The sequence below is a fragment of the Vigna unguiculata genome, chromosome 9, assembly GCF_037176805.1.
Source record: "Vigna unguiculata cultivar grain cowpea cultivar isolate G323 ecotype 2 chromosome 9, ASM3717680v1, whole genome shotgun sequence".
NCBI lineage: Eukaryota > Viridiplantae > Streptophyta > Magnoliopsida > Fabales > Fabaceae > Vigna > Vigna unguiculata.
In genome coordinates, this window is record NC_140800.1 from 17484897 (window position 1) to 17556985 (window position 72089).

A 72089-nucleotide genomic window follows, 5' to 3' on the forward strand; every position below is an offset into this window, starting at 1 on the left:
GGAGATTAGCGGCTGACCAGGCGAAAAGGTCTGTGTTGTTTGTGAGGATGGGTGTGATGATGGATTGCTCATTAGAGTTCAAACCGGTGCCTAGGTTGATAGAGTGACCATTGGGCAGCTCTAGAGGGGAGGTCTCCTCAATTGGTTCGAGACGAACATCCCGGCCTACTCTAGGGTCCAGATCTTCGCCTGACAGGGCGATGCTGGAGCCAGGAGGTCGTTCAATGTATTTGGTTTGTTGAATTGGGAGTTATGGTCGTAGGCTGGCCATGTAGCATTCACGTGCCAAGCGCTGGTCGTAGTGGATGGTGAGGATGTCACCAGAAGGGTAAGGGAACTTCATGGCCAAGTGGGGGATGAAGACGACGGCGCCAAGGGTGTTCAGTGAAGGACGACCCAGGAGGATATTGTAGGATGTTGGCGCGTCGACGATAAGGAAGCGGATTGGGATGGTTTTGGTTTGGGTCCCCTCACGAAAGACGGTGTGGAGGTCGATGTAGCCACGGGTGGATACTTGTTCGCCAGAGAATCCATAGATTGGCTCGTCATACGGGACCATGGCAGTTTCCGGAAGTTGAAGTTTTTGGTAGGTGGCGTAGTAGAGGATGTCAACGGAGCTGCCCTGAACAACAAGGACCATGGGGTCATCTTGTTGATGATCGAGGCCATGAAAGTCGTCATCTATGAAGATGATAGGAGGCATGCGACGTCTGTGGTGGGAATGGGTGCTATGGTTGATGGATTGGATATGGCGGAGGTGTCTCTTTTTGGCAGAAGAAGTGGATCCTCCACTAGCGAAGCCACCAGAGATGGTGTTGATGGTGCCACGTAGCGGAGGGTCGGTGGGGTGATGTCGGTGCGGGCCGGTTCGTGTTCTTGGTTGGTGGGTTGGGTGGGGCGTCTATCGTGACGGGAATCATGTGGAGGGCATCTATGGTCGGATCGAGGGGGGTGGCGGGATCGAGAGGAAGAGGAATGGTCATCTCTTCAGATGAAACAACGAAAGTGGCCAACAAGGACCAATTCTTCTATTTTATCCTGGAGTGCTTTGCATTCTTCTGTAGTGTGGCCATGGTTGCGGTGGTAGCGGCAAAATTTGGTCATGTCAACGTTAGGAGGGGTGGTTGTCTTGCGTGGTGGAGGGATTAGGTCAGCTTGTAGGGCCTCATCGAGGATGCAGGAGCGAGCTACGCTAAGGGGGGCATATCTGGTGAAACGAGGTTGGCAGGGTTCGCGCGGGCGTGCATCAGGGCGGGGAGGTTGTGGGGTACGGTTGGTGGTTGTGGCTGCATAGTCATTGCAGAATTTGGTGTGGAGGGTTTGCATTTCCTCCATGTGGACGTAGTCGGCTGCACGTAGTTTGAGTTCGTACATAGAGGTAGGTGGGTGGAGGTAAACGTTGTTGGCGAAGGGGCCGGGTTACAAGGTAAGTGCCATGCATTGGAGGATCATCTCCTGGTTGAGGTGGGGGGTGCGAAGAGCTGCCTTACTAAAGCGATCTATGAACGCTCTGAGTGGTTCACCTTGTTCCTGTCTAATGCCCAGGAGGGAGATTGTGGTAGTTTGGTGTGGACGGCTGCCAGCGAAATGGGTGGAGAACATTTGGGAAAGGACGTAGAAACTGTTGATGGAAGGGTTGTGAACCATTCTAGAACAGGGCCCTTGAGGGTGGTGGGGAAAGCTTTGCAGAAGATTGCATCTTGGGACGTGTACAGGGCGACATGGGTGATGTAGACCTTGAGATGCTCATCAGGGTCGGTTTCGCCAGTATAGCGGTCCAGGGTGAAGGGTTCCCACTGGGCAGGAAGAGGGGTGTTGGCGATAAAGTCGATGAAGGGGTGACGACGTTTGGGCTGGTGGGGAGGGAGCAGATGGGGTGGGATGGGATGAGTGATCATAGTGGGGAAGGTGGAAGTAAGATTGTGAGGGGGGATGTGGATTGTTGGGGGGTATTGCGGGTTGTATGGTGGAACATGTGTGGTGTGTAGGGTGGTGGGTATGTTGTAGGGGATCTGGGTGGTAGGGAGGGTAGCGGTAGGGGTTGGGGCTGCGGTATGGGGATGGGTGGAAGGGATGGGTGTTTGTTGGGTGGTGGTGAAGGTGTGAGGGGTGGGGTTGTATTCGCTTTCCTCCTTTGTGGACTGGAAGGCCGGGGACCTTTCAACTTTAGAGGTTTCCTTGGCTTTTCCCTTCAGGTTGGGATCAACTTCAATCTTTCGCCTAAGGCGAGAGTTCTCTTGTCGTAGCGCCTTCATCTCATCAACACTGCGTTTCTTCAGATCTGCCAGCTCTTGTTGTATCTTCGCTTGGCCATCTAGGATGGCGGCCAGGTCAGGGGTGATGCCAGCAGGTCCTGAGGGACCAGCATCCGCCTGCTTGTTCACTCCAACTTTGCTACGGGTGGAAACCATCTTCGGAGAAAAATGGGTACTAAAGGTGTTCGTCTCGTGTCCCACGGTGGGCGCCAATTGTTCCTGCAGAGAACAAATAAGATGAGTTAGGCACAAGCGTCACCTTACCATGTAGTCCGCTATCTCCTCAGTTGGCCTCTTCCCGGTTGGTACATGTCGGTTTGGACCCAGAAGGGGTTACCTGCAGGAGGGACTCCGAAGCTCAAGTGAGTCAAAAATCTCAAAAAGGTCAAATCTGTGATTAATGAATGCGTACCTTTAATTACTGGGGTCCACGAGTATTTATAGAGCATTAATTATGTCTGGTCATTCTATGGGCCGGGCCATGGCTTGGGCTTTGGCTGTAAGTGGGCCTAGGCCCTAGCCCAAGCCTTTAGGACCTATTGAACGCTGGGGGGCTTTAATCCTATTGAGTCTATTGGAGTAGTCGGCCTAGGCCGGCTATTTTCCTTGACGGCCTATGTTGGTTAAATGATATCTTGTGCAGGTTATTCCTCTCGATGTTTGGGTTAAATCCGGTAAGACTTAGGCTAACTCGGCCTAGGCTGAACTCTTGACTGTTTTGGTATATATGTATCGCTTACTTATTTGGTCGAGTTTGGCTAGGTGTGGTACACCAGTCCCCTAGCCTTGGCCGATATGAGTTGTCGGTCAAGGGTGATATGTGTTGGTATGCTAGCGAAACCGGCTAGATGTGATACAATAAAAATTATAAAAATTTATAGAATAAAAACAAATCGTTAAATAATTATAATAAAATAATTTTATTAATTATATATATATATATATATATATATAATAGATAATATATGGCGAAATCTTAACAGATAACTATATTAAATGTAAGAGTATGGATGTTGTATTTAGTACATATAAATCATTATTGCTTTTATTAAAAAAAAAGCTAATCATTATTAACGTAAAAGTACAGAACACATGATGACATCAAGAAACTACTATGGTGATAAGGAGAAGATAAAATATCTTTCAAAAATAATCTATAAGTAACTAAACGAGCAACTATAAATAACAAATAAACGATGAAAGAGATGGAGAAAAAGAATTGGAAAAGAGGCAGTGGTGCACAAAGGGTCTAGAAAAAAGAAAAGAGAAAGTGAGGGCACGTAGTAGCAAAGGAGAAAAAAAATTATATATCATCAAAATCTCAATACAACCCTGGTGCATTTTCCACAATCACTAAGGTAAGGGGAAGAGACATTTATCATTTTATCTTTTTACTTTTATTATATTTTTATCTCTTCATAATTATTTTTATTTTTGTATTTACTTTAAGTGAGGTGTCCCTAACCTCATTCAAACTTATATTTAGTTCCCATTCTTATTTATTTATTTATATTCATCTCTAGTTATACACTAGTCCTATTTATTCAATTTACATTTACATTCTTTTATTTATTTATATTTATCTCTAGTCACTTACTAGTCCTTTTTATTTATTATATTTATTTTTAGTTACGCATTGATCCTATTTATTTATTTATACAATTATATGATTCAATATCAAAATAAAAGTTATGATAAATAAAAATTTGATTTTTGTAGTTGGAGGTATAACCTTGGGGATTTAAATGAGTAGTTAGTACTCAAGATGGGATGTTCTTGAGTTATTTTGTTGTCCATAATGAGACTCAATTATCTTGACTAATTACTACAAAATTAATCAAAATCTTTATTAATGAAATAAAGATCCAAGTTTTATGGACTAAAATGAGTTTTCATTTCATTTTATTTAGTTTATTAAGACATGTTATATTTTATTCTCACTTCCCTATTTTATGGTTGTGTATAAAAAAATATATATTATATTTTCATCGTAGATGGCTGCCCCTAACATGCCCGACCCATTCCTTGCGGATATAGTAGCAATATTTTCGGGAAACGCATGGCAAACTAATACGGTAAATAATTCGATAACATTTTAAGGAATTGGAAATTCTACTATCACATTCCTAAATGCTTCAAATGCACCGGTTATCTTAGAAAGACATATTGAAGTCACTTTTTATTTACCCTAAATAGTCCAAGTGAATCCTATCCATAACATTTTTCCTCCATATGTTTAAAGGTTAACCTATGAGGGGAAAACTGTAAATAAATAATATTTCTTCCTCTTCTAGTGTAGAAAATATAATATGTACCAAATGATGTAAATTTAATATGCATACAGTATTGTAAGATATATAAAGATATGTATATGTGAATAGTTTAATTATGTTATATGTTATTGTAAAATAATAAAATAAAATTTGGTCATCACACAGGGTAAGCGGCTCAGTGAGTTCTAATGGTCGCTTACTATTAACTAAGAGATTCTTCAGTACAAGGTAAACGACTTAGTGAGTACTAATGGTTGCTTACTGTTAACTAAGGGATTCTTCAGTACATGGTAAGCAGCTTAGTGAGTTCTAATGGCCGCTTACTGTTAATTAAGGAATTCTTCAGTACAGGGTAAGTGGCTTAGTGAGTACTATTGGCCACTTATTGCTAACTAAGGGATTTTTTTAGTATAGGGTAAGCGACTTAGTGAGTACTAATGGTCGTTTACTGTTAACTAAGGGATTTTTCAGCATAGGTTAAGCGACTCAATGAGTTCTAATGGTCGCTTACTATTAACTAATGGATTCTTTAGTTTAGGGTAAACGACTTAGTGATACTAATGGTTGCTTATTGTTAACTAAGGTATTCTTTAGTATAGGGTAAACAGTTTAGTGAGTTCTAATGGCCGCTTACTGTTAACTAATGGATTCTTCAGTACAGGGTAAGCGGCTCAGTAGGTACTAATGGTCGCTTACTACTAATTAAGGGATTCTTCAGTACAGGATAAGCGACTCAATGAGTACTAATGAACACTTACTATTTACTAAGGGATATCTCAGTATAAGGTCAGCAATTTGGGGGTGATGATGTTGTTTATTGTGTTGATGGATTCTTTGGCACATAGCATGCGACATAATGAGCTCTTTATGACAATGTACCGTGTATATTTGTACCTGATTCATGGTATGGTTGGGACAATAAAAGATAAGTCATAAATTTATTTTTAAATAACAATATTAAAAGTCAATTAAAATTTATTAATTAATTCAATAGTAATTGTTATAACTAAATATCATAATACAATTGATTTTATATAAAATTTTCGTTATTACATTTTTTAAAAACACAATAAATATTGGATAACATACATTTTTCAAATTGATAATAATAATAATAATAATAATAATATAATTAGTTCATAAATATAACTTACATTGTTATATTATTAATTCATACAATATTTTCATTCCGTTTTAAAAGCTTTTTCATTATATTTAAAAATATAATTTAAAATATGATAGTGTTTTAATAAAATATAGATATGGATTTGAAATTAGTTTTAAAAAAATTTAAGAATTTGAATAGTTTTTTCAAAGAATTTATCTAAAGTATATATTGCAACTTAATCTTATTCGAAACTATTAATTTGTCAAAATTAATTGAAAAACATAGTTAAAATTGATATATTTTCCATTAGATATATTTTGATTCGAAATATTAATGTTAAAAGAAATTAATTGAAAATACCACATACAAATTTAAAAGAATAAATGTACTCGTACCAAATTTATTCTTCAGTTAAAATCATTCAGATTTAAAACATTCATAAAATAATATTTCAAAACTTTAAAAATATTGTGCAGAATTTCAAAAATTCAGTTATTTAAATTCACATCCTTACATAATATCTACCATTAAAGAAAAAAAATAATATATCATTATATATATATATATATATATATATATATATATATGTAAGGCTCAATTAATTTTTGCTTTTATTTTTAAAAGCTGCCCTTAATTAGTTGGGCCTAAAGATTGGCCCATAGGGTGCCAAGGCTCCTAAAGCATCCAAGGTCCCTCATTCTGTCCTCACTTGCCAAAATTAGTGCTCTCACTCTTCCCTTTTCTCTTCACAAAAGCTCTACTAGGGTTTAGGTCTTACCGTTCTTCGCGTTAGCTCAACTCTATTCTTCAGTCCACGTAAGTTGATTCTCCATCGTACCTTTTCCATTCCAAACTCTGTCATCATGATTCTAACTAGGGTTCACCATCGTAACCCATTTTGAATCTATTCCACTATTTTAGAGCTCGTGAATCTGCTCCGTGGTTGGTAGTACTCACTTGCTTGGGTGTCTGGATATTCTGCTAGCTTTTTCCAGGTAAGAGAAGCTAGGGTTTATGTTTTTAAAGTTATTTTGCCGATTTTTGGTCTATTTTTATGGCTATGATGCTTGAATGAGGCTGTTGATCGAATAAAAATGTATGGTGTGCGAGTATGTTTGATTGATGTGGCACTACTCTTTTTTTCAGCACTGCACACTTTTCGTAAAATGAAGGTTTCTACTGATTGGTCAGGACGTAATTCCATGAATCTCTAGGTGAGATCTCATGGTGGTGCCTCATTGGTCAAGACGTAATTCCATGACCTCTGTTAGTGGGAGCTCATGGTGGTGCCTCATACTTAGGACGTAATTCCATGAATCTCTAGGTGAGATTTCATGGTGGTGCCTCACTTATATAATTTAGTAAGGATTCAAAATAAGGATTGCATCCTGACACTCTAAAGAGTTTGTTAGTCTCACGTAGAGCGTACTGACTCAAGTGGTGAGAGTAGCAGGAGGCCTGGAACACTTAAGGCTAACCTTGTGCGTGGGGGATATACACACACGTGTGATAATGACTATTATTATTATGATGCATTATCTGTTTTTCTTTAATGATAAATAAGTATTACATAAAGATATACATTTAAATAATATATATATATATATATATATATATATATATATATATATATATATATATATATATATTATATGAATTAATGATTGTCCGTTGATTTGATAAATGTACTCATATGATTGATATTCATATGATTCATTACTCTTTATGTAAATATTTGTATTAACTAAGTTGATTTGTTTCTTTTGTGGATTACATGTTGTATCCATAAATAGGACTCTTCCTATTAATAATAATACACATATGAGTTGCTCCCTATTCTCTCATTATCTATTCTCTATTGTTTCTTCTATTCTTTATTATATTATTTATTATTCTCTCTGTTATTCGCTTTATTTCATAACACGTTATCAGCATGATGCTCCAACCAATTGAGGATTACTAAAAGCTTTTTCTCTTTAACGACAGTGCTTTGCATGTCTCAATCCAGGCTCTTTCTAATCCTTTCTCAGTTTATATTTTTACCTTATATTCTTCCTCTTGTGATAAGAATTGTTTGACTTTATCAATTTTCATCTTTGTCTTATTATTTTTATTTTTATTATGACAGTGATTATTATTATTATTATTATTATTATTATTATTATTATTATTTTGATGATTATTATTATTATTAATATTATTATTTTATGTGCTAGTTCGAAACACGTGAAACATTGCAAAATTTGGATTTGTGACCTTGATATTACAAGGAAGAATTTCTTATATTGGATTTTAAATGTTGAAATACATTTAGATGCAATGGATATTGGGATACCATTAAATAAAGATATAAAGTATCTAAGCAACTAATTTGCTCATGCGACAAAAAATATTGTGAAAAGAGATTTCATAAATATTATGAATTTATTTCATGCCTATGTATGACTGGTTGGACAAAGCAATAAAGCTTTTAATGAAAAATCATGAGATCCGCCTAATCTGCTTCATTCCCAAAAGTGAATGCAACAATAAATATTATGAATTTATTTCATGCCTTTGTATGGCTGAACAAAGCAATGGGAGTTTGATAGAAAATCATGAAACCTGTCCAAATTGGTTCTGCTTCATTCCTAGAAGTGAATGCAATAACATTTGATTTATATTTTCATGATTGTGATCGTGATATTGATTATGGACATGGTTATAAAGAAAATTTCAAAGACACATTTTGTCACCAGAAGTGGCACAATAATGTGAAAAAGGGAAAGGGAAAATGTGAAAATATTGACAAAAAGATGAAAGTATATATTATCATTACGGTGGTAAAGGCCATTTGAGTTGTACTTATTGTATGCCAAAACATCTTACAAATAATGAGAAGAACATAGAAACACACTTTGCTTATGAATGTGGTGATTTTGATTATGGCCATATGAATGCTACTCATCTTGATATTATTATTTTCTTTGCTAAAGCAAATGGAAGCATTGATCACCTCATTGATTATGAGAGTGTTAACAAAAAAACTCATATTAATATTTACGTTTATATGAAAAACGAATGTTTGCACTAGTACCAAAGGATGTGTCTTGTTGATAGTGCAACAATTTATACAATTCTCAAGCGTAATAAATTTTCTCTTGTTTGATAATGCGAGACATCAATGTTAGTATTATTTATAGTCTACAAATATATTTGAAGACTCTAGAAGAGCTATTATACTTATACCAAGAAGTTGAATAGAAACTTATTAAGTTTCAAGGATATTTGTCTAAATGGATATTATATTGAGACAAACAATGAAAAAGATATGAAATATCTTTATCTCTATGATTGAGTTGAAAAAAATTGTATATTGAAGAAATTATCAACATTCTCTTATGGTTTGTACTACATGTATATTAGTACAATTGAAATGCATGTCATGGTAAACTAGAAGTTTATGAATCAAAATGAATGCCTTGTTTGACATGATCAGTTGAATGATTTGTACTACGCATATATTAGTACAATTAAAATGCCTGTCATGGTAAACTAAAAGTTTACGAATCAAAATGAATTCCTTGTTTGGTATGATCATTTGGGTCATCCTAGATCTATTATGATGCGAAAAAAGGGTTGAAAAACTCATGTTCACACCCACTTAAGAGTCAAGAAACTTCTTCAGACCAATGAGTTTTCATGTACTATACGTTCACAGAAGTTGATAATTAGACCATTACCAGAAAAAATAGAAATGAGTCAATCTCATTTTTAGAACGAATACAAGGTGATACTTGTGGTCCAATACACCCACCATATGGAACATTTATATATTTCATGAGTTTAAATGATGCATCAACTAGATGGTCACATATTTGTTTATTATCAACTCGTAATCAAGTAATTGCAAAGTTATTAGTACAGTTAAGAGCTCACTTCCCAGATTATCCAATTTAGAAAATCTGTTTTGATAGTACTGGTGAAATTATATCTCATGCTTTTCATGAGTATCGTATATCAATTGGAATTTAAGTTAAGCATCTAGTAGCACATGTTGATACTCAAAATAGACTTGCGAAATCATTACTAAAACGTCTAAAATTGATTGCAAGACCATTACTTACGAGAGTTAATCTTTTAATGGCTACTTGGAACTATGAAATTTCACATGTTGCATTATTGATTTGCATCAAGCCAATAAGTTATCACAAATACTCTATTATGCAGTTGGTTTTTGGTTAGTGACCAAATATTCTCATGTAAGAATTTTTGAGTGTGGTGTATATGTTTCAATTTCCCCACCAAAAAGGACTATGATGGGTCCTTAGAGATGATTGATAATATATGTTGGATATGATCCTCCCTCAATAATAAATATCTTGAATTACCAACAAGAGACTTATTTACAGTTCGACTTATTTATAGTTCGACTTTTAAGTTTTTCCAACATTAGGGGGAGAAAGAAAACAATTTGAAAAGAATATTGGTTGGAATGAATTATCATTATCTTATCTTGATCCTCGTACAAAACAATGTGAACTAGAAGTTCAAAGGATAATTCATTTACAAAAATTAGTCTATCAATTACCAAATATTCCTATTGACAGAAAGGGTAATCAAATTATATATACCAACTGCTAATGCTCTGAGTATATTTGATATTATCTCATAACACGCCTGAAGCATGGTAGACTTGTTAGTTCCAAAGACACGTTTGAAGCGTGGTAGACCTATTGGTTCCAAAGATAAAAACTCTTGAATGAGAAAGGGAGCTAAAATTCAAAATGACCTAATCGAAAAGGTTGAAATCCCAAAAGATTCATTTGACATAATTAATGGTTCGGTTATAGAAGAACCTCAGGTACCTGAAATTGTTGAAAATGATGAGATCTCAATAAATTATGTAATGAATCATATCATATGGAACCAAAAAGAAGTTAACATTGATGAAACTTTTACTTATAACATAGCGATGAATGCTATGAATGATAATGAGGAATAATAAGCAATGACCATTGAAGATTTTCGGCAAAGAAAAGATTGGCCGAAATGAAAATATGAAAAGATGCATAATTATATTTGCTTGTTAAATGAAAGGTTTTTGGACGTATAGTTCGCACACCTGAAGTTACCCATTGGATACATATGGATTTTTGCGCAAAAATCAAATTAAGAATGATGAAATTGTTAGATACAAAGCACAATTAGTTGCACAAGGTTGTTCACAAAACCTTGTATTGATTTGTGAAAAAACATATTGACTAGTATTGGATGCAACAACATTGCAATATTTGATTATCCTAGTTGCACAACAAGGTTTGCATTTACATCTAATGGATGATGTTACAACCTATTTGTACAGTTCTTTTGAAAATCATATTTATATGAAAATCCCTAAAGGATTTTATTTGCCCAACATGACAAATTCTAAAGAGGGTTATTCAATAAAATTGAACATGCTCTTTTATTGCTTAAAGCAATAAGGGCATGTGTGATATAAACCATCTTATTGATTACTTATTAAAAGAAGGATATAGAAACGATCTTATTTGTTCTTGTATTTATATGAAAAGATCCAAAAATGAATTTGTCATAATTATTGTTTATGTCGATGACATAAACATCGTTTGAACTCCTAATGAGCTCACAAAGGCAATTGATTACTCAAAGAAATAATTTGAGATGAATGATCTTTGCAGGGCAAAGTCTTATTTGAAATTAGAAATTGAGTATTTAAATAAAAGCGTTTTTATACGTCAAGAGGCTTATATAATTAAGGTGCTTAAAATGTTCTAAATGGACAAATCATGTCCATTATGCACTCCAATAGTTGTGAGGTCATTAGATGTTGATAAAGACTCTTCTTAAACCTCAAGAAAATGATGAAGATCTTCTTGGTCTAGAAGCACCATATCTTAGTGTCATAGAAACACTAATGTATCTTGCTAATTATACTCGATCTAATATTGCATTTGCTGTAAATTTGTTAAGCAAGATATAGTTCTTCAACTACAAGAAGAAAATGGTTTGGAGTAAAACGTATACTTCGTTACTTTAAGGGTACTACGAATATGAACTTATTTCATCCAAATGATTCAGATTCAGACCAATGAGTTATGTATATGCATGTTATTTTACATCTTCTCATAATGTCACAATGGTTAATCACAAACAAGATGTTTGTTCACATGTGGTAGCACAATGATTTCATGAAGGTATATGAAACAAACCATAGTAGCAACATCGTTTAATCATACAGAATTATGAGGAAAGTTGTGAGTATGTTTGGTTAAGGTCTATAATTCAACATGTGCATGAAACTTGTGACTATCGCCGACAAAGATGGAATCAATAACCATATATGAAGACAATAGTGTATTGTTTAATTGAAAGGATGATATAGATATCCAAAAATTTATTCATGTGAAAATATGGCAGGTCTATTTATGAAGATTTTGCTAAGAAGAACTTTTGAGCAAATGATTCACAAGTTCGGACTCTGTCACCTTAATGATATAAGTTTATATGAGGGGGAGAAATAGAATATGTGATGAACAATATTGTATTAAAGAATACATAATGTTGTACTTTTTTCCTTCACTAGGTTTTTTTAAACCAAAGGGTTTTTCCTAGTAAAGTTTCAATGGACACTCAAGGGGAGTGTTATGAATTAATGATTGTCCATTGATTTGATACATTTACTCATATGATTGATACTCATATGATTCATTACTCTTTATGTAAATACTAGTATTTTTACTCGTGCAATGCACGGAGCACGAGATTTGAAAAATTTAAAAATATAATTAAATTTAATAATTTTTTATAAAACTAAATAAATTTTTAATTAATTTTATGATAAAAATTTATTTAAATTATTTATATATTTTTTTAACAAAATATATTGTATATAATTATTTTAAATAATATATTAAAATCGAGTTAATTAAAATTAAGAAATTAAATAAAATATTTAATAGATAATGTAGAAAAATGTAATAGTTGATTTTTTAATAACAAAGATGATGAACAATATATAAATTGTTAAGTAGACTCTATAAAAATACAAAAATAGACAATAAAAAAATGTAAAGAGTAGACAATATAAAACTATAAATGATAGGTCGTGTATATAAATGTAGATAATGGATTCTTTCAAAATACAAATGTTAGACAAACGATGCAAACAAAACATCAAGATATAAACGATCAAAAACTACATATGTAAATCCAATGTAGAAAGATATAAAGAATAGACTATTCTTTTGGAGTCATTTTTTTTTTTTGGATATTGAATTTCAAATTTAAATTTTGTTACCATATTTTTATAGTTTTTACAGTTTCGAATTTTAAATCCAAACTTTATTACTTTATATTTTGAATTTTAAATTTGTCAATATGAATCTTAATTTAGAAAAAAATATTGAAATTGAAATCATTAGTGAATTTTTTATCTTTAAAAGTTTCAAGAATTTATAATTTTCACTTTGCAATGATACACAGATGTCTATGTTATAAAAATTATGTTTTAAATTATTGTTTAAGCTTTTGTGAAATGTCAAAAATATGTGAAAGTTGTTCAAAAACATTTAAAAATTCATTAAAAAGGCTTTAATGTTACAGCTTTTTGTAGGGTGTCAAAACGTGTCAGCCCGACCATTTTGCCTCTCCTTCCCTTTTCACTTTACATTTTGAAATATTTTTTGTAGCTTAAGTGGAATATTTTTATAGCTTTTTGAAATTTCAAATTTCAAATTTCAAATTCAAACTTTATTACTATATATATTTCAAATTTCACAATATTAAAATAAGATTAAAATTTAAATGTTTGAGTATTTTCATATTTTTAAAGTTAAAAATATTTGTAATTTGTACATTATATTTTAATTATTATTATTAGGTTGATATCATTGTGTTATTTTATAATTATATTTTTATTAAATATTATTATATTTATAATAATTATTATATCGTTATGAATTTTTGTATTTTTTATGAGAAACATTAAGAATATTTATTAGAAAAACTTTAAATTTTTGTACGTGTTTTATATTTTAAATGTTAAATTTAATTTTATTTACGGTTTTTTACAATTTCAAATTTTAAATCCAAACATTATTATTTTATATATCAAAAAATATTTAGTTTCAAAAAACTAATTTAAAAAGCAGAGATCATATCGGTTGTCAATAAACTATTTATATTAGTTTCAAAATACATTTTACAATGCCTTTAACATATATTAGAATTTGTATGTATGAATGTCGTATATATTTGAAAGTTTGTAAAATAAATGAACAAAGGTTGTAAAATAAATAAATAAAAGGTTTAAATTATGAAAAACTTAAATTATGAAACACTTGAATAATCAGTTATAATATTAAAAAAATTAAAATTTTAATTATGAAATTGTCATTTTCAAACACTTATACATAGAGAAATGAGACTATTCTTTTAGAAACATACTTTTAAAATATGTCAGTGTCAGAATTAATTTATATTGACTTTATGTTGTACCAAATCAATTAATTTAAAATTAAACAAATTAATTAAACAATTAATCAATCTTTGTTATCATATTATTATACTTTTTTGCGATTTTAAATTTCAAATTCAAACTTTATTACCACTTCGAATTTTAAATTTGGTAATATGCATCTTAAGTGTATTAAAAAAAATTATTTTGAAAAAAATTGTTGAGGAAAGCCACTAACAATGCTCTTAATTTCAAAATATTATGCATTGTTTTTGGCTTTTACCCATATTTTCTGCACATATTAAAGAAATCAAAGAAAGAAGAATAAAAGAAGAAACTTGACCTTGTAAACCAAATAATGAAAAAACGTTGGACATCTATGCATAAAAGTTCATTGTATCAAACATTTGAAAAAATGAAAAAGGAAATGAAAAGTGCATATCTTTTTTTTTATAAAATTTAATGTTCATACAAAATATTTATGGTTGGTAGAGATGGGAGAATGTGTGTTGGAAAAAGACGTATATTAGAAAACAACATTTATTTAATGTGTGTGTTAGAATCAATACATGAAAATATGTGCACTCATTTAATGCAAAACATGTTATTATATTATTATTGAATATTATTATGAATTGTAACATTTGTAACACTTCGCTCGGGGGTGAGCAGCTCAGATGTGAGTAGGAAAATCCACCACAAGTGCAAGCATTCGCTGAATCCGACTAGATTATATGTATCTAGATGAGTCGAGTATGAGTTTAGTGTATTGTTTGAAAAGTCATAACATCTTTGGATGATATATACTGCTTAGATGGTGTAATAGCATGTGACTGCATGATAAACTATTTTCTACTCCAGCTTACCCTGTTTGCTCGTTTGGTTGCCTTGCATGTGGTTCTTCTCCTTTGCGATTATAATCAATTTATTGATGTGAGCAGATGCGAGAGGTTCTCGCGGTCAACAAAGGAATTGTGACTCTGCTGCTTAGCCCACCTAGGCTGGTTCCCGCTTAGTGGATTCTCATTTAGGGCTAAGGCCCATGTATTGTCTTCTCTTAGAATTTACTTGAATTATTATCACTCTCTTACATTACTTTGTACCCGACATCGTGGTGTGGCTCCATTATCGTCCTTTAAGTACTTGGGATATCTATAGGGGTGACATTATACCCGTTGATCTTGTTTCTTTTATTATATTGTGTGACATTTCCTTTGATTAGCTTTATTAATTAAATGGGGTGTTACATTTATGGTATTAGAGTGGTCATTCCTTCGGTCTGTGGACTTGGATGTCCGCTTAGCTTTCTCTGTGTCTTCTGAGTGTCTTTAGTGAAATTCATGCCTTATCAAGCCTAACCAATGGTTTTCCTGTGTGCCAATGAACTATGACACCTTTTCGTAGGACAACGCAATCTTCTCAGGGCGATGTACCAAATATCGCCAGAGCTATAGAGGCAATGGTGGCTGCTATGACACAGTAGAGTACGACGATGATGATGCAGCACGAGGCATCAATGCAACGACAGGCGTCATCACTTGAGTAGTAATGGTAGATGGAGGCTACTAGGGTAGCTGTAGAGGATACCCACCGACAACATATGGAGGACCTCCGCTAGCTGGAGGAAAAAAGGACGGTCGCGCCTGCCTTTGGTCCTGAGCCACGATCACCAGTCAGGGAGTGGAGTCTGGAAGACTTTCTAAAACACCATCTTGTGAAGTTCAATGACAAGACTAGTCCTGACGCCGTAGACCAATGGCTGAAGGACATAGAGAGAATCTTCGACGCGAAGATGTGTCCAGCAGATAACAGGTTGGCCTTCGCTATATATATGCTCACCAGAGAAGTTGAACATTGGTGGATCAGCATGAAATCTATCATGGAGGAGCGGAAGGAACCAGTGACGTGGGAGTCTTTCAGGGGGAAATTCCTCTCTGAGTATTTCCTTAATAGTGTGAGGTATGCTAAGGAAGTGGAGTTTCTCCAGCTCACTCAGGGAGGGAAGTCAGTAGCAGAGTATGCTGAGAAATTCAAACACCTCAGTCGTTTCTACACCATGCCACTTGATGAAGTGTGGTGATGCAGGAAATTTGAGAATGGTCTCCGCGGTGATATCCGCTTGATGGTGGCTCCATTGTCCATCAAGGATTTTGCAATTCTGGTGGAGAAGGCCAGAGTGATGGAGAAGATGAAGAACGAGGTGGAAGGTCAACACCCACAACAACCCCATAGGATAGGTGGACCATCTAGGTCATAGCTGAGACACGAGGAGAGGAGGAAGCCTTATGACAGACCTCACCATCATTCCTAGGGGTCTAGGAGCTTTCCTCCCCAACAGGGTCAAGTGTAGTGTTACATATGTGGAGGCCCTCATCTGAGGAACGCTTGGCCACACATGGAGGGTTATCGCAGGTGCAACAACTGTAAGACACGCAAAATTTAATTAATTAAATAAATAAATAATTAATAAATGCGGGTGGGAGAATTAATTATGACATTAAATTATGAGTGGAATGACGTGGAAAAGTGCGTGCTCATGTGGTTGAGAGTACTTTGGTTTGTGTGAGAGGACTTGTGTTCAAGTCCTATGTGTGCCATTTTGTGTATTGTTCGTTGTTATTTTAATATAGCCTAACCATGTGGTGAAATAATATGACAATTGAATTATGATTGCTAGCATGAAATCTGAATTGGTTAAGTGGTTTGATATTGATTTGGGGATTGCATGGTTATGGGTTCAAGTCTTGGAGAACTTACATTAAACTTTATTTTTGGATTTCGGTTGAATATGAAAGGGTTGAAAGGAAACCCTAGTGGTATGGCAGCTGAGGGGTGGCCGGAAAATAGCCATAATGAGTTGGTAAATGACATTAAACACCACTTAATAAGTAAATTTTCGTCCTAAGGTATTTGGCTAGTTTTTAGGCATACTTTAAAAGGTAAAAGTGAGGTAAAGGGAAGGGTTTTGGCAAGCTGGAAACTATACCTAAAGGGAGAGCGAGAATCAGAGAGTGGGAGAGGTTTTGGTGTGATTTTTGGGCTGCATTGAGAGAAGGCTAAGGAGCCAATTGGTGAAGGGAGGACACTTAATCGTCAAGCTTTAAGCGGAGAAAAATTAGGTTAGGGGAGTTGAACCCGCTTCTTGCATGTATTAATTTATCTTGTGTGAAAGCATGAACCATTAGATGTGTATTTTGGTTAATTGAATGAGTTTTCGGATTTCTGGAAAATTTCCAGAAACTGCCTGGCGGGCTGTCCATAGCCGCCAGGCGGCACATGTTATTTTACTGCGTTTTTCTGGGTTCCCTGAGGAACCGCCTGGCGGTGAACCCCTGTACCGCCAGGCGCCACAAACTCGTACCCAATTTCTGGGTTCTATGATGAACTGTCTGGCGGTCATGCACACCCGCCAGGCGACGCGAGTAGAATTGGCTCGATTTTGAGGTTTTGTGCAATCTGGAGTGATTCTGATTGGATGAAAGTTAAGGGTTAGTGATTTAGAGTTGATATAGAGTCTTAATTGATTGAAAACCAGTACAAGTGGTAGGTAAAATTGATGGAACAGTGTGGGTGAACTTTAGGGTTCATTTGGGTTGCTTCTTAGATGGAACTGGTTGTGATAGGTGTTAAACCCTGAATACTGGTTTTGTGAGCGATCAAGGTGAATTGTGTGTGTCAAATTTATCATGTGTCCGAAATTTTGATTGAGATAGAGAAAGGGGAACCTCAGAAGGAAGTGTAGGAAGCATCGCGGGGGCTGAGAGTTTGGAATGTTGCCTGAAATAATTGTACCGCCTGGCGGCTGGCCATCACAGCAGCAGTGTGTCTACGTGGTCACTATGGTGGTGTTGGGTTTGGGGTATTTTGGTGTTCAGTGAGAGAAGGAAATGGAAATTTGAAAAGGTTAAAGAGGGAGTTGAGGGCGTTAGTGTATAGTGACCCAACTAAGATAAGGATATTTACAATCTACCTATAAACAGAATATTGGGTGTATAAAGTAGTGAGAGAATGGTAATTAGAAATATGGGAAGCATGTTAGCTCATAAAATACTCCAATACTTTCAGGACCGTAATAAACTACATATATGGGTATTGGTTTGGAAGGATATGGATGACCCCAACAATTGGGAGTCTCTCGGCGTGGAATAATTTCGTGGGACTTGTGGCATAGGGGAATAGTTGTATATGTTCATTTAATATACGATACTTTTCACTAAATTAAAAGCGCAACTAGATTGAGAGTAGGTCTGTGAGTACGGTGCAAAGAATATCTGACCAAAACCAGTACTGTACAAGTACTGATACGGCGCCTGGCAGCAGAGCTATGTTTGCCAGGCGACAGCGAGAAACTAGTGGGTTGATGGTGTAGGAGGCGCCTGGCGAACGGAAAGGATTCTGCCAGGCGATGGCGTTAGAAACAGTGAGGTATGGTGTCACGTCCGCCTGGCGGTGAAGGAGAATCCGCTAGGCGATTGTGTCTGAAACAGTGGGGTCTTGGAGAGTTGGACGCCTGGTGGTGGGGGCTGATCCGCCAGGCGGTAGCTACTATGTTGGTGTGTTTGAGGCGCTTGGCGCCTAACGACACGTGTCCCCCGCCAGGCGGTCTGGAAGTTATGGCGCCTAGCGGTACGTGTCCCCCGCTAGGCGATTTGGCTGCTGTAAGTCCTAGTTATGGGACTTTGTAGGGTGTTCTACAAGGCTTTTGGTGGTGCTTTAAAGGTAAGATGGCTGGGTTCCTTGAGTTGAGCTCGGGATAGGGGTTAAGCACGTACATTCCTCGAGTTGAGCTCGGAATGTCATCCCTCGAGTTAAGCTTGGGATGGCGGATGAACACGAGGAACCCTTGAGTTGAGCTCGGGTTGGCGAGTGTTGCCGGGATGAGTGTGCTGGTTGTGGCCAGTACGGATGGGTCCAATTAGATTGCCCTCCTCAGTTGTTGGCTGACAAGTTTTGTAGTCTTGGGACATTACGGACTATGTTCGTAATTGTGAACTCCACCTGGCGTTACGGTGTATGATCCGTGGCATTGGTTCGCGCACGTGCTCTGTCGGTTGTGGCTGATAGGTTTGGCAGCAAATTACCTTGAGGTAATCACTAGAAGAGGTAGAACCCGAATGGTCTGGTTGTGGCCAAACGTTAGAGAATTGATTAAGAGATGGTACCTTGATACTTGTTGGGTTTACATCTATTTAATTGGTTATTTGATATCTGTTATGATATATGTTTTTTTCATAAGCTCACCCTATATGCTTGTGTTTGGCGATGATCGTGTATGCGGTACACGGGAGCAGAGAATGTTGATGCAGGTGGAGCCGGTGAGGCTTAGTCACGGAGTGGGGTTCTATTGGGAAAACTTCTCACATTTCCTTTAGTTGTTTTTGGAAACTGTTGTAAACCCTTATGGGTGAAATTATAACATTGTTATTTTGGTTTTTTGTAGTGGATGTTTATAAACTTTATTCGATCATTTAATAAATTTTAAATTTCCCTCGTTTTTGGGAAATGAGGTTATTCACAAATGCGGCAGTATTATATTTTTATTTGTTTTATATATTTAAATCAATAATATCCTGACGGGATGTTACAACAACTGTGGCAAGGAAGGCCACTTTAGGAAGGACTGCCCTACCCTTGCTAGAGCAGTGACATGCTTTCCAGTGCAGAATCCCCACCAACATCAGTAGAGGAACAAAGGCAACAAACCTCAGGCGACGGACAAGGTGTATGCTATGACGAGAGTAGAGGCAACTGGCTCAGGTAACCTGGTTATGGGTAGTTGCATGATAGCTGGTATGTCTTACTGTGTATTGTATGATTCTGGAGCGACACAATCCTTTGTGTCAAATACTTGTGTGAAACGTCAGGGACTGCTGGTGTGTGAGCTGTAGTGTAAACTAGTAGTATCTACTTCGGTGTCGGGTTTGGTCAGGACATCGTCCTTGTGTGCTAGATGTCCAATGGAGGTGGAAGGGCGCAAGTACAAGGTGAATCTGATATGCCTGCCTCTACAAGAGTTGGAAGTGATCTTGGGAATGGATTGGCTCTTCGCGAATCGTATTCTAATAGATTGTCGAGAGAAAAGATTGTTGTTTCCCGACTCAGAGGAGCCTGAGTTGGTATCTCTTCAGGGAGTGGTGAAGGAGATTTAGAGTGGTGCGTAGTGCTTCATAATCTTCGCTCGTATGGAGGTAGAGGAGAAGGAAGGGACATCAATCATACTAGTGGTGCATGAATTTGAGGATGTATTCCCGAAAGAGGTACCAGGGTTGCCTCCCAATCGAGAGGTTGAGTTCTCAATTGATCTGGTACTTAGAACCGGTCCAATATCGATGGCTTCGTACCGTATGGCTCTAACGGAGCTGGTAGAGCTAAAGAGTCAGATTGATGAATTATTGGGGAAACAATTCATAAGACCCAGTACTTCACCTTGGGGCCTACCAGTGCTTTTAGTGAAGAAGAAAGATGGGAGTTCGCGTCTGTGTGTGTACTACAAATAGTTAAACAAGATGACCATCAAGAACAAGTATCCCCTTCCGAGAATTGATGACTTGATGGATCAGATGCATGGATCGTCGGTGTTCTCGAAGATTGATTTGAGGTCGGGATACCATCAAATCCTAGTAAAGGCAGATGATGTACAGAAGACAACCTTTTGGTCTCGATATGGGCACTACGAGTACATGGTTATGCCTTTTGGTGTGACCAATGCTCCGGTGGTGTCCATGGACTGCATGAACCGGATATTCAGACTGTTCTTGGACAAGTTCATCGTGGTCTTTATAGATGATATCCTCATCCATTCACGTACTCAGGAGGAGCATGCAGAACACTTGAGGTTGGTACTTGGTGTTTTGAGAGAGAAACATCTATACTCTAAGTTATCCAAGTGTGAGTTTTGGATGGACGAAGTACAATTCTTGGGGCATGTGATATCTGCCCAGGGGATAACGGTAGATCCAGCAAATTTTGAGGCAGTGCTAAAGTGGGAGAGCCCCAATTCGGCAACCGAGATCAGGAGCTTTGTTGGGTTAGCTGGCTACTATAGGAGATTCAAAGAAGGATTCTCCAAGATAGTGGCACCTTTGACTCAGCTTACCCAGAAGGACCAATCCTTCACTTAGACGGACAAGTGTGAGGAGAGCTTTCAGGAGCTAAAGAGAAGGTTAACGAGTGCTCCAATCCTGGTGATTCCTGATGTTGGGAAACCTTTTGAAGTATACTATGATGCCTCTCACTTGGGACTGGGCTATGTGTTGATGCCAAAAAAGAAGGCGGTGGCCTATGCTTCAAGGCAACTTAAGGTTCATGAGAGAAACTACCCCACTCATGACCTGGAATTGGCAGTTATAGTATTTGCCTTCAAGATTTGGAGGCACTATCTCTAAGGTGCTCAATTTCGGGTATTTAGCGATCACAAGAGTCTCAAGTACTTATTTGATCAGAAGGAGCTGAATGTGAGATATAGGAGGTGGATGGAATTCCTGTAACATCCCTAAGGAATATTACTAATATTTAAATACATAAATTTTGAATTAAAACAAAAACCACATTTAATACAATACCATTTCCCAAAAATGCGGGAAAATTAAAACCATAATGGGTACCATACATAATCCGAATGTACAATATCGTTATATATAAATGTTACTAAAGTTCAACATAAAGATATTTACATCAAAATCAAAACAATAAAGTTTCTTTCAAAATCCCAAGTAGCCCATGCTCTCCGTCTCTAAGCATCTCCTGGCTCACCTGTCAAATCATCTGCTCCCGGATAACAAATTATCCGATCATCGCCATACACACACAGATAGGGTGAGCTATGCACAAAATTATAAACAGATATATGAAATAAATATGTTTCCCAACCCAAAATAACAACTAAAATTCTCATACTTTTCAAATAACCCAACCATGACCTCATAGTCCTTCATGAGTCATATACATGTACTAGGTCTTGGGACTTCCTTGTGCTCCCACGAAACTAACTCATTCGTGGTCCAACCCTATGAGCCTATCTCGCTCATAGTCCTGCCCTACAGACTCCTCGTCTATAGTAAATCATCCAAGTCTTATACTTGGACCCTGGCACGCACGCAATCACCGTACTATGGACTCCTCGCCAAAAAGTAGCCGACAAGAACATAACAGTTCCTTGCCCATCGTGCGCTCGACACATGCAATCACCATACTAAGGACTCCTCGTCCATTAGTAGCCGACGGGAACTCAACCAGTTCCATGCTCATCATGTGTCCAACCACCGAGCACATCCCAGACCCCTATTGGACTTAGTCCTTTAAGCCCAAACACTACACCACATGCATAAACATGCTATACCTAAGATAAATTAGCCAAATCATACACACAAGCACACACAAACATGGAATTTCATATAAACTCGCTTAAGCTAGGGACCCTCGCCCAAGTCCTTTCACACAACCAAAGTACTTTCAACCATTTGAGCTAGCACTTTTCCACATCATACCAACCAACAATTAATGCCATAAAGGCTCTTTTTTTACTCGCATTTATTAATTTATTAATTATTTAATTAATTAATTTCACGTGTCTTACATTACCCCCACCTTTTAAAGTTCTCGTCCACGAAAATAAGACTTACCAGCAAAAAGGTGACGATAAGACTTCCTCATGAGGTCCTCCATCTCCCATGTCATCTCCTGGGTTGCCTCGTCCCAGAGAGCTTTCACAGTCCGAATCTCCTTCCCTCTGAGTTGTTTGACTTGAGAATCTAGAATTCTCACCAGTCCAACTCCCAAAGTCAGATTCTCACGCACTTGGACATCATCCTGCTCCAACACATGTGTAGGATCCGCCACGTACATCCTCAATTGTGATACGTGGAAGACATTGTGCAAGTTCGCCAAATGAGGTGGAAATGCAATCTCGTACGCCACCGGTCCAATTCGCCTCGTAATCTGATATGGACCGATGAATCGAGGAGTCAACTTCCTTGACTTCAATGCTCTCCCAATACCTGCTTCTGAGGAACACGACATCACTAGCCTCAAACTCGAGTGGCCTCCTCCTCTTATCTACGTAGGATTTCTGCCGACTCTGAGTTGCACGCATCCTGATGTGACCCCAACAAGCCCAACCTTAAATGCATCAACAAGCCCAAGCCCACATCAAGGCTCAATCACTAGAAGCATGATAAGAAAGATTCACATGGGCCTCTCACAAGATGATCAAGTCAATCATGGGCTTTTTACATTATTCACATGGGCTAAAGAAATCTCTAAAATATGAGATGATGCATGAAGGAAGTAGTCTAGTTTTAAATTGGGCCATTGTTTAGGCTTTGCTTTCAATAAAAGCTAGAATACCTTTTGGGATCAATTGGGCCGAGCCCAATGTGCTACCTTTGGCCGAGAATTGCTTGAGTAACTCTCCATTTGGATGCAAGCAAAGCATGAACTAAGCAAGGAGAATGTGATGGAAGCATGGTGCATGTGACTTGGGCAAGGAGAGTGTGATACGCCACTCGGCATCATCAAGACTCATCTACTACATCACATGGTCTACAATCAAGCTTCTTCTCCAAGCTACATTTGCATTTCATCTTTGTTGCATTTTCTCTTCATTTGGCCGACCATGTGCCTATAAATAGAGCCACTCAAATATTGTAATGGGTACTCTTGAATTGCTAATAGATGCTAGTGTTTGAGATCACTCCACACTTCTATTAATTTGAGAGCATACATGGCTAACCTTCTCCTTCATCTCCTTTAGCCACCTTCCATACCATAGATCCACTTCTACTCTTCATCTTCACCAAATTCTCCATTTCCGAGAGCTACTTTCCTCTAATTCTCCAAATTCTGCTGCACTTCATCTTCTCCTCATCATTCTCCATGGATTTCCTTCCTCTCCCACTCCAAGGACATCCATCAATTGGTATCTAGAGCCATTCAAGCCTTTGATGCATCCATCCTCTTGGTTTGGGTAAGGTTCTTGGTGCATACTTGTCTCCTCTTTCAATTTCCGTTTTGTCTCTCTTCTCCACTGTTTTCTTCACTTTTGCTGCTATTTTTTTTCATGTTTTTTATGTTCTCCACCGTTTGACATTGAGGCTACATGAATCTCCATTGATTCATCTTGTAGTACTCCTTGCTTCATTGGTGCAAATCTATTTTTAGGTTCCATTTTCGTTTTTCCAGCACTTGTTCTTTGGTTCTTGAGTTTTCTACATTTTTATTCGGTGAATTCAGTCCTTTTTTGCATTTTATCATTCCAGTTATTTTTAAGTCATGTTCTATGCTTTGTTTGTGCTTTAATTCATCTTTTCCACCGTTTAATTTCATTGCTTACTGATTTGTTTGAGTTTCCGAGCCACATCTCACAGCCAAAACACTATGATCCTCCAAGGAAGTGTGTGGATGGTTAAGGCCTGAATCCTCACTATTTTTCATCCATTTCACCGATTGGATTATGCTTTTGTGTGTCTAAGATGTTCTTCTATGATTCATGCTTGATTTCAGTTCATAATCAAGTTCTTTAGATATGCTTTCCATAGAACATCTCCTACATTTTCAGAGAGCAAATCTGCTCCAATTTTCTTCTGTTCTTTACCAAATCACTGCACGCACAGTCTCTGTTTTTGATTTTTTGTGAGTAACTCAGTGCACCAAAATTCAATCTCATTTTTGCCTCATTTATTTAACATCCAGATGAAAAATACAAAAAAAGAATCATTCAAAAATGTTGAGTAAAAAAAAATGAAAAATCACGCAAGTTGAGGCTCATATTTCCGTTTTCTGGCACTGCAGTTTCCGAAACTTCACTGTTCCATTGTTGTTTTGTGCGTGTTTGTGTGTTTTTAGTGCTCGTTTTCACCTAAATTTTGGCTTGAGTTTGTACTCTATATTGCTTCATTATTGATTTGCTTTGGAAGTCAATTCATCACTTCATTTGCTACTGCTTTGCAATGAGTACTTCAGCCATATGATTGAGCACTTTTGTTTTGCTGTTTTTGCTGTTTTCATCTATTCTAGTGCCTTTCTAGGTTCCTTTTGTAGTGCTTGTTTTTATTTTCCAGCCTTTAATTTTTTGCTTGTCACTTCTTGAACCTCTTTCTAGTCATGTTTCATTTCAATTCTCTTTTGGTTTAGCATTTCTAATTAGTTTTTCTTGCTTTCTCTTTTGTTTGGGTTCATCTAATTGTTTCTCGATTTTGGTTGATTAATGATGCTACGGAGTTTAGAATGGGTTGTATGATATGGTAGCATCTTAGGTGTTGGATATTGAAGTAGAATTTTAGCTTGTGTGTTTTCTATATGATTGCCTTCTCCTCACCTTTGAGAGTTTGAGAGTTTTGAGCCTATTCATTTGAGAGAGTGTGTGCTAACTAGTTTGCTTGCCATAGTTTGTTTTGTTTCTTTCTTTCACTCTTTTGCAGATTTGGTTGCTCTTTTTGGATGTTGTAGTAGTGTGGTGCTGCAAAGGATACTTTTACACACTTTGGTGCTTGAATTTGGTCATATACAAAGGCTACCAAAGCCTCTTTTGCTCTTAGGATAATACATTTTGGACCTCATTTTAGCAACACCTTTTAGTTCTTTAATTGTGTATAATTTGGACACCTCTTTTTGGTACAATTGAAGCATTCTAAGGCATTTTATTGGTTCTCCAAAAAGCCTTAAAATCTTATTTTCTAGCATCCAATTTGCTCTCGTTTGCTTCACTTTGTACCAAAACTTGTGCATCAATTTCTTTTGCTTTGAACATTCCATTGTATCCATGGCCTACTTAGGTGTCTTGGGGAACCAAAGGTGTTCAATCCCATCTCCTAAGTAGAACCTTTTTCATATTCTAGTGCAACGTTTTAGTAAGTGAGTGTGTTGAAAGTTCTGAGTGCTTTCTTAGGCCGCATAGTTAGACGCTTAGTGGTTTAAATTTGTGAGACCAAAGTCTCTAAAATTTTTGCCATTTAGGGGTCCGTTTTTAGTGTTAGTCTTTTCTTTTCTTTAAGTCTTGTTTGTGTTCGTTAGTGCTTAGTGCCTCAAGTGATTCTATTTACTTAGCCTTAAACAATTGTGTGATCTTTGAAACCTTTTGCAAGTACATCTTGGCAAGGATTTGCCTTGGTACTTAAGAAGTCTTTTAGACTCACCTCGCCTAACATGGAGGTCTACTTGTGCTTGGTTTCTTCTTTCACCATTTTGTTAAAGTTTTAAGTTCTTTCAATCACCATGAGCACTAGAAGGGCTACTCGTGCTAGTACCCAACATCAACAACATGATGAAAACAACCTCCACACAAATGGCTTCCATGCAAGCCAATCTTCAATTAATTGCCAATCAACTTACCTCTCCCAACCATAATACCCGTGCCTCTCCTAGGCCTTCTCGTGCCCTTTCAAGGCATGAGTATGATTTTGAAGAGGAGGAAGATGAGCGCATTAACCTTAGACAATCACCTCGTGTAAGAAGGCAAAGGCGCATACCTCCTCACCCAAAGGAAGTCAAAATTGATTTGCCTCATTTTTATGGAAAGGATAATGTTGAGGTTTTTCTTGATTGGGTTGCCAAAGTAGAACAATTGTTTGAGAGTCATGTTGTGGAGGAAGAGAGGCGTGTGTCTCTAGCTACTCTTAGCTTTCAAGGGCATGCTCTTAATTGGTGGACTTCCTTAGTCCTCCAAAGAAGGAGAAAGGGGCTACATGATATTGAGTTTTGGAATGATCTTAAGGAAGCCCTTCATGCCCGCCATGTTCCCTCCTACTACAAAAGAGAGCTCTTGGACAAGCTCCAAAGGCTCCAACAAAGATCTATGTCTATAGAAGAGTATAGACAAAAGATGGAGCTCTACATCATGAGAGCTGAAATTGAAGAAGAAGAGGAACTTACCATTGCTAGGTTCTTAAGTGGACTCAATTACAACATAAGAGATAAAGTTGAATTGCTCCTCTACCGCAATTTTAATGATCTTGTTCAAATGAGCATCAAGGTGGACCAACAACTTTTGAGACGTCCTTCTTGCAAGGATTCTCTCTCTTTTTCTAAAAGTGATTTTCCAAAGAAAGAATTTTCAAAAGAAAAAGAGTCCACTCTTAAGAGCCTTACAATGGTAAGTGACAAGGGTGAATCTTGCACCAACAAAAGAGGTAGTGACATCAAATGTTTCAAGTGTCTAGGTAGAGGTCATGTAGTCGCTCAATGCCCTACCAAACGCACCATTGTGCTTAAGGGCAAAGACCTCTACACTAGCCAAGAGGAGTCATCTTCAAGTGACTCCGACACTTCTCATTCTAGTGATTCTCAAGAACATTCATATCCAAATGAAGGGAAACTTTTGATGATTAGGAGGCTTCTCAATAACCAACCTAGCATTCCTATCAATGATCAAAGAGAAAATATTTTCCACACAAGATGTGAGGTTTTGAAAAACATTTGTTCTTTAATCATTGATAATGGATCTTGTTGCAATTGTTGTAGCACAAGATTGGTTGAGAAGTTGAATTTGACTTTGTTACCCCATCCCAAACCTTACAAACTTCATTGGCTTAATGAAGATGGGGATCTCAAAGTTGAACATCAAGTGAAAGTCAAGTTCTCCATTGGCAAATTTAAAGATAAAGTTTTATGTGATGTAATCCCAATGGAAGCTTGCCATATTCTCTTGGGGAGGCCTTGGCAATTTGATCATAAAACCTTACACAATGGCAACACCAATGAGATCACCCTCCAACATCATTCAAAAACTTTTGTGTTGCATCCCCTCACTCCTAGCCAAGTTGCTAGTGATTAAGTTCAAATGCGAGCTAGGAGAGAGGAAGAGAGTTCCAAGAATTGTAATGCTTCTAAAGATTCTAAGGACAAGACAAAGGTAGAGGAATTTTCTTCTTCTAAGGATGTTGCTCATGAAGTTCTTTTAACTTATAAAACTCTTTTGCACACTCTTCATAATGAGCAACCTCCCTTCCTCTTACTTTGTCAAGCAATCCTTACTTGTCTTAAACATCCTTCTCTTAAGGATCTACCTCCTTCCATTCGTGCTCTCCTTCATGAATTTCAAGATATTTTTCCAAAGGATGACCCTCATGGTCTCCCACCTTTTAGAGGGATTGAGCACCAAATTGATTTTGTCCCAAGGGCAAGTCTTCCTAATAGACCCGCCTATAGGACAAATCCAATTGAGACCAAGGAGATAGAAACTCAAGTGAATGAGTTGCTGGACAAGGGATGGGTTCAAAAAAGTTTAAGTCCTTATGCTGTGCCTGTGTTGTTGGTGCCCAAGAAAGATGGAAAGTGGCGTATGTGCTGTGATTGTAGGGCTATCAACAACATCACCATAAAATATAGGCATCCAATCCCAAGACTAGATGATATGTTGGATGAATTACATGGAGCACAAATATTTTCAAAAATAGACCTCAAAAATGGTTATCACCAAATTCGTATTCAAAAAGGTGATGAGTGGAAAACTACTTTCAAAACAAAATTTGGTCTATATGAATGGTTAGTCATGCCCTTTGGTCTAACCAATGCTCCTAGTACATTCATGCGCCTAATGAATCATGTCTTGCGAGATTGTATAGGCAAGTTTGTTGTTGTCTATTTTGATGACATTTTGGTGTATAGTACAAGTTCTAAGCTTCAAGTGGGTCATCTTAGAGTTGTGTTATCTCTTCTCCGAGACCACCAACTCTATGCTAACATTGACAAGTGCACTTTCTATGTAGATAGTGTCATGTTTTTGGGATTTGTGGTCAATAAGAGTGGGGTGCGTGTTGACCCCGCAAAAATCAAGGCCATTCAAGAATGGCCTGTGCCAAAGAATGTTGAGGACATTAGAAGTTTTCATGGATTAGCAAGTTTTTATAGAAGATTTGTCCCCAACTTCTCCACCATTGCTTCACCCCTCAATGAACTTGTTAAGAAAGACATATCTTTTGAGTGGGGTGAAAGACAACAAAAGGCTTTTGATGATATCAAGACTAGGCTCACCCAAGCTCCCAGTCTTGCTCTTCCAAATTTTGAGAAAACCTTTGAGCTAGAATGTGATGCTTCTGGGGTGGGAATAGGTGTGGTTTTGTTACAAGAAGGCCATCCAATTGCCTATTTTAGTGAAAAACTAAATGATCCTTCTCGTAACTATCCCACCTATGAGAAAGAGCTATATGCTCTTGTGCGAGCTCTTCATACTTGGGAACATTATCTTGTGACAAAAGAGTTTATTATCCATAGTGATCATGAAACTCTCAAGTATTTGAAGAGCCAACACAAATTGAATAAAAGGCATGCAAAGTGGGTTGAGTACTTGGAACAATTCCCTTATGTTATCAAGTACAAGAAAGGGAAAGCTAATGTGGAGACTGATGCACTATCAAGGAGATATACTCTCTTAGCCAAGCTTGGGTCCCAAATTCTTGGATTTGACAATATATGTGAATTGTATATTCATGATCCCTTCTTTGCTACCATTTATCATGATTGTCTCACTAAGTCCCAAGGCGGCTTTTATCTCTAAAATGAATATCTTTTCAAAGAAGGCCGCCTATGTATTCCTCTAGGTTCTCATAGAAAACTTTTGATCAAAGAAATGCATGAGGGAGCACTTATGGGTCACTTTGGGGTCCCCAAAACTTTGGCCATGCTTAAAGAGAAATTCTTTTGGCCTCATATGAAAAGGGAAATACAAAACCATTGCGCTAGTTGTTTGAATTGTTTGCATGCTAAGTCTAGCGCAATGCCTGCAGGGATGTATACTCCTTTGCTTGTTGCTTCCACCCCTTGGGAGGATATAAGTATGGATTTTGTCCTAGGGCTTCCAAGGACTTCTAGGGGTGTTGACTCTATATTTGTGGTAGTGGACCGTTTTTCAAAAATGGCACATTTTATACCATGCCACAAAGTAGATGATGTTAGCAACATAGCAAGGTTGTTCTTTAGAGAAGTGGTTCGCCTCCATGGTTTACCCAAAAAAAATTGCTTAGGGTATAAAACTTTGTGGTAGTGGACCTTGTGGTCTAGGCTAGGAATAAAACTTTCTTTTTCTACCTCTTGTCATCCACAAACTGATGGGCAAACCAAGGTAGTCAATAGATCCCTTTCCACATTGCTTAGGGTTTTGCTTAAGGGGAATCATAAATCTTGGGATGAGTATCTTCCCCACATTGAATTTGCTTACAATAGAGTGGTCCATAGCACCACCAAACTCTCACCCTTTGAGGTAGTTTATGGTTTTAACCCTCTCACCCCATTGGACTTATTACCTCTTCCAACTTCTTTTGATTTTGTTCATAAAGAAGGGGTTTCTAAGTCCAAATTCATAAAATATTTTCATGAGAAGGTTAAACACCAAATTCAAGCCCATGTTGAAAAGATTGCTCATTCTAAAAACAAGGGCAAGAGAGTTCGGTCTTTTAATGAAGGAGATTTAGTTTGGTTGCACTTAAGGAAGGAAAGATTTCCTAATATAAGAAAATCCAAACTTAGTCCCTGAGGTGATGGTCCATTCCAAATCATCAAAAAGATCAATAATAATGCTTATCAATTGGATCTTCCTCCAGAATATGGTGTGGATCCTACTTTCAACATTACTGATTTGGTACCTTTTGTAGGTATTTTTGATGAAGATGGTGACCACCAAGATTTGAGGCCAAATCCTGTTCACGGGGGAGGGGATGATGTGACCCCAACAAGCCCAACCTCAAATGCATCAACAAGCCCAAGCCCACATCAAGGCTCAATCACTAGAAGCATGATAAGAAAGATTCACATGGGCTTCTCACAAGATGATTAAGTCAATCATGGGCTTTTTACATTATTCACATGGGCTAAAGAAATCTCTAAAATATGAGATGATGCATGAAGGAAGTAGTCTAGTTTTAAATTGGGCCATTGTTTAGGCTTTACTTTCAATAAAAGCTAGAATACTTTTTGGGATCAATTGGGCCGAGTCCAATGTGCTACCTTTGGCCGAGAATTGCATGAGTAACTCTCCATTTGGATGCAAGTAAAGCATGAACTAAGCAAGGAGAATGTGATGAAAGCATGGTGTGTGTGACTTGGTCAAGGAGAGTGTGATACGCCACTTGGCATCATAAAGACTCATCTACTACATCACATGGTCTACAATCAAGCTTCTTCTCCAAGCTACATTTGCATTTCATCTTTGTTGCATTTTCTCTTCATTTGGCCGGCCATGTGCCTATAAATAGAGCCATTCAAATATTGTAATGGTTACTCTTGAATTTCTAATAGATGCTAGTGTTTGAGATCACTCCACACTTCTATTAATTTGAGAGCATACATGGCTAACCTTCTCCTTCATCTCCTCTAGCCACCTTCCATACCATAGATCCACTTTTACTCTTCATCTTCACCAAATTCTCCATTTCCGAGAGCTACTTTCCTCTAATTCTCCAAATTCCGCTGCACTTCATCTTCTCCTCATCAATCTCCATGGATTTCCTTCCTCTCTTACTCCAAGGACGTCCATCACAGACGATCATGTATTACCCTTACCTTCTCAGTAATTTGTTGTAAGAACTCTGGACCAAGTACCACAGACTCTCCATCCTGCTGCCAACACAAAGGTGTCCGACATCTCCTGCCATACAAGGCCTCGTAAGGTGTCATCCCAATGCTGGAATGATAGCTATTATTATAAGTAAACTCCACCAGCGGTAGCACATCACTCCATGTCTGAAGGTGATCCAGAACACATGTTCTCAATAAGTCCTCCGGAGACTGTATGGTTCTCTCACACTGGCCATCAGTCTGAGGATGATATGTCGAGCTCATTTTCAATTGAATGCCCAAAGTGTTCTGCAACGACTGCCAGAACCTCGAGGTAAATCTTGGATCTCTATCTGATATGATACTAGCAGGCACACCATGTAATCTGGCTATTTCCCTTACGTACAACTCTGCTAGTTTATCTAGAGACATCTTCTAATTAATGGGTAGAAAGTGTGCGCACTTCGTCAATCTATCCACTATTACCCATATGGAATCATGCCCCTCACTGACCTTAGTAGATGTGTAACAAAATCCATGGAAATGCTGTCTCATTTCCATTGAGGAATCTCAAGAGGCTCCAACGTACCACCCGACCTTTGATGCTCTATTTTCGTTTTCTAGCACACTAAACAGGATGCTACATAATCTGCCACATCAGTTTTCATGCCAGTCCACCAGAAGGTCGCCTTTAAATCTTTGTACATCTTAGTCATACCTAGATGTATGCTAAGACGACTCTTATGCCCTTCATCCAAGAGCATTTTCCTCAATACCCGACTGTTGGGTACATACACCCTCTCTCTGAATCGCAGGATACCATCCCTATCCATCCTGAAATCTTTTCTCTTCTCTGTGCCTAACTCACTAATAATATGCTGCAATTCCTGATCCTTACCCTGTTCCACCCGAACCTCATCCAGGAACTCATTAGTGATCCTCAACATGCTGCACCGTATGTGACCTGCCTCCATATCCAACCCCAGATTCATATCTCGCAGCTTCTCAATCAGCTCTAACTCCTTAATCATCATAGCTGACACATGAGCTTTCTTCTTGCTCAGAGCGTATGCTATGACATTAGCCTTACCAGGGTGGTATAACAACTCAAAGTCGTAGTCCTTCAGGTATTCCATCCAACGCCTCTGCCTCATATTCAATTCCTTCTAATCAAACAAGTATTTTAAACTCTTGTGATCACTGAATACCTGAAATTGTGCCCCATACAAGTAGTGCCTCCATGTTTTGAGAGCAAAAACCACCGCTGCCAATTCTAAGTCATGTGTAGGATAGTTTTTCTCATGTACCTTCAGCTGACGAGATGCGTAAGCAATAGGCCGTTTCTCCTGTATCAACACACAACCTAGACCTTGGTATGAAGCATCACAGTACACCTCAAACGTCTTGGTTGTGTCCGGAATAGCTAGTATAGGTGTAGTGGTTAATCTCCTCTTCATGTCCTCAAAATAGACTTCACACTCGTCTGTCCAAGAGAAAGGCTACTCATTTCTAGTGAGTTCAGTAAAGGGACTCACCATCTTGGAGAACCCCTCCACAAACCGCCTGTAATAACCCGCCAGATCCAAGAAGCTCCTCACCTCAGTAACTGTCTATGGTCTCTCCCACTTCACCACTGTCTCAATCTTCGCTGGGTCTACCGCTATGCCTTGGGCTGAGATTACATGGCCCAAGAACTGTACCTTATCCAGCCAAAACTCACACTTTGACAGCTTCTCATACAGTTTATGCTCTCTGAGAATTCCCAGCACCATTCTCAGATGGTCTGCATGTACATCCCGACTCTCAAAGTATATCAGTATGTCGTCAATGAACACGACAACAAATTGATCCAAGTATGGTCAGAATATCCTGTTCATGTAGTCCATGAAAATAGCAGGAGCATTTGTCACTCCGAACGGCATCACTACATACTCGTAATGCCCATATATAGCATGATCTGAACACCCTCTTCTGCACATCCTCTGGTTTGACTAAGATCTGATGATATCCAGACCTCAAGTCCATCTTAGAGAACACTGCGGCTCCCATCAGCTGATCCAACAAATCATCTATCCTCGGCAGTGGATACTTATTCTTTATGGTCAGCTTATTCAACTGACGGTAATCTACACATAACCTTGAATTGCCGTCCTTTTTCTTTACTAGGAGTACTAGTGCTCCCCAGGGTGATGCGCTCGGCCGGATGAACTTTTTCTTAAGCAAATCTTCAATTTCCTTCTTCAACTCCGCCAACTCCACTGGTGCCATTCTACAGGGCGCCATGGACACTGGGCTAGCTCCAAAGATGAGATCGATGGAAAAATCCACATCCCTACTCGGTGGCAACTCGAGTATTTCGTCCGGAAATACATCAGCATACCCCTCCACTACTGGAATCACACTGATTTTCTGCATGAGCCACCATCATAAAGCAGGTGGCTCCGACTTCTACCTCATTTATCACACTTGACCTGAGGAGGGAGTTCAAACAAGCAACTCAAATCCCAAATCGTGTGTCACCAAATTCAATCTCCCCACAAACGCATTAGAAATAAAGGAATGGGTTGCCCAAAATCAAACAACACTAGTACTACTTTACAAAACAACACACAAGGTTCAAGAATAAGATTACCCGACTCTGTGGCCTCGGTGGTGGTCAGGGCAAAGACTCTGCCCGCTGCCCTAGCTCGCTTTGTTGGCGATGCTGCTGATTTCTTCGTGCTAAGACTCTTCTTCTCTGGGCAATTGTTGGCGAAGTGTCCTAGTTTGTCGCATATAAAACACTTGCGACGATCGCCTGACCCTCCTACTCCGCCTGCCAGTTGTGGACAATTCCTCTTCAGGTGGGGTCGCCACACTGGTAACAAGTGGGAGCCTGAGATGTTTGTGGCCGGTTGTACGACTTTTTCATCTGCCTAGCCTTCGCGACATTTTTCTGATGTTGGCTCACAATAGGACCAGGGCCCTTCTCCAAGTGCTCAACACTTTTGGCCTGTTCCACCAAGACTGGAAATCTTCTCTCTCTCAAAGGCGTCACCACCTTCTTGAATTCATGTTTGAGTCCTCGCTCAAACTTCAAGCACCTCCATTCCTCAGTCATATTTTGCAAGGAGTATCTCGCTAGATGTTCAAACTTGTTGACATACTCCTGTACTGACATATCTCCATTTGTTGTTGCATACTTGTCCACCAATATTCTGCAACATCATTCAGCAAATAGGTAGCAAAGAGCAGCTTCTACTCATCCTCACAGTTCATCACTCTGAAAATCTTCTCACATTTGCGGAGCCATGCATCCGCTAAATCGGGGGAGGCCTTGCCAGTGAACTCAGTTGGCTTGTGGCGCAAGAAGTCCTCCACGGTCGGCACCCTGATTGGTGCAATCGCCGTCCTAGGTTGCGCTGCTACGGGTGGTTGCATCGTATCCACCATCCGGTGAATCGTCTCAGCGATGTCATCAGCACCACTACTCCTCCTCCTCCTGTTAGCAGCCATAGCCTGGATACACCACATTACAACTGTTAAACATCAATCGCTTAGCGAAACAAAATCGCACACATCTTATCACATCCAACACACAACATGCCACAAACAAACACATTGATAAGCTCACTCCCCACTAGCCCCAAAATATTTTTTTTTAAAAATATTTTCAAAACTTTTGCTCTGATACCAATTGTAACATCCCTAAGGAATATTACTAATATTTAAATACATAAATTTCGAATTAAAACAAAAACCACATTTAATACAATACCATTTCCCAAAAATGCGGGAAAATTAAAACCATAACGGGTACGATACATAATCTGAATGTACAATATCGTTATATATAAATATTACTAAAGTTCAACATAAAAATATTTACATCAAAATCAAAACAATAAAGTTTCTTTCAAAATCCCAAGTAGCCCATGCTCTCCGTCTCTAAGCATCTCCTGGCTCACCTGTCAAATCATCTGCTCCCGGATAACAAATTATCCGATCATCGCCATACACACACAGATAGGGTGAGCTATGCACAAAATTATAAACATATATGTGAAATAAATATGTTTCCCAACCCAAAATAACATAACTAAAATTCTCATACTTTTCAAATAACCCAACCATGACCTCATAGTCCTTCATAAGTCATATACATGTACTAGGTCTTGGGACTTCCTTGTGCTCCCACGAAACTAACTCATTCGTGGTCCAACCCTATGAGCCTATCCCACTCATAGTTCTGTCCTACAAACTCCTCGTCTATAGTAAATCATCCAAGTCTCATACTTGGACCCTGGCACGCACGCAATCACCATACTATGGACTCCTCGCCCAATAGTAGCCGACGGGAACATAACAGTCCCTTGCCCATCGTGCGCTCGACACAGCAATCACTATACTAAGGACTCTTCGCCCATTAGTAGCCGACGGGAACTCAACCAGTTCCATGCCCATCATGTGTCCAACCACTGAGCACATTCCAGACCCCTATTGGACTTAGTCCTTGAAGCCAAAACACCACACCGCATGCATAAACATCCTATACCTAAGATAAATTAGCCAAACCATACACACAAGCACACACAAACATGGAATTTCACATAAACTCGCTTAAGCTAGGGACCCTCGCCCAAGCTAAGCCCTCAGCCTCGGTTAGGCTAACCCACCTCGCCTGAGCGAGCTTAAAACAACAACCACATCACGTTATCTCGCTTAGGCGAGATCCTCTCGCCTAGGCGAGATCATCTCTCGCCCAAACACCCAATTCAGTCTCGCCTGGGCTAAAATGCAAGCAGAACATAACACATGACTACGACATCTCGCTTAGGCGAGGCCGTCTCACCTGAGCGAGACCCTGGTTCGCTCAAAACCCAAAAATCCTCGCCTAGACGAGAAGTCGCACTCAACACGCGCAACTCCATCACTATCTCGCTTAGGCGAACCTCACTCGCTTGAGCGAGAGTCTGTGTCGCTCAAACCCCATCCTCTTCGCCTGAGCGAGAAATGCAGACTCCTTCACTGATCACGCACTCGATTCACCCCAACCTTGCTCAATTCGCACAACAAAACATACCAAACAAAATTCGATCATACCAAATCAATTTACACAATTTTTAACATCACATTGGCATAATATAGACTCCATAAAATCCCCAATTTCCAAGTTCCACCCCATTCCCGCATATACAGTGTATAACCCCCTTTTTTTCATGCATTTAGTCCAAAATTCAAATACAACAGTACCAAATTCACAACCCAAAATTTCCATCATGTGCATCACAAATTTCAGCGCATAATTTCATTAAAAACATACAATACACACAACAACATGAAATTTTGGGTTTAGCTCCCCTAACCTGGAATTAGTGATCAAAATTTGAGAAGACAAAAACCCTGATTCACAATCTCCCTCTTGCTTCAGCCCTTGCACACCCAAAAATTCGCTCACACTCTCAATTTCGTGCTTCTCACTATAGCAGTTCACCACAAATGCCAAAACCCTTCCCTTTACCTATATTTTGGCTTTTATAGGTGCCTTTAAGGTGAGTTTTAAAAATAAAATGGGATTAGCTTTAGTGTGGGCTTAATGGCTATTCAAGTCCCTTAGTGGATGATTTTTCAGCACCTAATGGTTACCCTTCTGCTAGATTTTCTTTACCCCTTCACATTCATACCACAACTAATAGTTAGCAAAAATAAAGCTTATTCTTTGCCCACCAAGGTTTGAACCCGTGACCTTCCACTCATAAGACCAAAGCACAACCACTATGCCAAATTCACATTTGGTGATACTCTCCAATCAAAAACAGTTTACATCATCAATTCCATACTCATACATATTAATAAAAATTAATAATAAAACAATAACACATAATTGGCATACATAGGACTTAACCCAAGTCCTCTCACACAACCAAAGTACTCTCAACCATTTGAGCTAGCACTTTTCTACATCACACAAACCAACAATTAATGCCATAAAGGCTCTTTTTTTACTCGCATTTATTAATTAATTAATTATTTAATTAATTAATTTCACGGGTCTTACAATTCCTGAAAGACTATGATTTTGAACTGCTATATCACCCGAGGAAGGCAAATGTGGTAGCCGATGTCATGAGTAGGAAGATAGTGCACATCGCGCATCTTATGATAAAGGAAGTGGAGCTACTAGAACAATTCAGGGGTATGAAGCTACAGGTGGAGTTGGAGTCTGGACTCATTATATATAGTAACCTGACTATATCTAGTGACTTTTTGGACTCAGTCAGAGAAAGACAGTTGTTGGATGCAAGTTTGAATAGAGTCAGGGAACAGCTTAGGTCAGATGAGGCTAGAGACTTTGCTTTGGGTAATGATAGCATAATGAGGTTCCAGGGCAAGGTGTGTGTGTCTGATGACGTTGAGGTGAAAAGGTTAATCCTTGAGGAAAGGCATATAAGTCGTCTTAGCTTGCATCATGACTAAGATGTATCAAGACCTCAAGGAAACCTTCTGGTGGTAGGGGATGAAGAAAGATGTGGCACAGTTTGTTTCAGCCTGTCTGACCTGTCAGAAGGCAAAGGTAGAGCACCAGAGACCCGGGGGGATCTTACAGCCCTTAGAGATACTAGTGTGGAAATGGGACATCATCTCGATGGACTTTGTGACCCATTTGCCACGAACTTTTAGAGGGCACGACACCATCTGGGTTATAGTGGATCGACTGACCAAGAGTGCTCATTTCTTAGCGATGAACTTGAGGATGTCCATGGCCAATTTGGCCCAGTTGTACATTAATGAGATTGTGAGGTTACACGGAGTACCTTCAAGTATGGTTTCCGACAACAATCCACGATTCACTTCATGGTTTTGGCAGACGCTACAAAGTGCTTTAGGTAGCAGCTCAGCATGACTTTAGCTTATCATCCTCAGATCGATGGCCAGTCTGAGAGGACGATTCAGTCGCTTGAGGATTTGTTGAGAACATGCATACTGGATCATTTGGGTGGTTGGGATGAGGTACTGCCTTTGATAGCATTCACCTACAACAACAGTTTTCACGCGAGCATTGGCATGGCGCCATATGAGGCTCTTTATGGCAGGAAGACTCCCTTATGTTGGTATCAGGATGGAGAGGCACTGTTGGTTGGACCAGAGTTATTGGAGCAAACCACTGAGAAGGTGAGAATGGTGAGAGACCGAATGTAGGCTTCACAGAGCAGACAAAAGGCTTATGCGAACCGTAGGAGGAGACCCTTGGAGTTCGCGGTTGGAGACCACGTGTTCTTAAGGGTGACCCAAACCATTGGTGTGGGAAGGGCTCTCCGCTCAAGGAAGCTTTCTCCTAAGTTTCTTGGTCCTTATCAAATCTCTATGAGGATTGGGCCGGTGGCTTATGAGATAGCTTTGCCCCCACAGTTTGCGAACCTTCATCCGGTGTTCCATGTGTCGCAGCTGAGGAAGTATGTGTTTAATCCGGCTCATGTGTTGGAAGTTGAGGATATATAGATCAGATAGGACCTCACTGTGGAAGTACCACCCATTGCCTTAGAGGAGAGTCGAGTTGAGGAACGTAGGGGAAAATCGGTCAGTCTTGTCAAGGTCATCTGGGATCGAAGGACCGGTGACTCTACTTGGGAGTTAAAAGAGGATATGAGGAAATCAAACCCACATCTTTTTACCTGGTAATTTTTCATTTTCGAGGTCAAAAATTTTTCTTGTTGGGGAGAATGTAAGGCCCACTAATTCATTTCTGCCCTATTTTAAAAGGGGTGCCCCAAATCAGTTGGGCTTGGGGCTGACCCATCGGGAGCCAAACACCCTAATCTGCCCTAACCCTTTCACTTCACTTTTCAGAATCAGCCTCTCACCCTCTCTTAGAGTTTCAGCAAACCTCTCCTAGGGTTTGGTCTTTGGCCCCCATCAAGCTTTTTCAAACTCATTCTTTTTCCACGTAAGTTGTTCCTCATCCAATACGTTCCTTATTATAACACCGTTGTCTTGAGTCCATCTAAAGTCACTTTTGGTAACTGTGTTTTTCTCTGTTCATTTATTCTCCAACTCAATAAACTGCTATAGGAGCTACGGTACTTCACTGTTCGTAGTTAGGAACCCCTCTGCTAGCTTATTTCCAGGTAAGGGAAGTTAGGGTTTTGTTAAATCTGTGGTTTTTCGTGATTGCTTGATGATATTTCATGATTTGTTTGGGTGGCATGCTGCTGCGAGCTTATGAGATGTTTATTGCATTAATTTGGTTGTATTGTTGGACTGTTGCACGAGAGAATAGTGGTGAGCACTGGTTTTCTCACCCAAGCGAGCCTGCCTCGCCTAGGCGAGATTGACAGATGCTCGCCCAAGTTATTTTACGCGAGTAATTGCTCAGGCGACCCACACTATTTTTTAGCGAGCGAACGTCTCGCCCAGGCGAGAGGGGTCTCACCTAAGTGAGAATATGCATAAGGTTACTATTCCTGTAAGTCGAGCTCTCGCCTAGGCGAAAGGATCTTGCCTGAGTGAGAGTCCCTCTCGCCTGGGCGAGGCCTTTCAGCCTGAGCGAGGAGTTGGGCAAAAGTGCGTGACTATTTTGGTTGTTTCTTTGCTCTTAGATAGAGGCACTTGCTTGAATTTAATTGTTATGACTAAAAGCATGAGATGAATGACTATGTATGAGTGATGTGGTTCATGGATTGTGAATGATGGATTTGGTATGATCTTGGCGTGTGATTTGACTGGGATGGTTGGTATTAAAGTGGCTTGGCATTGGTATGAGATGAGGTTCCATATTCAGGGTTTTGGGAAGAATAAGTTGGTATAGATTCAACATGTGATAAAAAATTAAGATTGATTATAAAGGTTGGCATGAGATTGATATGTATGATAAATAACTTCTTGATTGATTGAGTATGATTTGTACGAGGTCAGTACGTAAACCCATGAGCCTCTAGGTGAGACCTCATGGTAGTGCTTTAGTGGTCGGGACGTAATTCCATGACCCCTGTTAGTGGGAGTTCATGGTGGTGGCCCATCTATATAATTTGGTAAGGATTCAAGGTAAGGTTGCATCCTGACACTCTAAGGAGTTAGTTAGTCTCACTTAGAGCGGACTAACACTTGTGGTGAGAGTAGCAGGAGGCCTGAAACTCATTAAGGGCTAACCTTGTGTGGGGGGGATTGAAACATTGTAACACTTAGCTCGGGGGTGAGCAGGAAAATCCACCACAAGTGCAAACATTCGCTGAATCCAACTAGATTATATGTATCTGGATGAGTCGAGTCTGAGTCTAGTGTATTGTTTGAAAAGTCATAATATGTTTGGATGATATATACTGCTTGGATGGTATAATAGCATGTGACTGCATGATAAGTTGTTTTCTACTCTAGCTTACCCTATTTGCTCGTTTGGTTGCCTTGCGTGTGGTTCTTCTCCTTTTGCGATGATCATCAATTTATTGATGTGAGCAGATGCGAGAGGTTTTCGCGTTCAACAGAGAAATGGTGACTCTGTTGCTTAGCCCGCCTGGGTTGGTTCCCACTTAGTGGATTCTCATTTAGGGCTAAGGCCCATGTATTGTCTTCTCTTGGAATTTACTTGAATTATTATCACTCTCTTACATTACTTTGTACCCGGCATCGTGGTGTGCCTCCATTATCGTCCTTTAAGTACTTGGATATCTACAAGGGTGACATTATACCTGTTGATCTTGTTTCTTTTATTATATTGTGTGACATTTCCTTTAATTAGCTTTATTAATCAAATGGGGTGCTACAAATATCATAATACAAATGTTTTTATATAAAATTTTCTCTTTTAAATTTTTAAAATATAAAATAAATAGTGCATAATAACTATAACACAATTAATTTAAAATAATGACATACATATTTAGTGCTGGACATTGTTATACTATTACCATATAATATATTTATTTAATTTTTTATCTTTAAAAATATAATCTAAAGTCTTAATGTTTTCATAAAATATAAATATTGATTTGAAATCTGTTTTAAAATATTTACAAGAATTTGTATGTTTTTTTCTTCAAAATTTCAACAATTTATATAGAGAATATATTTCAACCGAATCGTATCCAAAATTATTACTGTCAAAATTTATTAGAAAAAAATATTGTTTTTCATAGATATAGATACATTTTCAATTAGATACATTCTTTAAAAATGATGTTAGAAGAAAATAATTTTAAAATACTACATACAATGTAAAAGAAATAAGGAACTCGTACCAATTTTTTTTTTTTTTGATTGAAATCTTTCAGATTTAAACATTTTTAACTTTTTTTTTAATTTAAAAATATGGTGCAGAATTTTAAGAATTTAGTTATTTAAATTCATACGTTAACGTATTATTTTTTATATTATCATATTATATATATATATATATTATCATTATATATAATAACTTTTTTAGATAGATTTTTAAATATGAAAATAAATATTAATCAAAGATTCAAATTTAAAGAAATTGAAGATTATAGATACTATAATCAAGAAAACTATCATTCGATATTTCAGCATATCACATTTGTGTTCATCGTATGAATATTTCCAATTCAAAATCATTATAAATTAATCTTTTAAAAGTTTAAAAATATAATGAGGATTTTAAAATTTAGTTATTTAAATTCATATGTTTTCTTGTTATCTTTTCATTATTAAACACTAAAAAGATAACATTTATCAAATAATTGTGTATTATATATATATATATATATATATATATATATTGTAAATATGAAAATAATGAATATTTATTTTTAATAGATAAAAGATAAAATATTAGAGATATTACAAATAAAATTAAAGATTCAAAAAAATTGCTATAAAAGTAGATTTGTCAAGGTATATTTGCATATTCTTTTGCTCTTCATCTTTCCTTCATAGATTTGTGACTTTTCTTCAATTAGTATCTTCATAATGAATTTGTCTTGTGACAACTTCTTTGAAATATTCTCTAGATTACCTGCAAAAGTCATATACGAATTCATGTCTACATGCATGATATTGTCAAAGCTTCCAAAAGAAACTTATTTTGCATCTTAACAAGCTCAACATGCACTCTTGAGGGACGACACTTGTTTTTTCATCTAGCCAGAAACTCCTATTGAAGTAACTCGATGGTGCAATCTCCCAATTGAATTTCATCCCTTACCTGAAGAAGAATCATCATCCGAGGTGTCAAGATTTTATGTTCAAGCAACAGTTTGGTTCTTTGTTCAATGGCTAGTGAGAATGAAGTAAACTTTTATATCATCAACCCAACAACATCACCTATTCGAACTCCCGACCGCATTCAAAATAGCAGTTTTTATGATCATAAGATTGGTTTTCTATGCGAATTAGATGGTAATTTTATGATATATCTCTTTATTGATAATTTAGTTGAGTGGTCTTCTTATTTTGACTGCAAAGTATATAAGGATGAAGTGTGGAAAGAAAAAGAAGGATTTTTCAATGGTAGTAGAAATTTAAGATTTGACATGCATGTGTGTCATAGAAGAGCTATTCATTTTATATTAGATTGTTCTGCTTACTTAACAAGAAACAACCCATATTTCAGACCTTACATTATGTCATACAATTTTGAGGATGGAAAATCAAGAATGTTAAGGGTACCCAAAGAAGCAAGAAAGGGTTCTCATGACAAAAGCTGTGAGATGAGAATTTTTAAATGGGGAAAAACCATTGATTCAGATTAATCCATTTGTTTGGTGAGATTGCGAAAGAGAGTATTTACTATATGGGTTTTGACAAAGTATGAATCAATTTTATGGAGAAAAATTTTAAAGATAAGAGTGAAGGCAATGGGAGTGGTGGAGAATGATCCTTCTCAAATAGTAGTAAAAAATTTTATTGTATTAAATGGAAAACTTTTGGTGTTTAGTACCCAAAAGAAGATTTACTTATATGGTTTGAGTGATAACAAATTTCATAAATTTTGGGATTATGAATGTGAATTCAACTTTATGCGCTTCACTCCTTACATAAATACCTTGTGCACATGTGATATTGGAACAAGAAATTTATCTCTACCTATAAATATCTAACAATTTTAGTATTTTTTTTTTCATTAATAATTTCACTTTATTATGTATAACTTTCATTATTTTAATTTTGATTCCTATTATAGTTCATATTGATATGATACAAATTTTTTTTCATGTCATGTTTTTGTTTATGATAACTTATGCATATATCTTATCTATATTTTATTTCAAATTTAATACGTAAAATTTATTAAAAAAAAATTCAAAGTTCATATTTTTCTTTATATATATATATATATATATATATATATATTATTTCTATTAGCAGTGCATTTTTAGCGGTCTTATTACACGGTTACAAATCAATAAAAATTCTGTCAATTATTCAAACCGCTACAAATTTTAAAACTTTAGTTTTAAACAATGAATTTGTGTTTCATTCAACAACATATTCTTCTCAACAACTCAGCAGTGCACTTTTTCTCTAAAAATCACGATTATTTCTTCCTTATCCCCCACCAATCAACGCTCCTCCAGCGGCGAAGAGGTACCCCTCCATCCTGCGACAACGTCGTTTTTTTCTTCACCGACGATTAAACATATTTAGTGGCTAAATTCATATTTAGTTTGTATTTTGGATTAAAAATTTATATTATTTTGATCTTGTTATTTCTTACTAAATTGCTTTTATATTTCCCTTGCACTTATTTTGCCTTGCGCAGACACAGAGTTTGAATGTAAAGGCTTTGGGACTGGTCAACAAAATAAACTGGCCACTTTATAAGAATATTTCCATGGCTTCATCCGGAGAAGTTGTAAGTATTTGCTTTTGAACTAGTTTGCTCTAAATTTATATTTATTATATAACTTACAAAAAGAAGAAATTTAAATCTATTTGTAAAAAAAACCCAAGTTTGTCAAACTTAAGATTCTTTGTAGATGGCCAAAGTGTCTAGGACATGAACATTTTGAAATGCTTGAGCAAAAAGGTTCCTTAACTTCATTTATAATGGTACAATATTTGAAGGGAGTAATTAAAACTTACAAGATCCCTTGATCGTAGAAAAGAAAAAGAAATCAGATTTGAATATGATATAAATGAAACAATTGTAGAAAATGTTGGACAAATTCAGATAACTGAATTGAATCCCACACTAGTAGTACATGTATAGCAGGGTTTTATCAAAGTCATTAGTTATTCATCAGTAAGCACAACCACTCCTAAATATGTTTTGTCAAAAGAAATTGGCAATCACTTTTCACTTTACTGACTCTTGGAAGTAAAATTGCAGGCATCGATACCTGGAAGTTTATCTTTAGTTAACTTGAAGATTGTCAACAGAATGGCTGAAAATTTCTTGGTCTATCTTGAAGAGCATGTTATTTGGTTTGTGGAATGTTGCAGTGATTTGGAGTTGTCAAAGACACTCTTCTTTTTTGTTCTCTTGCAGTCTTTTTGTATAAACGAAAAGGTTTGCTTTCTCTTTCTTTTTTTTAATTACATGTTTTCAGAAATAAATGTTTTGAGTTATATCTTAGCTTTCCTTAGTTGTAGTTTGTTTCTTTCTATTAGATGTTTGTCATAAACTTGTAATTAATTGACTTATTTTTTTTCTTATGATCAAAGAGTAAGACATTTGTGCACTATTTGAATGTCTATTTCTTATTCTAAAGGCTGAGTGGGAAACTTCAGTAGCTGCTGATGTCGTATTGGACGAGGTACGTAGGATTTACTTGCATTCAGTTTTTCTTAGTTCACTAAAATCGTTGCTTTCAAATTTTATAGGGATGAAAAATAAAGAAACAAATTTTTTAGGGAACTAAAATCTAAACTTACTAATTGTACCGGAACTAAAAGTATATTTAAACTTAAAATTATTTTAGGTTACTATATTCTTATGTAAACATATTGTCAGCCACAGTCATAAAATTAGTAGTTTATTCTTGTACTAGGATTTCTCCTTAGTTTATTCACACATTAGTATTATTATTTATAATGAATAATAATAGAGAATAAAGTTAATATGAAAAATATTTGGTAAATTGGTAAGATATTTTGCTATCTACCATATCATATCTCTCTCTTTAATGTTATATTTAAATCCTATCTCTAACATAATTAAATCATATTTCTAACAATTATGTTATAGTTTAGATATTGGACTTCCATCTGGAAAATCACTCTTTCAACTTCAAGCTGAGACTAGCGGCTCAAGCTACAAATGAGATTAAGTTCCATTTGTCTTGCTTCAATTTCTTCATGCATTCTGGTGTTACATTCTCATCAGTTTATGTATTGTTGATTCAACTTCTTCGCTATAAATACACTCGTACATAATGACTAGCACTGATGAGCCAACACGCAAATTCTTTGAAAGCCATAAATATTCCAGTCTCGAGGCTGAATAGATAAGATGTTTAAACCATTTTCCAGCACAATATTAGTACTTGTTTTACCATCGTTTACATACTATAGAACTCACCTCTTTGGTATAGGTTATCTTTTTCCAACAAGGAACAATCCCTTGTGTTTCTAAGGATGGCAGATTTATTATGGAGACTCCATACAGGGTGTGCTTTCATTTTTGGTTTCATAGATGGATGTTAACTAAAACATTGAAAAATGATGGTACTAAGAACTTAGCATTCAACCTATTATTGCTGATAAATAATTTATTTATTTGATCGTGTTATTATGCCATGAGTGAGAGCAACTTGTGCATCTCTTTAAGTATTTCAAAATTGGAATTTGGCTGCTGCTGCATATCAGTGTGTGCCTAGTTCACGTTGGAGTGTCCTATAAAGTACACGTAACAAATAGCTTATATATTTAATCTATAGTTTCCTTTTTTTTATATTTAAAGAAATTTACTAATAGTTGTTTTTTCTTGTCTGTGTAGGCAAACTGGAAATGTATACAAGAATGTGCAAAGGAAGATTGAGAGATTTTCCCACATGTATATTAGTAAACAATTTAGTTTGTCATTTCTCTCCACTGGCTAGTGATGAGGCAATGTTGAAAGAAGGTGATATATTCAAAATGTAAGATTATCAGAACTTGAATTTTTGGGTTTGTTCATGTGTATTATTTGGAGGAATTTAATTGCTCTGTTATGTTCCTTGTTGATTTTGATCTCTAAATGATGCAAACTATCATGTCATGAGTTATGGATAAACTCCGATAAAGCTTATTTGTCATATTTACACCGATAGAGGTATTTATGGTTCTCACATGGACTTGCCAATTGAATGCATTGCTCATCTTTGGAACTCATCTCGGTTGTAGTGTGTTATGCATTCTACAATTTTTCTCTGTATGATGAAGAAATCATAGACTATGGATGCATTATTTGAAAGATGCACTATTTGAAAAAAAGGTGATTATTATTTATCCATCATATCAGCTTGCTCACCCTTTTCAATTGACAGTAAGCTTATTCTTGGACTAGTGCTTAATGATTTTATTTGATGGACAGGGATGCTGTGTCACAATATCACGGTATGTGAAAACATACTTCAATCCAATACTTCAAGATTGTATTTCAGAATGACTTGTCTTTGATTCTGCAACACCCTTTTCTTAAATAGGCACTGCAGAATATCTTTACATTAATATTCAATAAAGGGGGAGGGATTATAGGAGATTTCCTATTTACATGGAGTAATTGAGGATCCCTAACAGCTAGGTGTTACATATATAGAATAATCTATTAAATACATAATCAATTATATTTATACACACTAACATCCCCCCTCAAATTGATGCTGGTAAATCAACCAGCAACAATTTGCCAACAAGAAACTGATGGCGCTGTCGAGTCATAGCTTTGGTAAAGATATCTGCAACCTGAAAATCAGTAGAGATGTAAGGAAGAGAGATGACATTGTTGGTCAAGGCCTCTCGAATATAATGACAATCCACTTCAATATGCTTGGTACGTTCATGGAACACTGGATTTGCAGCAATCTGAATAGCACTTGTATTGTCTGCATGAAGAGGTGTAGAGGTAGGTTGGGAAAACCCAAGCTGGTCCAAAAGACTACGTAACCATATAACTTCAGCACAAGCAGCTGACATTGAACGATATTCAGCCTCAGTAGAAGATTTAGAAACACGATCTTGCTTCTTACATTTCCAAGAAATTAAGGCATCACCAAGAAACATACACCAACCAGTAGTAGACCTACGAGTATCCGGACATCCTGCCCAATCAGCATCACTATAGGCCATAAGCTGTAAAGATGAGGCTTTGGGAAAGAATAACCCACGTGCAGATGAACCTTTAAGATAGCGGATAATACGACGAACCGCAGCAAAATGAAGATGACGAGGAGAAGACATAAATTGGCTGACCTGGTGAACAGCATACGAAATGTCAGGTCTAGTAGTGGTGAGATAAATAAGACTGCCTACCAAACGCCGATAGAGAGTGGGATCAGGCAAGAGATCTCCTTCATCTTTCCTATACTTGACATTTACTTCAATAGGAGTATCAACTGAAGTAGTTCCAACTAAACCCGCCAATTTGATTAAATCTTGAATATACTTTTGTTGGTTTAAAAAAATGCCATTGGATCGATGATGAACCTCCAATCCCAGAAAATATGTGAGTTGTCCAAGATCTTTCATGCGAAATGTTGCATGGAGCGCAGTTTGCAACTTAATAATTAACTCATGATCAGTTCCCGTAATAATGAGATCATCCACATAAACCAACAGGAGAACGATACCGACAGTAGACTTGTGAAAGAAGAGAGAATAGTCATATTGACTCTGCGTAAAGGAGAACTTAAGCAGAGTAGTACGAAACTTCTCAAACCAAGCCCGAGGAGCCTGTTTAAGCCCATACAAGGAACGTCGAAGTTTGCAAACATCAGAAGAGGAAGAAGGAAGCATACCAGAAGGAAGTTTCATATAGATTTCTTCTTTGAGATCACCGTGAAGAAAAGCATTCTTCACATCCATTTGATGCAATGGCCAAGATTGAGAAGCAGCAATAGCAAGGATAGTCCGAATTGTAGTCATCTTAGCAACAGGAGCGAATGTCTCCTCATAATCAATCCCATACTCTTGTCTATTACCAAGAGCGACCAGTCGAGCTTTATAGCGATCTAAAGAGCCATCAGATCGAAGTTGGATAGAGAACACCCATTTACTTCCAATAGGTTTTACCGTGGGAGGACAAGACACAATATCCCATGTGTGATTTTCTTGAAGTGCTTGTAGTTCTTCTTGCATTGCCTTTTTCCAACAGTCATGTTCCATAGCCTGGGTATAACTAGAAGGAATAGAAATAGACGACAATGTAGTGAATAAAGAAATAGGTGTAAAGAAGCCATACCAATCAGGAGGTTTTGATGATCGAGTGGACCGACGAAGAGGTAGAACAGAGGTGACAGGATCAAGTGCCGGCGGAGGGACAGAATCAAGTGTCGGAGCAGAATCAGGAAGGGTACCAGAAGGAAGACGACGTCTTGTATACACCAAACCAGGCTTGAACCGTTCCATAGTGTGAGAAGAGTCTAAAAATTGTGGCATAAAGGAAAAAGATGAAGATGATGGTGCAACATAAGAGGGAAAGAAAAACTGATTTTCAAAGAAGACTACATTCCTAGAAACTCTAATGCGACGAAGCTGCGGATCATAGCAAACATAACCTTTTTGATTAATAGCATAACCTAGAAAAGCACACTTAACAGATTGATTAGTGAGTTTGTGACGTTCATGAGGAGCAAGATGTACAAAACAAACACAACCAAAAGTACGGAGATTAAAGTAAGAAGGAGAATACCCAAACAACTTATAGAAAGGAGAAACATTATGGAGAGTAGGAGAAGGTAACCGATTTATTAAATGAACAGCAGTGGAAAGAGCTTCACACCAAAAACGAAGAGGAACAGAGGATTCTAGCAAAAGAGTGCGAACAACATCAAGAAGATGACGGTTCTTTCTTTCAGCAACACCATTTTGTTGTGGTGTAGAAGGACAAGAACGCTGAGATAGAATTCCCTCATTTTGAAGAAAACTTTGAAATGTGTTAGACATATATTCACCTCCAGAATCTGATCTTAAAATTTTTATGTGAGCAGAGAATTGAGTTTTAAGGAACGAAACAAAACGTTGAAAAACAGAGAAAACTTCTGCTTTAGACCGAAGAAAATATACCCAAGTAAATCGGCTGTAGTCATCTATGAACGTGACAAAATACTTATAACCTGCATGAGATACAATAGGAGAAATCCCCCAAACATCACTATGAATAATGTCAAAACAATGATTTGCCCGAGATGCATTATGAGGAAATGGTAAAGTTTTACTTTTACCAAGTTTGCAGGTAGTACAATCAAATGAAACATGGGAGTTTTTATAGCCCAAAGAACCAGATTTAAACAAGGTACTAAGTACATGAGAATTTGGATGGCCTAAACGATTATGCCACATTTTATTTAGTTGTCTATCATCAACACAAACTAGAGAAAAAACAGGACAATATGTGGAAGGTGGGATGCATAGCGGAAAGAGTCGTCCTACTTTAGGTCCCTTCAGAATGATCTTCCCTGACACTTGATCCTGCACAACACAACCAGAACGAGAAAATTGGACATTATAATCATGATCAACTAATTGGCCAACGGATATGAGATTTGTGGAAAGATTAGGAGACACAAAGACATTAGGCAAAGAAGGAGAAATATCACCAATAGCACTAATAGGTAAGGAGGTTCCATTAGCTGTGTAAATTTGTTGATTGCCATCATAAGATTTCACATTGGATAGGGACACAACAGAATTTGTCATATGGTTAGACGCTCCAGAATCAAGATACCAAGGTTGAGAAGAAATAGGAGTATTACCTGAAAGACCAAGGGCAGAAAAGGCTGACACAATCATTTGTTGTACCATTTCTGGAGTAAGAGTGTTGACAGGAGGTGTAGGAACAGAAGTTGGAGCAGGCAAAGCAGTAGAACTCGAAGCACCAACTGAGACATGATAAGCAGTGTCTTGTTTCTTTGCAGGGCGAATAGGACAAGCGGAGATAATATGCCCCCTTTTCTTGCAATAATTACAAAATTTTTGTGAACAATCCTTTGCAAGATGACCAAATCCCTTACAACTGTAGCATTGGACAGAACGCATATCTCTGGGCTTATTCTTTCCTTGGGCAGCATAGGCCACACTAACTGGAGCAGAAGAATTCATATTTTGTTCCATAACTGTGTGCGTTTTGATTCGTTGTTCTTCTCGGAGAAGCTCACTCAAGCAAGCATCCAACATAGGCACAGGGTCACGATTCATCAGATTGGATCGAGTAGCGTCAAAATCAGATCGTAGCTTCATCAAAAATTGATCTCGCTTGCTAATCTCGTGCACCGTTTGGACAACTGATAGGGCCTCACCAGAAATACCCGCATAAATAATATTTGAGTATTCAGCCCAAAGATTTTGAAAACCAGAATAATATTCCTCAATCGATAGACTTCCTTGTGTGAAATTAGCCATCTCATACTCCAATTGAAACCTTCGAGCTGCATTGGCTTGATGATAAACCTTTTTCAAATAATCCCACATATCCTTAGCAGTGTTGTAAGGCCGAAGATTCATGATAAAATGAGGCTCAACAGAGCTAAGAATCCAGGTCATGATTTGGGCATCTTTCGTTTCCCACTTCGCCAAATCTGCTTCAGCCGTCGGTGCGGGAATTTTTCCATCAATATGACCCCATAATTCTTTGCCTTTGACAAAGAGCTTAAATTGGAACTCCCAAGCAGCATAATTCTTTCCATTAAATCGAACCAGAAAAGTGTCGACTTTGTCTGAGGCCATGACGAACAGGGATGCAAAGAATGGGTTTTCGAAATCAAAACCAGAGAAGACAAGGGTCTGACGAACGTCAAACCAGAATGAATCGAAGAGCGTAAACGAGCAATAACAAGAACGAACCGTGAATCGAAGCGAACACAATAATCACAGTGACGAGAACGAGATTCACGAACCACCACCACTCGCGAACCCAAACGACCAAGAAGCGAACAGGTTGAAGAACTCCCATCGATTGCGAACGTCAATCACAAGTTCGAACCAGCGACTGCGAACAACAGTGTGCAGAAAATGGATTCCGAACAGTGTGCGGAAAAATGGATTCCGAACAGTGTGACGAAGATGGAGGCAGCGGAGCTCGATAATAGCGTATCGAAAAAGAAGACCCGGCAGCGGAGCTCGATAACAGGTCGAAGAAGAAGCGGGATGGAGAACAAGAGTGAACCACAGTTCAGAGTTGTAGCTCTGATACCATGTCACAATATCACGGTATGTGAAAACATACTTCAATCCAATACTTCAAGATTGTATTTCAGAATGACTTGTCTTTGATTCTGCAACACCCTTTTCTTAAATAGGCACTGCAGAATATCTTTACATTAATATTCAATAAAGGGGGAGGGATTATAGGAGATTTCCTATTTACATGGAGTAATTGAGGATCCCTAACAGCTAGGTGTTACATGTATAGAATAATCTATTAAATACATAATCAATTATATTTATACACACTAACATGCTGAAGAAAGAATTGGCTAAAGTTGAAGCTAAATTGGTTAATATTTTACCTCTCTTTTTTTGTTTCTTAGTACATCAATCTCAATCTCAATTTCTTTTATTATTTTCATGTGATCCATATTTTATTTTTATCCAGATTTTAATTCAAAAAGGTTGGAAAGCACTTGTGTGGTTCAGATCCGTTCACCTTGACCCTGAAATATATCCTAATCCAAAAAAATTTAACAATTATAGATGGAATGTAAGTTGTCAAGCTTCCTGTTTACCTCTTTTGAACTAAGTCATGCATTCTACACTTTTATATGTGCTTTATGGTTTAATTTTGAATTTGGTGATGCTTATTCACAAAAATAAGACAAAGTGCAGAGTGTGTGATAAGAGGTGTAACATCCCTAAGAAATATTACTTAAAATAAAATACTAAAAGAAATAAATTATCTTGAACAACGCATTAATGAAAATTCCAACGCGGAAAAATTCAATTTTATTAAAACACGCGCCAAAACTTATAACATGATTAGTCAAGCGTTACAAGTTCCCATTATTCGAGTTTATTATAAACCATAAAGTAATACATGTAAGAGAAAATCCTAGCTCTAATCCCATGCTAGCCCTCACTTCGCCATCTGAACATCCTCAGCACCACCTGTATCAACATCTGCTCCCGTGTAACGAATTACACGATCATCGCCACACACAAACAAAAAGGGTGAGCTGAGAAAATTATAAAACACCAGATAAATCATATACCCTTTTTATTCATTATATATAATTCTTGGCTAAGACCTTAATCCCCAAGGCTTTAGAGCCTTCAAATCGCACAACTGGTTAGCCTTGGACTCGGGAACATGATGCTCACACGAACCTGCCCGCTCGTGGTCCTGCCTCTACGAACCTCCCCGCTCGTAGTCCTGCTCTACGGACCTGCTCGCCCGTAGTCCAACACATGTGATCCATCGGCCCCCGTACCTCCCCGCACGTGGCATCTCTCAACGTGAGCACGGAACATACGAACCTACCTCGCTCGTATCCCCACGTGAGAGTAACTAGATATGAACCTCCCCGTTCATATCATCACATGTCAAACACCATCCATGAACCTACCCACTCATGGCACAACATCTCCCGATCCAAGCAAAGCATCATTATCAGTTAAAATAACACACACAGCTCAGAACCTGCCACACAAGCGCCTGGCGCGTCAACCAGTGCCGCCTAGCGAAACAGGTTCAGGGCGCCTGGCGGTTTACGTCCCACCGCCAGGCGCTATGGCCTCCAACAGAAGCTCGCTGTCTCGCGTTCGCCTGGCAGATCTCGTCTCCCCGCAAGGCGCCAGCCTCTGCAGACTCCCTTTCTAAGTCTCCGACCGCCTGGCGCACCCAGTCCAGCCGCCAGGCGCTGTGACAGTACCATACCAGTCATGTTTTTGTCTCTCTTTCCATTTATCCCACACTACCCTAATCTCTCCAAGGTAGCAAGACAATCTTGGTTAACCCCACTCTCATTCTGGATTTCCTAGCCAACCTCTTGACTGATTACAGTACCTATAACTCCCATTCCAAACTCCCTATCACACCTACAATGCATCAATTTCTTCCAATATTATATCGTAAGCTCTCTTATCTCCTAATAAAAGCCACATAGCATATTTTCCCATACCACATTCTCTACTCAAATTGCTTTATCACAGTGCCACACTCCCTGCTCAGTTAATTCATAATTCATTCTACACAAATCATAGGTATTACCTCAAATCTTAACCCAACTATCTCTTATTCCAGTTGCGACCCCAACAAGTGTGTTCATTCAAATCTGAGACTGGTCACTAAAATTCTTGTTCTTACTATTTCAAACTACACTCCTTACAATCTTACCATATCGTGCTCATGCCTTCACACTTAATCCCATTTCCGTAATCCTATACTATAGGCTATTTATCTCTTACAGCTTTATCAATATTTGTCTAAAACATGACTCATCCCAGTTCTACTCACTTCCACCCTCTTCTCTCTCTTTTAAGCACGCAAAAGACGTACCCGCACCCATCGTCGCCTGGCGGCAAGCAGCGCGCCGCCAGGCGGTACACCAGTGTTCTACAGAATCACAGGATCCTCCATTCCTATCCCAGTTCTGCAGAATCACAGGATCCTCCATCCCGACCAATTTCAGTCACCAAGAAGCAACCATACCTGCATTACATACTAACTTTCTACTCTCAATTTGTTTCATAAAAGCGGCTCTATATTTCACACATGATCATCCCTCAACCCTTACCATCCCGCAATTTGATAATCCATTTCGGTCCAGAAAGGTATCCAATAGAACTCACTCACACCAATCACAAAAAACACATACGCACTTACACGAATAGCAACAAACATCAACAAAGACCGCGAACGGAGTCGCGCCGCCTGGCAGGAATTCATCGCTGCCAGGCGGTTCAAACACAAACAAGAACAAAAACTCATCACTGATGTGCCGCCTGGCGGTAGGGATTAAACTGCCAGGCGATTTCTGGGAAAAACCCAGAAACTTCGATGAAACAGTGCGCAAACTGACAGATTACATGCAATTTCGATCATGAGGCACAGTGTAATTGATATAACTAAAAGAAAACACACAGAGCAACTCCCCTTACCTGGATTCCTTGCTAAATTCGGGTTGGTATGCTTATCCCTTCACCAAAACCTCCCTAGCCTTTGCCTTCCACTCCAAGCTTTGCGATTTCAGCCTCACTACCTTACTCTATCAGCCCCAATCCTCTGGAAGAACCTTTGTTTATGATTAACACGAACCCTCAATGCTATTTTCTCCTCTTTTAACCTTCTCTCTCACTATCACTCTCACTTAATTGCTCCTTTAGTGTCTTACACGAATTTTAAATAAAAAATGATACTAAGGCTAAACAAATGTTTAATTAACCCTCTGTTTTCCAGCCCTTAGGTTACCTCTCCCTTGGCTGCTAGGTTCCTAACCCTTCCACATTCATGCACAAGGAAAAATTTAGCAAAAAAAAAATTATTTAGTTCTCACCAAGGTTTGAACCCACACTCATGCACATACCCAACCAAGGCCAAACCATTCAACCAATCCTTATTTCATAATAACTCCTACAATTCTAAGAGTTTATCATCACACCACGCATTCAATATATAATTACACAAAAAAGCATAATTTAAATAACATCCAAGTGGCACACATAAGACTCGATCTCAAGTCCTCACACACAATAAGGTACTCTTAACCACATGAGCTAGCACCTTTCTACGTCATAGCTCCTCACATTTATTACTTTAAATATTCTCATTACCCGTCCTATTTAAATAATTAATTAAATAACTATTTAATTTTCTCGGGTCTTACAAGAGGGGCATACTATGTTATCTGCAGGTTAAACATATTTAGGAGCCTTCTCTAGTAATATCTAATAGAATTGCTTTTAGTTATGCTGTTTATATGCCTGGTATTCTTGCATTAAGGAAGTAAAAACCTTTGTTTTCTAATTCTTTTATATGTATTAGCTTCATAAAATTGAGACAATTACTGACAGGATACGCATACCATTGATTTTGGATATCAATAAAGCTGTGGCTTAAAATATATATTAGTGACCTCAATCAGTAATTTGGATTATAGTCTCATGTCTAATTACGTAAGAACTTGTACTGAATTTGATAACTTAGTGGGTTTAAAATTTGATGTCGTATTTTTGCTATTGGCTCGTTTAACATTCTTTTTGTGATCTTGTGTTAAGATTACATCTTTTGATTATTAATTAAAAATACCTTTTATATGTATTAAACTATAAGTATTAATTAAAAATATCTTTGATGTCTATGAAACTGTAGTTATAAAATAAAATATAACTTTGACGTTTATAAAATCATAAACATATTTGTGTTTCCTGTTTTACATCAGTCTTAAGGTTGTATTCTGTTGGGTATTTATGATACACCAACTTTACATGCGAAGGAAAAATTATTTCTGAATAAGGATGACAAATATATTTGTAACTTTTGCTAGAAATATATCTTTGGTTTTTCTTGTACTTTTGAAGGGAATTATTCAAGGTAGCATCCAACATAGTCATAAGGAACCACAGAGGTTGTGATTCAACATCATACTAAAGAAGATTCAACATACTTCAACTACAGAAAGACACACAAAGAAGACATTTGATTGCAAGTGGCTAGTTGTGATGATCCTCAAGGTAGCATCCCCATGGTAGTATCTCCAGCTTCCCAAAATGGAGCAACTCACCATGGAAATTCAGATTTTAATTCTAAAGATGTAAGTATTATGTCTTTTTTATCGAGCTGACAAACTTTAGTTAGTAAATTGGATTAGTTTTCGTAGAGTAGAATTTACTTTTTTTAAAGAATTAATAATAGATTTTGTCCTAGAAGTGAATTTGTAGTTGAGTTTTGGTTTATTTTTTCTTTAGACTTGGTCTTTGCAAGGAAGATAGTGGTAAGTAGGGATATTTTAGTGTATGCTCATGGAGACAACTTTATAGTGTGTACTGTACCATGGTGTTAAGTTTTATCATTGTTGAGTAAATTAAGGGAATAAAGTTACTATATTTGGTGGCAACTTTTACTGTAAAAGATGTTATATTTTGTGGCAGTTTTTAACCGTCAAAATATAATACATTTTGTGACGGTTTTTAACCATCAAAATATAATGTATTTTGTGACAGTTTTTAACCGTTAAAATATGATGTATTTTATGACGGTTTTTAACCGTCAAAATATGATAAAATATAATCAAAATTAAACTATATTTTATAGTAATTTTTAACTGTTACTATTATTTTTTCTTTTTTGACAACAATACCAGCGATTAGGATACTTTTGTCACAAACAGTTTTTAACATGCGTAATTCTGACGATTTTTTAAACCGTCAGAAATGTCATTTGTGGTGATTTTTAACCGTTAGAAATTGTAATTTTAACCTCCACAAATATATATTTTTTTTGTAGTGATATATATATATATATATATATATATATATATATATATATATATATGAGATTCCACTTATTGCGTGGTGTCATACTGTATTAATCAAATTATAAAGATGCAGAAAAAATACCCTAAAAATACTATATACTATCTATTTTATTATATTATATGTTATCACAAGTTTAAATTATATATTTATAATATTATTGATGATATTGTTTATTGTTTAAGATTTACTTGATAAATATTGGTAATGACTATGATAATAACAATTAGTATAAATATATATTTCATCTAAATTTTACTCAAAATTATTATCTTAACGAAAGCTATTAAAAAAATGTTTACAAAAATGTGGAGTCTACAGTTTTTTTTTAAAATTTATTTAGTCATATATTTTGTTATGAAAATCTTTAACTAATGACAATAACTACAAATATAATAAAAATATTATTTAATATTATGACATTAAAATACTTATTTTTTAGGCAACACTATTAATATCAAATTAACATGAATTTAAATTTATTTTAAAATTAATATAATAAATTTTTTTTATCTTTTCACTTTTGAAATCTTACAATTTAAATAAATGTCCTAAAAGTGATTTCATATTTAAAATTTAAAAACTATTGTAAAAAAAAAAACTAAATTTATTTAATGTGTTTAAAATGTGTAAAACTATAGAAAAAAAGGCAAAAATATTTTATTTTAATGATTTTTGAGTTTTTATTATAAATAAGAATGATTCATATTAATAGAAAAATCATTACAAAAAAAAGCTATTATCGACAGTCTAGATTCGTCAATATCAACACATATCCGTCGGTAATTTAATTTTTTCGACGAATTCCTGACGAGCCAAAATCTGTCGGTAAAAGGAGCGTAGCTAATATTTACCAACGGATAACGCCTTTCGATAATTATCGACGACCTTATTTGTCGATAATTTTTAGGGGTCTGTATCCGTCGATAATTACCGACGGCATTATCCGTCTGTAATTACCCACGAATAATATCGTCGGTAATTACCGACGGGCACTATCCATCGAAAACTTCATGAGTTTGGCGCATCATTTTCTGACGGATTTTGCGACGGAATAATCCGTCGGTAATTTCATTAACATTTTAAAGTGCATTTTGTTTTCGCACAACTCACAAAATTTATCAAACCTACAATTTCACAAATACAATCAGACATGGAAATCTTATAATTATATCCCTAGCCAATCGAAATAGGTATCTTATACAGTGATGAAGGCATGACCACCTCCTTAGAAGCTCCCTCAAGAAGGATCACCAGAAGCATGTCTAGAGGGGAGTCTTCTATTCCATCACCTTTATCTTTGTTTTGCATTACTTTAGTTTGAATTCCCTAAGTTGGTTTCTAGTTGATTTATTTTGGTTGACTTGTTGACTTTGATCCAAAGTTGACCTTTGACCAAGATTAGATTAACTTAAACCAACATGCTAATCCTTGTTTGTCTTGTTTTGTAGGTAATTAAGAGAAAGTAGAGCATGGCTAGGTGGCACTTGGTGATTGGAGCACTTGGATGAAGTGGAAGAGAGAGGAAAGCAAAAAGCATAAAGCAAAAGCAAAAGTAGACATGTACCTTGTCTCCTTTTGTCTTTGTGGTTTATGCCTTAGAAGGTCACTTGGTCTCCTTCCTCTTTTGGCCTAGAATCCTCATGGGAATGCCTCCACCAATCATCTCCCTTCACTTGGACAAGACTCACTCTCACATTAGGTTTAGGGTTTGCTAGTTAATCCTTTTTCATGTTTTTTTGTATTTGCTAAAGGACCCCCTATGAACTCCTATTTAAAGGGTGCTCATTGTCTTGTAAAAGGGTTGATCATTTTGTTATAAACTTTGTGCATTCAACCACCAATTATCGTGAGCTCTCCTTCCTAGAAGTGAACTCACCTTTGCCTTATCTTGCTTGCAAGTGGCAGCACCATCACTCATCTCTAGGGCTTGGTTGGCTTAGATCACCCCCTATGAGTGGCGTGCTTCTTCCATTCTTCATCTTCTATGCTTTCCATTTTTATTGTTTCTTCTTTCATTTTGCTCTTTAGTGTTGTTATTGCCGTGTGTGTTTAAGCTTGAATCCAACTCTCTTCTTCCTTTCATGAGCTTGAGAAATGAACCTTCACATTTAGATAACATGCTATCTTAATGTCCAGTGGGAATTTTCTAAAAGCTTTCTTAAACAACTTCACCATATTCATAACTCTAAAAGGAAACAAGATAATCCTTCATCATTTGGTATCTAGACCCTAGGTTATCTTGAATATGGTGTTTTCATGTTCTAACCTTGTCTTGTGTAGCTATCTTTGAATGGTCCACATAAAAACAATGTTGGCAGAAACTGTTCACGATTTTAAAAGATTAAAATGCACCTGCTCAGTGGTCCAAAAATTACGTTCTTGATGTCGAAAGAAAGCTCTGTTAGTGTAGTTTGTAACAAAAAAAGAACCAATGCATTTGGAGTTCTGTGGAGAGAGTTATGATTGAAATAGTGAGCAAAGGTCAGAGTTGTCGAGATCACCGCAAATCAACATTTTTCAGGTTATGTTGGGCAGTTTTGGCTACTGTTTTTGTTACTCTTCTTACTCCTAAATGTGGTTGGATAACATGTCTTTGGATGCTGGAGTCTCTTGTCATATGCTTCTTTGAGTTTTCTTGTTCTTATTTCTAAGTATTTGAGCTATTGCATGAGATCTGTGCCTTTTGTTGTTGTATGCTCCTTGAAATTGTTTTTGACCTAATTTTTTTGGGAACTAAGTGTTCAAGACACCCTAAAATATCCTTCTCATCATCTTAAGTACCTAGTTTTGAAAAGAAAAATTATTTTCATGACCAAAAACAGTTTGGCCGAGAGCTAATGTGTTACTTGGTGAATCCATTTGGCCATTTTTACTAGGTGCTATGTGTAACGTGTCAAGATGCTAGCGTGGAAAAGAATAAAGCAGAATCCAAGTTTGTTATAACAGAAGGACACGTGGAAGAAAACCCATATCATACGGGATTGAGAAGAACAAACAGAATCAGGAGAAGAAACGTGTATTTGCGGGACTTTGCGGAATGAGGGGATTCATTGATTGATGGTATGATTATCCTTTCTGATAATTCCTCTGCTTCACCTTCTTACCCTAAACTCTTTTCTAATTCGGATTTATTCCTTCTGGATTATTTAGGTGTGAAATTCTGGAAGAGTGCATACAGGAAGAATTAAAGTGTTACCGACACTACTATTTTGCCTTGTTGATACATTTTATTTGAATTTGGTTCAGTTTTTGTGAGAATTGAACTCTGTTGTTGCTACGTTTGACGTTTGTTTCATAATACAAATATACACTGTTCCATTGGTGCTTCCATTGACGTCAATGGCTGAGAACACACGGCTGAAAGATTTGCAAAATCAAGTTACAACTCAAGGTGAAGAACTGCATCGATTGATGAATTTGATCGAACTGCGGGATCAAGCACAACATGACCGTGATATCGCTCAACAACAGGTGGTGACGCGGTTGCAGAATACCACTCAGGAACGCTTGGAGCAGATGCAGAAAGCAATCAATTTATTGGTTCATAATCATTCTCAGCCCCTTGGTGTTACGAACTCTCCTAGGGATTCCTCGTTGCCTATGAAGAATATCTCCTTAGGGTTTCCACATTTTGATGGAACCACGCCAATCCTGGAATGGATTTTTAAAGCTGAGAAGTTTTTCAGTTACCACAACACTCCGGACGCTGCCCGTGTGGATATTGCAGCTATTCATTTTGAGAAAGACGTCGTTCCTTGGTTTCAAATGCTACAACGCTTGAATGCTATTCGATCTTGGAGTGAGCTTACTACAGCGTTGGAATCTCAGTTTGGTCCGTCTTTGTTCGATTGCCCAGTTCAGGAACTCTTCAAACTGCAACAATCTGGTTCGGTGTCCGACTATTATCTGCGCTTCATGGCATTGGCCAACCGTTCGTCTGGACTCTCTGCTGAAGCTTTATTACAGTGTTTTATAAGTGGCCTTAATAACAATATTCGCCGCGATGTTATTGTCCAATTTCCTGCGACCATCCTACGAGCAGTCTCCTTAGCCAAGTTATACGAGGAGAAATATGCACCCCCCGGCTCCAACCGGTGTTCTACTCCTACTTAAAAATATTCACAGCTTTCCTCAAGTAGTACCAGTATGACTTCGGGAAAACAAACTGCATCAACCACTTCCTTGCCGCCCTTGTTGCCTACACCCTCCACACCTCCTCTTCGCCATAATACTGTTAAGAAGATGTCTCCTGCCGAGATGCAATTGCGTCGAGAAAAAGGCTTGTGTTATTTCTGTGACGAGAAGTTCACTTTCAATCATAAATGTCCTAATCGCCAATTGTTGTTGTTACAAACAGAAGAGGATGATCTAGCCACTGACTTGCTCGCTTCAAAGGAACCCACCACATCCGTTCCCAATAGTAATATCGCTCTTGCAAGTGATCCTCATTTATCCTTAAATGCCTTAAAAGGGGGTTTTGGCGTTGGCACTATTCGTTTTGAGGCTTTTATTAACCAGTTACCCATTAGAGTTTTAGTGGATGGTGGGAGTTCCAACAACTTTATTCAACCACGTATCGCCAAGTTTTTAAAGTTACCAGTTGAACCAGTTTCCACGTTTCGTGTTATGGTGGGTAATGGGACTTATTTAACGGTCGAAGGTATGATCCAAGATCTTGTTATTCAAGTGCAGGGAAGTACTTTCGAATTACCAGTTTTTGTTCTACCTATATCCGGAGCTGATTTAATTTTAGGAGCTCGTTGGTTAAAGACTATTGGACCTCACCTGGCCAATTATGAATCTTTGCAACTACAGTTTTTGCATCACGGGAAATTTATTACCTTACAGGGTGATGTGGATACAATTCCTCCACCTGCACAACTTCATCATATTCGTCGCATGCTCCATACTAATTCTATAGCAGAATTTTTTTGTTTGGAACTCGTGGGCCCTAGCTCTCCTCCACAGTCCTTGTTGGATTTGCCTCCTGAGATGGCTCCTGAGTTAGCTTCCTTACTACAGGATTATGCTTCAGTTTTTAGTACACCTACTTCCTTGCCTCCTTCCCGAACGCATGACCACACCATTCCCCTGGTTGAAGGTTCTGCTCCGGTCAAGGTGAAAGCATATCGCTACCCTCATAGTCAAAAGGAGGAAATTGAGCGCTTAGTTTAGAGCATGTTAGTAGAGGGTATCATTCAGCCCAGTCGTAGCCCTTTTTCTTCTCCAATTCTTTTGGTTAAAAAGAAGGATGGCTCTTGGCGTGTTTGTACCGATTATCGTGCTTTAAATGCCATCACAATTAAAGATACCTTTCCCATACCTACAGTTGACGAATTGATTGATGAGTTATATGGGGCCACATGTTTTTCTAAGTTGGATTTAAGGTCCGGTTACCATCAAATATTGCTCAATCCCAACAACAGATATAAAATTGCTTTTCGGACACATCATGGCCACTATGAATGGCTTGTCATGCCTTTCGGGCTTACTAATGTCCCAGCTACTTTTCAGAATTTGATGCACGAGATCTTTAAAGGCATGTTGAGAAAGTTTGTCTTAGTTTTTTTTGATGATATTTTGGTGTACAGTTCCAATTGGAAGGATCATTTGTACCATTTAGAGACTGTTTTAAAAACATTGCAGCACCATGAGTTGTATGCCCGCTTGGCCAAATGCTCTTTTGGGGTCATGGAGGTTGAATATTTGGGCCAAGTGTTGTCTGGTAATGGCGTGGCTATGGATATCCAAAAAGTCTTAGCTGTGAAGGATTGGCCTCAACCCACCAACATTAAGCAACTTCGTGGATTTTTAGGCTTGATTGGATATTACCGCAGATTCATCAAGAGTTATGCTACGATCGCTGCCCCTTTAACAGACTTGCTTAAGAAAGACTCCTTTAAGTGGTCTGCTACTACCACCAAGGCATTTGATTTATTAAAAAGTGCCTTGACTTCTGCACCGGTGCTAGCAATTCCTAATTTCAAGGAACCCTTTATTCTTGAGACGGATGCTTCTGGCATGGGTATTGGAGCTGTTCTTTGTCAAGGGCACCATCCTATTGCTTATTTTTCGAAGAAGTTGTCGGCCAGAATGCAACGCCAATCAGCATAAATTCGTGAGTTTTATGCAATTACCGAGGCCATAGCTAAATTTCGGCATTATCTCCTGGGCCATAAATTCATTATCAGAACTGATCAACAAAGCTTAAAGGTGTTACTGGAACAGAATTTACGAACCCCTGAACAACAACAATGGCTTCCAAAATTTCTTGGCTATGATTTTAAAATTCAATACAAGCCTAGCAGAGAGAATGTTCCAGCTGATGCGTTATCTCGCAGCTTGATGATGGCTTGGTCTCAATATAATAATGATTGGTTGAAACAGGTGGGACAAGGAATTCAACAAGATGCTCAATTATTGCAGATTTTTAATCAGTGTTTACAAGGCCAAGTCCACGCTCATCATTATACTGTCAAGGAAGGGTTATTGTTTTGGAAAGATCGATTGGTATTACCTGTAGGCGGTGAGTTTCAACTTCAGGTTATGAGGGAGTTTCATACTTCCAAAATAGGAGGTCATGGTGGGGTTGCCAAAACAGTAGCTCGCATATCTTCTCAGTTCTATTGGCCCCAAATGCAACAAGATATCAGAAATTTTGTGCGCCACTGTCACATTTGCCAACAAGCCAAAATTGATCATGCTTTGCCATCGGGTTTACTACAACCCTTACCAATTCCTCAGCAAATTTGGGAGGATATTGCGATGGATTTCATCACCCATCTACCTCTTTCGCATGGTTATTCCACGATAATGGTGGTTGTCGATCGGCTATCTAAGTTCGCTCATTTTATTCCTCTTAAAAGTGAGTTCACTAGCAAAATTGTAGCGGAAACCTTCATCAATTCAGTGGTTAAAATCCATGGGTTTCCTAAGACCATTGTCTCTGATTGAGATAGGGTGTTTATTAGTTCATTTTGGCAACAACTGTTTAAAGCTCAGGGCACCACATTAGCCATGAGTTCTTCGTATCACCCTCAAAGTGATGGTCAAACGGAGAATCTGAATAAGACACTGGAAATGTACTTACGCTGCTTTGTATTTGATAATCCTAAGACTTGGTATGCTGCATTACCATGGGCACAATTCTGGTACAACACTTCATTTCATCATAGTATTCACATGACTCCTTTCAAGGCTGTGTTTGGCCGAGACCCTCCTACTGTGATTCCTTATCAACGTGACTCTAGCGATTCTCTGTCATTGCAAGAGTCCTTGTTAACAAGAGATGCACTCATTCAGCAATTGAAGGCCACCCTGTGCAAAGCGCAGAACTATATGAAGATACAAGCTGATAAGAGGAGAAACTTTCAGTTGGCAGTTGGAGATTACGCGCTGGTTAAGTTACAGCCGTATAGGCAACATTCCGTGCAATTGCGAAAGAATCAGAAACTAGGCATGCGATTTTTTGGGCCTTTCCTAGTGCTACAACGAATTGGTGCGGTGGCATATAAATTGCAATTACCAGAGACAGCTCGCATCCATCCTGTCTTCCACATTTCCTTATTGAAAAAGTTTCATGGAGATTGTCCCCAACAATATTTTCCTCTTCCACTTACGACTACTGAACAAGGTCCCCTTTTGTTGCCTCTTAAGATCCTTCAATCTAGGGTGGTGCTACGTGACTCTAAGCAGGTACTTCAGGTATTAGTCCAGTGGAACTTGGGAGGTCTTGCTGACAGTACATGGGAAGATGTAGAAGATCTTCAATCTGCATATCCTGAGTTCAACCTTGAGGGCAAGGTTGATTTTCAAGGGGAGGGTATTGTAACATGTCAAGATGCTAGCGTGGAAAAGAATAAAGCAGAATCCAAGTTTGTTATAACAGAAGGACACGTGGAAGAAAACCCATATCATACGGGATTGAGAAGAACAAACAGAATCAGGAGAAGAAACGTGTATTTGCGGGACTTTGCGAAATGAGGGGATTCATTGATTGATGGTATGATTATCCTTTCTGATAATTCCTCTGCTTCACCTTCTTACCCTAAACTCTTTTCTCATTCGGATTTATTCCTTCTGGATTATTCAGGTGTGAAATTCTGGAAGAGTGCATACAGGAAGAATTAAAGTGTTACCGACACTACTATTTTGCCTTGTTGATACATTTTATTTGAATTTGGTTCAGTTTTTGTGAGAATTGAACTCTGTTGTTGCTACGTTTGACGTTTGTTTCATAATACGAATATACACTGTTCCATTATGCTACCAAATTTTATACTTGGATTTTGGGTGATATTGGCAAATTAGTTCCATGCTTTAACTTGGTTATGATCTTTCTTGGTGTATGTATAATTTGAGGTATAATCTTGGCTTGTTCAAATGCTTTCCATAGAGTCTTTGAAAGTGCTTTTCATTGCTTTAGTCTTGTTCAAGTTTTGTCTCTAAAAACAAGTTTCCTTAGAAGTTAAACGTTCTTGTTTTTTGAGCTTTGTTTGTTTGTCTTTAGGTAATCTTTGTTTTGTCTTAGTAGTTTTCTTTTCCTTGTCTTCCTAGAGTGTTGTGGCCGAGCCACTTGTTTGAGCTTTGGAAAGGTTTTCATCTCTTTAAAGATATTTTCACTTGTTTGGAAGGTTTCTGAGTGCTAGGCTTGCTTGTGTGTTTTGGGAGTGTGATAAAAAACACTTGGGTGCTTGAGAAGACCACACTTGGTCTCGGGTTTGGAATTGTTTGTTAGCTAACCTCTTCCTTGTCTCGGTTTTTGGTGAGTATTTGGTGTAGGAACATGAATATGGATCCAATCTTGGAGGTAGAAGAAGAGGAGGAGTCAGCCTCACCTTATTCCCCTCCCATGGTGACTCTTATGGCCCAAGAAAGTGAACAAATGACCTTAGCCAACATCTTACGTGAGATGGAAGTGAGTAGAAGAGTAACTTTTGACCAATTGAGGGCGGATAGGAGGCAAAGTGAGATCTTCCTATAAGAGCACATCCAAAGACTTGAGCTTAGGGAAGATGAGAGGAGAAGGAGGAGGTCCTCTTCCGAGGACTCTAGCCATGGTGGAAGAATAAGAAGGCACGACTATGATGGTGGTGGAAGGCGCAATCAACTCCCACAAAGACAACCTCCACCAATCAAGATTCCAAAGTTTAAGGGGGAGAATGACCCAAACCTCTACATAGAGTGGGAGCAAAAAGTGGACCAAATCTTCAACATTCATTTAGTTGGTGATCAAGAACAAGTAGATTTAGTAGTTTTAGAATTTGAAGATTATGCCATGACATGGTGGCATCAATTGTGTATGGACAATATTAACCAAAAGCCACCCACGGCCTCTTGGATGGACATTAAGACTTTGATGCACGCTAGATTTGTTCCTTCCTACTATAGGAGGGAGACTCTTTTGAAGCTCCAAAGGCTTCAACAAGGGTCTATGTGTGTGAATGAATATTTTAAAATGATGGAGTCCATGCTTCTCAAAGTAAGACTCCAATTTGAAAGTGAAGAAGAAAAGGTAGCTAGATTTGTGAGTGGTCTTAGAAGAGAAGTTCAAGATGTAGTTGAGTTGTATGAGTATTCCACTCTTGACAAAATTTTACACTTGGCCTTAAAAGTTGAAAGTCAATTGAAAAAGAAACAACAGGCCAAAAGGAATACTTCATGCAATGAATACTACTCTAGAACTTGGAAAGGAAAAGAAAGAAAGGATGAGAAACCTCCTTCCAAAGACCACCCACCTAGGACCAATTCGTCTAGAACCTCCCATGAAAATGCAAACTCTTCTCAAAGTTCAAGAACTAGTTCCATCAAATGTTTTAAGTGTTTAGGCTATGGTCACATTGCTTCAAATCGCCCAACAAAAAGGAACATGATCTTGAACCCTAAAGGAGAGGTTGAAAGTGAACATTCTTCTCCCCCCTCCCCTAAAAGTTCTTCCTCCCACACTTCTTCCCAATCTTCAAGTGAGGATGAAATCAAACCTAATGAAGGAGGTTTATTGGTGGTTAGGCGCATGCTAGGCCAAGTGCCTAAAGAATTTGAAAACCAAAGAGAAAATATTTTTCACTCAAGGTGCCAAATCAACAACAAAACTTGCTCCCTCATAATTGATAGTGGAAGTTGTGTTAATGTGGCTAGCACAAGGGTTGTGGACAAGCTTGACTTAAAAACCATCCCTCATGCCAAGCCCTATAAGCTTTCTTGGCTTAGTGAGGAAGGTGAAATCAAAGTGGACAAACAAGTCCTTATTAACTTCTCCATTGGAAACTACAAGGATGAGGTATTATGTGACTTAGTGCCCATGGAAGCAACTCACATTTTATTAGGAAGGCCATGGCAATTTAATAGAAAAGCTTTTCATGATGGCCATGCTAACAAGTTTACCTTTAGCTTCCAAGTCAAAAAGATCACATTACTACCTCTTTCACCAAGAGAAGTCAATGAGGACCAATTGCAAATGATTAAGAAAAGAAAAGAAGAGAAGGCTCAAAAGAAGGCGCAAGGGCATGAGTCCAAGAAGAGCATGATCACCCTCAAGGGGGTGAAGAAGGTAATGCTTGCCCAAAAACCCATCTTCCTAGCTTATCCTAGTGAATCTTCCCCCTCCTTCCAAAACCCTCACTCTAGATGTCCCTTAGACTTGTCATTAGTCTTAGATGAGTTCAAAGATGTTTTTCAAGAACCTCCAAAGGGTCTCCCACCCCTAAGAGGTATAAAACACCAAATTGATTTCATACAAGGCTCATCTTTGCCTAATAGGCCAGCCTATAGGACTAGTCCCGAGGAGGCTAAAGAAATTCAAAAACAAGTGAATTAGTTGTTAGAAAAGGGGTGGGTGCAACATAGCATGAGTCCTTGTGCAATGCCCGTGATCCTAGTACCAAAAAAGGATGGAACATGGAGAATGTGCATAAATTGTAGGGCTATCAACAACATAACCATCAAGTATAGGCATCTCATTCCTAGGTTAGATGATTTGATTGATGAGTTACATGGTGCAACCATATTTTCCAAAATAGACTTGAAGAGTGGGTACAATCAAATTAGAATCAAAGAAGGTGATGAATGGAAAACCTCTTTCAAGACTAAGTTTGGATTATATGAGTGGTTAGTCATGCCTTTTGGCTTGACCAATGCACCTAGTACATTCATGAGACTTATGCACTATGTTCTTAGAGAGTTCTTAGGGAAGTTTGTTGTGGTATACTTTGATGACATTCTCATTTATAGTATGTCTCAAGATGACCACTTGCATCATTTAAGGAGTGTGTTAGAAACCTTAAGGAAGGCATCCTTGTATGTTAACATGGAGAAATGTGTGTTTGGGATGGATCATGTGATCTTCCTAGGTTTCAAAATAAATCAACATGGGGTCCATGTGGACCAAGAAAAAGTGATGGCCATCAAGGATTGGCCTCCCCCAAAGAATGTAAGTGAGCTTAGGTCTTTCCATGGGTTAGCTAGTTTCTATAGGAGGTTTGTGCCAAACTTTAGCACCATAGCCGCCCCTCTCAATGAATTGGTCAAGAAAGGTGTGGCCTATAAGTGGGACAAAGATCAAGAAAAGGGTTTTGAAACTTTAAAACAAAAATTGATCAATTCACCACTCTTAGTAGGCATTGGGGTCGTGCTTCTCCAAGAAGGGCACCCCATAGCTTATTTTACTGAGAAACTCAAGGGGAGTCACATCAACTACTCCACCTATGACAAAGAGCTTTATGCTCTTGTGAGAACTTTGCAAACTTGGCAACACTATCTTCTTTCAAAGGAGTTTGTGATACATAGTGACCATGAGTCACTCAAATTTTTGAAAAGCCAAGGCAAGTTAAACAAGAGACATGCTAGGTGGGTAGAGTTCTTAGAACAATTCCTATATGTGATCAAACATAAGCAAGGAAAGGCTAACATAGTGGCGGATGCACTTTTAAGAAGGCATTCCCTACTTTCCATTCTTGAAACTAAATTTCTTAGTTTTTATCATATTAAGGAATTGTATCCAAAGGATGTTGATTTCTCCCCCATTCTCAGTGAGTGCCACCAAGGGGCTTACAAAGACTTTTACCTTCTCAATCAATATCTTTTCAAAGGTAAGAGACTTTGCATTCCCCAAGGTTCCTGAAGAGCCTCACTCATTAGAGAGGCACATGAGGGAGGATTAATGGGGCATTTTGGGCCAAACAAGACTTTGGAAGTCTTGAAAGAACACTTCTATTGGCCTCACGTGAGGAAGCATGTAGATAGGCATTGCAAAGGTTGCTTAGCATGCATGAAAACCAAGTCTAGAGTCCAACCCCATGGTCTTTACACCCCCTTGCCTATCCCTTCCAAGCCTTGGGTTGACATTTCTATGGATTTTGTCTTAGGCCTCCCAAGGACCAAAAAAGGTAGGGATTCCATTTTTGTAGTGGTGGATAGGTTCTTTAAGATGGCCCATTTCATTCCTTGCCATAAGATTGATGATGCAACTTATATTGCAAATCTTTTCTTCAAGGAAGTGGTAAGACTACATGGCCTACCTAGGTCCATTGTAAGTGATAGGGACTCTAAGTTCCTAAGCCATTTTTGGAGAACCTTGTGGGGTAAACTTGGCACCAAGCTTCTTTTCTCCACCACTTGTCATCCCCAAAGTGATGGCCAAACCGAGGTGGTTAATAGAACCCTAGGGCAAATGCTAAGATGTATGATAGTGCAAAACATTAGAGAGTGGGAGGAACTTCTTCCCCACATAGAGTTTGCCTCCAATAGGGTTGTGCATTCCACTACTTCTCATTCCCCTTTTGAGGTTGTGTATGGGTTCAATCCCCTAACTCCCTTAGACCTCCTTCACCTACCCACTCATGAGGCATGGACTTGCCAAGATGGTGAGGCCAAAGCCAAGTACATCCAAGACTTGCATTCACAAGTCAAGGAAACCATTGAGAGGAGAGTTAAGAAACAACAAGAGGATGGTAATAAGGGAAGAAAGGAAGTCATCTTCCAAGAGGGAGATTGGGTTTGGCTTCACTTGAGAAAGGAGAGATTCCCTACTCAAAGGAAGTCTAAGCTCCTCCCTAGAGGGGATGGCCCCTTTCAAGTCATTAGGAGAATTAACAACAATGCTTATGAGTTAGAGTTACCCCCAAGCTACAACATAAGTAACTCATTTAATGTTTGTGACCTTTCTCCTTTTGATGTAGGGTTTAAGAATTCCTAGTCGAATTCTCTCCAAGAAGGGGAGGATGATGAAGGCATGACCACCTCCTTAGAAGCTCCCTCAAGAAGGATCACTAAAAGCATGTCTAGAGGGGAGTCTTCTATTCCATCACCTTTATCTTTGTTTTGCATTACTTTAGTTTGAATTCCCTAAGTTGGTTTCTAGTTGATTTATTTTGGTTGACTTATTGACTTTGATCCAAAGTTGACCTTTGACCAAGATTAAATTAACTTAAACCAACATGCTAATCCTTGTTTGTCTTGTTTTGTAGGTAATTAAGAGAAAGTAGAGCATGGCTAGGTGGCACTTGGTGATTGGAGCACTTGGATGAAGTGGAAGAGAGAGGAAAGCAAAAAGCATAAAGCAAAAGCAAAAGTAGACATGTACCTTGTCTCCTTTTGTCTTTGTGGTTTATGCCTTAGAAGGTCACTTGGTCTCCTTCCTCTTTTGGCCTAGAATCCTCATGGGAATGCCTCCACCAATCATCTCCCTTCACTTGGCCAAGACTCACTCTCACATTAGGTTTAGGGTTTGCTAGTTAATCCTTTTTCATGTTTTTGTATTTGCTAAAGGACCCCTATGAACTCCTATTTAAAGGGTGCTCCTTGTCTTGTAAAAGGGTTGATCATTTTGTTATAAACTTTGTGCATTCAACCACCAATTATCGTGAGCTCTCCTTCCTAAAAGTGAACTCACCTTTGCCTTATCTTGCGTGCAAGTGGTAGCAGCATCACTCATCTCTAGGGCTTGGTTGGCTTAGATCCCCCCTATGAGTGGCGTGCTTCTTCCATTCTTCATCTTCTATGCTTTCCATTTTTATTGTTTCTTCTTTCATTTTGCTCTTTAGTGTTGTTATTGCCGTGTGTGTTTAAGCTTGAATCCAACTCTCTTCTTCCTTTCATGAGCTTGAGAAATGAACCTTCACATCTAGATAGCATGCTATCTTAATGTCCAGTGGGAATTTTCAAAAAGCTTTCTTAAATAACTTCACCATATTCATAACTCTAAAAGGAAACAAGATAATCCTTCATCATATATACATCACACATATATATTCTAAGAGTCTGGATATAAAAGTGAAATAAAGGTAAACATCTATCAATCACAATCTCATAAGTTATGTTTAACTAATGTAAGAGCATACATAAGTAACAAACTCAATGTAGAAAAAATTCCTAATAATCTACATAATCATCTGAATGATTTTTTTCTACAGGGTCTTCTTGTTGCTTAGTTTGTGGCTAGACTGCGGTGGACTGAACTGAAGTGGGCTGGATTGGAGTGGGTTGGATTGGAGTGGACTGGACTGGAGTGGGCTGGACTATAGTGGGTTGTTGCTGAGGCGATGTTGGGCCGGACTGCTGTTGTTGATGCAGTTGTGGGCATCAGCAGGTAGAAAGGCCATGACTAGATTTTGGAAGTTTTGAAATTGACTTCTCAAATTTTCATAAGCCTGATCACGTTCTTCTAGTCGTTGCGTGAGTCGGTTCATGGCCTCCTCAACATTGCTGGAAGAAGATGCTTGTTGTTTGTGGATACCTCTTCCAACAGTGAAAACTTTGCCAAGTTCTCCAGTGCCATAAAGTCTTCCTTTATTTTTTTCGCCGACAACATCAACCCAACACTGTGTCCTAATGACATCTTCCTTATCAGCATCATCATTATGCTCTGACGCATTAGTACAAGACCCTTGCTCAGATCTGACCTGTGAGAGTCTAATTGAAAATTCTTGCTGTTAAAGAAAACAATGACAAATTAGTTAAATAAGGTACAACAT

At 38.0% G+C, this 72089-nt stretch overlaps 3 protein-coding genes, 1 long non-coding RNA gene and 1 pseudogene across 5 annotated transcripts; 2 read left to right on the forward strand and 3 right to left on the reverse strand.

Annotated features, from left to right (window-relative positions):
- Nucleotides 1-22683: 22683 nt before the first annotated feature.
- Nucleotides 22684-23112, reverse strand: LOC146883641 (uncharacterized). Its single transcript, XM_085666669.1, has one exon. The coding sequence runs from the start codon at nt 23110-23112 to the stop codon at nt 22684-22686; it is 429 nt and encodes a 142-aa protein (XP_085522795.1).
- Nucleotides 23113-26374: 3262 nt separating this feature from the next.
- On the forward strand, nt 26375-28925 carry LOC146883642 (uncharacterized; annotated as a pseudogene).
- Nucleotides 28926-34417: 5492 nt separating this feature from the next.
- LOC146883643 (uncharacterized) lies at nt 34418-35073 on the reverse strand. The gene is made up of 2 exons (XM_085666671.1): nt 34820-35073; nt 34418-34775 (listed from the first exon to the last, which is right to left on the reverse strand). The coding sequence occupies exons 1-2, from the start codon at nt 35071-35073 to the stop codon at nt 34418-34420; spliced, it is 612 nt and encodes a 203-aa protein (XP_085522797.1).
- A 9103-nt stretch (nt 35074-44176) lies between these two features.
- LOC114162455 (uncharacterized) lies at nt 44177-45753 on the forward strand. 2 transcript variants are annotated; one of them, XR_014984563.1, is made up of 3 exons: nt 44177-44365; nt 44843-45269; nt 45701-45753. It is a non-coding gene; the product is annotated as an uncharacterized LOC114162455 (long non-coding RNA). The 2 variants fall into 2 exon arrangements; XR_014984562.1 differs by having other exon boundaries at nt 44181-44365; nt 45706-45753.
- Nucleotides 45754-50908: 5155 nt separating this feature from the next.
- On the reverse strand, nt 50909-51375 carry LOC146883644 (uncharacterized). Its single transcript, XM_085666672.1, has 2 exons — nt 51071-51375; nt 50909-50933 (listed from the first exon to the last, which is right to left on the reverse strand). The coding sequence occupies exons 1-2, from the start codon at nt 51373-51375 to the stop codon at nt 50909-50911; spliced, it is 330 nt and encodes a 109-aa protein (XP_085522798.1).
- Nucleotides 51376-72089: the final 20714 nt, after the last annotated feature.

Coding starts and splice junctions, on each gene's coding strand:
- LOC146883641 (XM_085666669.1), bottom strand. CDS start 23,112: ATGTCGTGTTCCTCAGAAGCAGGTATTGGGAGAGCATTGAAGTCAAGG.
- LOC146883643 (XM_085666671.1), bottom strand. CDS start 35,073: ATGGCTGCTAACAGGAGGAGGAGGAGTAGTGGTGCTGATGACATCGCT. Junction 34,776..34,819: donor GTGATGAACTGTGAGGATGA/GTAGAAGCTGCT, acceptor ATGATGTTGCAG/AATATTGGTGGACAAGTATG.
- LOC146883644 (XM_085666672.1), bottom strand. CDS start 51,375: ATGGCCTCAGACAAAGTCGACACTTTTCTGGTTCGATTTAATGGAAAG. Junction 50,934..51,070: donor CAAGCCAATGCAGCTCGAAG/GTTTCAATTGGA, acceptor AGGCCCTATCAG/TTGTCCAAACGGTGCACGAG.